At 47.4% G+C, this 60,948-nt stretch overlaps 4 protein-coding genes and 1 pseudogene across 23 annotated transcripts in view; 3 read left to right on the top strand and 2 right to left on the bottom strand.

The window, feature by feature from the left end:
* Positions 1–13,611: 13,611 nt before the first annotated feature.
* On the top strand, positions 13,612–18,217 carry LOC112891208 (putative pentatricopeptide repeat-containing protein At2g02150). Of its 2 annotated transcripts, none has more exons than XM_025958155.1 (5): positions 13,612–15,771; positions 15,866–16,066; positions 16,321–16,387; positions 16,900–17,669; positions 17,848–18,217. In XM_025958155.1, the coding sequence occupies exon 1, from the start codon at positions 13,643–13,645 to the stop codon at positions 15,752–15,754; it is 2,112 nt and encodes a 703-aa protein (XP_025813940.1). In that variant the 5' UTR covers positions 13,612–13,642; the 3' UTR covers positions 15,755–15,771; positions 15,866–16,066; positions 16,321–16,387; positions 16,900–17,669; positions 17,848–18,217. The 2 variants fall into 2 exon arrangements, with proteins under 2 accessions (XP_025813940.1, XP_025813939.1); XM_025958154.1 differs by having other exon boundaries at positions 17,826–18,217.
* A 2,993-nt stretch (positions 18,218–21,210) lies between these two features.
* Positions 21,211–22,057, top strand: LOC112890311 (annotated as a pseudogene).
* Positions 22,058–28,806: 6,749 nt separating this feature from the next.
* LOC112889847 (cytochrome P450 711A1-like) lies at positions 28,807–31,809 on the bottom strand. The gene is made up of 5 exons (XM_025956624.1): positions 31,503–31,809; positions 31,221–31,373; positions 30,372–31,140; positions 30,189–30,284; positions 28,807–30,101 (listed from the first exon to the last, which is right to left on the bottom strand). Exons 1-5 carry the CDS (start codon positions 31,730–31,732, stop codon positions 29,760–29,762), a joined length of 1,590 nt encoding a protein of 529 aa, XP_025812409.1. The 5' UTR covers positions 31,733–31,809; the 3' UTR covers positions 28,807–29,759.
* Positions 31,810–34,331: 2,522 nt separating this feature from the next.
* Positions 34,332–35,228, bottom strand: LOC112890310 (MADS-box protein AGL71-like). The gene has a single exon (XM_025957223.1). It carries the CDS (start codon positions 35,226–35,228, stop codon positions 34,332–34,334), a length of 897 nt encoding a protein of 298 aa, XP_025813008.1.
* Positions 35,229–59,818: 24,590 nt separating this feature from the next.
* Positions 59,819–60,948, top strand: part of LOC112891094 (putative heat stress transcription factor A-6a) — a 2,629-nt gene continuing 1,499 nt past the window's right edge. For all 19 annotated transcript variants that reach the window (XM_025958022.1, XM_025958021.1, XM_025958019.1 and 16 more), the window contains exons 1-2: positions 59,819–60,353; positions 60,506–60,948. The exon at positions 60,506–60,948 is cut by the window's right edge. In XM_025958022.1, coding sequence (XP_025813807.1) covers positions 60,030–60,353; positions 60,506–60,948 — 767 coding nt within the window. In that variant the 5' untranslated portion in view covers positions 59,819–60,029. The remainder of the gene's footprint in view (positions 60,354–60,505) is intronic.

Below are 60,948 nucleotides of genomic sequence, written 5' to 3'. Positions count from 1 at the left end.
ACCGTGTTCAAAGTATTTTAAGTTGCAGATTAGCCTATTCACCCCCCCCTCTAGGCATCTTGAGGTCCTTTCAATTGGTATCAGAGCAAGGTTCTCCATTTTTGAATCTTAACCGCTTGGAGAGTCAAGATGTCGAGTGACGCTTCATCCAAGGGTCAAGCCGATCCAATGGTTGAAGTTCAGAGGGAGAAGTCATCTGAAAGATCAGAGGATAAGAAAAAGAACAGGCTACAAGAAGAGGAAGAAGATTTGGAAACAACCGACGATGAGATGTCATTTCAAGAATGGAAGGCTTGGAGGAAGAAGAAGAAATTGCAAAGAAAGAAAGAGAAATCAAGCACCATGGTTATGATAGAGTCAAGTGATGACTCAGACAACGACTATAAGAGAAGATCTTCAAGCTCTTCAAAGGTGAAGAAAAGAGCCAACTATCACCAAGTTGGTCATGACTATACATTTCAAATTTCTAGTGATCATAGTGCTTCAATTCACATGGGAAAGCCCCCTTATTTTGATGGAACGGGGTATAATCAATGGAAGACCAAGATATTTGGTTATTTGAGTGCAATTCACAAGGATCTATGGAAAATCATTGAAGTAGGGTGTGAGATCCCGGAAAATGGAGAAGCCACAACACCCGTTCAAGCATATGTCTTACAAAGAAATTATCAAGCATTGAACATTCTTCACACTTCCGTGAGTCCGGAAGAGTTTGACAAAATTGAAGATTGCTCCACCGCCAAGGATGCTTGGGACACACTTCAAGTAAATCATCAAGGGTCAAGAAAAGTCCGAGAATCAAGAATCAAGACTTTGGAAGATGAACTAAGTCTATTCTCCATGAAGAAAGATGAAACCGTTAAGGAGATGTATAACCGTATGAAAAAGATCACCAATCAAATCAAATCTCTTGGTGGAGACAAATGGGGTGATCGTGAGATAGTAGATAAGCTCTTAACCGTCTACATGGCTAGGGATGTCACATTACCTAGTTTGATAAGAGCGGAAAGAGGTTTCAAGCATTTCACCGCCGAGAATGTTCTTGGAAGAATTGAGGCTCATCATGATCAATTGAAGAGAGTCAAAATAAATCAAGACTTAGCCGATCTACAAGAGCAAGCTGCAAAGAATAATGGGTTGGCTCTTCAAGCTAAGTTGAAAGGCAAAGAAAAAGCACCTCAACCATCAAAGATTGATGACTCTGGTGATAGTGAAGATGATGAGCTTGATGATGAGCAAATGGCCTTTTTCATCAAGAACTTTAGAAGAGTTCTAAGGAAGGGCAACTTTCGAAACTTTGGCAAGAACAAGAATGAATCAAGAAGAAGATCAAGCAAGCCATGCTTCGGTTGCAAGAAAATCGGGCATTTCATTGCGGATTGTCCGGAAGAAAAGAAGAAGAACAAGAATGCCAAGGAGAGTTCATCCAAGAGGGATAAGCCAAGATATAAAAGGCATGTTGGTGAAGCTCATCTTGGCCAAGAATGGGATTCAAATGAAGAAAGCAACTCCGACAATGAAGACATTGCAACCATGGCATTCAAGACTTTATCTTCACATCAACCAAGCTTGTTTGAAGATCTCACCGATGATGAAGGTCAAGACCAAATTGTGTGCTTGATGGCAAAGAACTCAAAGGTAATATCTCCAAACTCATCGGATGATGAAATAGATGATGATGAAGTTGCTAGTCTTATTAAACAATATGGCAAGAGTGCGGCAACTAGAATAATGAAATTAATAATGAAACTAGATGATCTAGATGAGACTCTTGAATCACAAGAGGAATTGTTTAGGCTTGAAAGAGAAAAATCCGAGACTCTTGAAAAGAACCTTACCTATGAAAGGAAGGAAAACAAGAGGCTTGGAGAATCTCTAAAAGCTAAGGATAACATGCTTCTTGAGGTAGAAGAGTCATTTACTAGTGAAAAGAGGAAAGTGGATGACTTAACTAAAGAACTTCTTTTAGTTGAAGACACTCATGCTATTTTAAAGAGAGACAATGATAAACTTCAAGAAAGCTTAACAAGCTTGCAAGCCATGAACACGGCACTTGAAGTTAAAGTTAGCACTCTTCTAGTAAGTTCCTCTAACACTTGTAAGACATCAAAGTCATCTAGTCCTTCAACTAGTAATGGTTGTGCACGATGCTTTAATGTTGATATTCAAACTTGTGTGACTAACCATGCCGAAGTGCAAGCCATGAGGAAAGAGATTAATAGACTCACCCAATTGGTGCAAGAAGAGGAGATATCTCACAAGGGAGTGCTCAAGACAAATCCCTCACCGAGGGTAGGTGAGTTTGAGAAGCATACCAAGGGGTTTGGTTCAAGATACTTAAGTAAATATGGTTTTGAGAAAGGTAAGCGATTAGGAAAGAATGAAGATGGCACTTCTCAAACCATTCCCTATGTCAAGAATAACAAGAAAGCCGCATTAGGGGCAAGAGGAGGCCTAGTGAACATGACAACTCCCATCCATAGGAGAAGTAGTGAGAAGCAAGGGTTAAGTCAAATCAAGTTTGTCAAGAGAGGCACAACATGTGATGAAGGTGCCAAAATTGTTGCATCCTCTTTGAAGCAAGACAAATTTCAAATACCCAAGACTCCAAAAACATTATCTCAAATGTCATTTTATGCGGATTATGTTTTAACTAGGAACCACCATGGTAAAGTGGTTGCTAGGTTTGTGGGTCACCGCTCATGGAACACTAAGGTGAAAAGCCATGTGTGGGTACCCAAAGTGCTTTTGACTAACACTCAAGGACCCAAGTATTGTTGGGTACCTAAAAGAAAGGATTAATCTTGTTTTGTAGGAATACTTTTCCGGTGGATCAACATGGGTGATTGATAGCGGATGCACCAATCATATGACCGGAGAAGGAAGCATATTCAAGAGTTTGAAAGAGTCAAATGATGATCATTACATTACTTTTGCCGGAAATCAAAAGGGAAAAGTGCTAGGTACCGGTAGTATTGATCTAAACTCAAAATTCTTTCTTTCAAAAGTTCTTTTAGTCGAATCTCTTGGGTATAATTTGCTATCCATATCACAACTTTGTGCATCGGGTTTCAATTGTTTATTCACTAACGAAGGTGTGACCGTCATTAGGAGAAGCGATGGCTCCGTTGCCTTCAAGGGTGTACTCAAGGGAAAGCTTTATCTAGTGAATTTTTCACAAGAAAAGGCTCAACTTGATACATGCTTGGTGGCAAAGTCTAGCTTGGGTTGGTTATGGCATCGCCGACTAGCTCATGTTGGGATGAGAAATCTCAACAAGCTCCTAAAGGGGGATCACATTCTAGGACTAACAAATATCTCTTTTGAGAAAGATCGTATTTGTAGTGCTTGTCAAGCCGGAAAGTAAGTTGGTGTTCCTCATCCGTCAAAAAGCATCATTACCACCGTCAAGCCATTTGAACTACTACACATGGATCTTTTTGGTCCGGTGGCTTATATAAGCATTGGTGGTAATAAATATGGACTTGTTATTGTTGATGATTATTCTCGTTTCACTTGGGTATTCTTTTTGCATGACAAAACTGTAGTGCAAGAGGCATTCAAGAAATTTGCAAAAAGAGCTCAAAATGAATTCGAGACCAAGATCAAGAAAGTGAGAAGTGACAATGGCACCGAATTCAAGAACACCAACATTGAAGAATTTTTAGAAGAAGAGGGCATTGGGCATGAGTTCTCCGTTCCATATACTCCACAACAAAATGGAATTGTTGAAAGGAAGAATAGAACTCTCATTGAAGCCGCAAGAACAATGCTTGATGAATACAAGGTCTCGGATCAATTTTGGGCGGAAGCAATCAACACGGCATGTCACGCTATCAACCGTCTTTATCTTCACAAGATCTTGAACAAGACGGCCCACGAACTTCTACTTGGTAAAAAGCCTAATGTGTCATATTTTAGAGTTTTTGGAAGTAAGTGCTTCATTCTCAACAAGAAGCCCAAAAACTCTAAATTTGCATCTAAAGTTGATGAAGGTTTTCTTCTTGGTTATGCCTCAAATGCTCATGGATATCGTGTCTTCAACAAAACCTCCGGTTGTGTTGAAGTTGCGTGTGACGTGACATTTGATGAATCTAATGGCTCTCAAGAAGAGCAAGTTGATGATGTTGTAGGTATGGAAGAATCACCAAACAAGGCGATCAAGAAGCTAGCCACTGGTGAAATAAAACCACAAGAACAAGAGGATCAAGACGATGATGATGTGTTGATGTTCAAAGGGTCATCTACATCAACTTCCGCGGCGCAACCCGGAAACTCCGGGTATATATCCGGAGACTCCGGATCACCTGTCCGGAGTATCCGGACACAGAGCCGGAGTGTCCGGGTTACAGATGATCGACCATCATCTCCACATCAAGATCAACCTCAGGCTGAACAAGAAATCGAGCCCATACAACATGAAGCTCAAATTCCTCATCCAAGAATTCATCAAATTATTCAAAAGGATCATCCCGTGGATAACATCCTTGGAAGCATAAACAAAGGGGTAACTACTCGTTCTCGTTTAGCAACCTTTTGTGAACATTACTCGTTAGTTTCTTCTTTGGAACCACTTAAGGTTGAAGAAGCTCTGGATGATCCGGATTGGGTGATGGCCATGCAAGAAGAATTGAACAACTTCACACGGAATGAAGTCTGGTCCTTGGTAGAAAGACCCATGCAAAACGTCATTGGAACAAAGTGGGTCTTTCGAAACAAACAAGATGAACATGGCGTGGTAACAAGAAACAAGGCAAGGTTGGTTGCTCAAGGCTTCACTCAAATCGAAGGTTTGGATTTTAGTGAGACTTATGCACCCGTAGCTAGGCTTGAGTCAATTCGTATCTTGCTTGCCTTTGCAACTCACCATGATTTCAAGCTATACCAAATGGATGTGAAGAGTGCTTTTCTTAATGGACCAATCTCCGAGTTGGTATATGTTGAGCAACCACCGGGCTTTGAAGATCCTAAGCTGCCTAATCACGTCTACAAGCTCCATAAAGCGCTCTATGGGCTTAAGCAAGCTCCTAAAGCATGGTATGAATGCCTTAAGGATTTTCTCTTAAGGAAAGGCTTTGAGATAGGCAAAGCCGATCCTAATCTTTTCACTCGCAAAGTTGACAAAAAGATTTTTGTGTGCCAAATATATGTCGATGACATTATATTTGGTTCTACTAATCAATCTTGGTGCGAGGATTTTAGTAGGATCATGACGAAGAGATTCGAGATGTCCATGATGGGAGAGTTGACATTCTTTCTTGGCTTTCAAATCAAGCAACTCAAGGAAGGAACCTTTATTTGTCAAACCAAGTATACCAAAGATATGTTGAAAAAGTTTGACATGGAGAATGCCAAGCCTATCAAGACACCCATGCCGACTAATGGACATCTCGATCTAAATGAAGATGGGAAGGCTGTAGATCAAAAGGTATATCGCTCCATGATTGGATCCCTTCTTTACCTTTGTGCATCTAGGCCCGATATCATGCTTAGTGTGTGCATGTGTGCAAGGTTTCAAGGTAATCCTAAGGAATGTCATCTTATGGCTGTTAAGAGAATTCTAAGATATTTAGGTTTCACTCCGTACCTTGGCTTGTGGTATCCCAAGGGCTCCACTTTCAATCTACTTGGCTACTCCGATTCGGATTATGTCGGTTGCAAAGTAGATAGGAAGAGTACATCGGGGACTTGTCAATTTCTTGGCCGGTCCCTTGTGTCTTGGAGTTCCAAGAAACAAAATTCCGTTGCCTTATCAACTGCCAAAGCCGAATATGTTGCTGCAGGTGCTTGTTGTGCACAATTACTTTGGATGAAATCCATCTTGAGAGACTTTGGTTGTAAGTTTAGCAAGATTCCACTCTTGTGTGACAATGAGAGTGCAATCAAGCTAGCAAACAATTCCGTTAACCACTCAAGAACCAAACATATTGACATAAGGCACCATTTCTTGAGAGACCATGAAGCCAAAGGAGATATCGTTTTAAGTCATGTGAGCACCGATAAACAACTAGCCGATATCTTCACTAAACCACTTGATGAGCAAAGATTTTGTACCTTGAGGAGTGAGCTAAATATTTTGGATTCTCGTAACTTAGTTTGAGATCATGCACATGATTGAGTGCTATAGAGAAACTATTTTGAAAAATCTACTAGAATTAGTAGGAGTGTGATTTTGAAAATAATTTGAATCTTTTCTTACTTGCTTGAGACTATTGTTCCCATTGTCGATTGCTGGCTAGTCTCAAGTTAAGTAAGCCTCTCACATCACTAGATCTCTCTTATCAAAACTCAATCCTATTCTCCTTGGAATCCTTCACAGTTTTAGGGGGAGCCGGATACTCCGGACATACGTCCGGATACTCCGGATATCCGGATACTTCGGACATACGTCCGGATACTCCGGATGGTAAAACCATCTTATATATATACCGCGGGGGGGGGGGGGGTCGGTCAAAACGGTTCTATCTCTTATTTTTTCACCTCCACCGCGCCTCTCCTCCGCTCCTCTGTCTCCCACTCGCCCAAGGGGAGATTTCCATCATCTTCTCGCGTAAGGTGTGCGAATCGCTGAAGGGAGTGCTTCATCTCGTCCGGAATCTCCGGGGAACGCTTTGGTTTTGGAGTTTCCCGCGCTTTCATCTTCATTAAGGTATTCAAACTTCAAATCGCCCGATCTCTCAATGTAGTGGTCAAAACTAGATATCCTTTGGGGCATTATCTTCCCTCATGTGCAGCAGATTGTGCCCTAAATTTCATTCAAATCCCATGGGCAAATCTCTAGATTTCATGAAAGTAGGGTTTCCATGTCGATGCCCGGAGACTCCGGACGTTCGGTCCGGATACTCCGGACTGTCCGGAGTATCCGGACATATATCCGGACTCTCCGAATTTTTTTTTGGGATTCAGCCTATCTGTCTCATTTCATATTTCCTCTAGCTGCTCCTAATCGATATATCCTATATCCAGGCTATGGGACGTGAGCGTGCACCTGCTTCTTCCGGTCAGAGACGGCAAAAACGCCGTCATGATCCTCAAATCCAAGAGGAGGAAGTTTCACCTCCTAGCCCTCCTCCAAGAGAACTTCGTCCTTGCCACCGTCCGGGCAAAGAGCCTGCCGGAAGCAGCTCACAAGCCCGTCCACCTCGTCAAGCTCCATATATGATGCCAAGCATGGCCGTGCCTCCTCCATCTCGGGCTAATCCCTCAAGACGGGGAATTGCTTGGGATATCTGCCCTCGCACTCCTCCTCATCTTCAAATTGAATATCCACAAGATCAACGTACATATCCAAGGTGCCCAAAGCTTCACCGTCCTCAAATTCTCACTGAGTTTACTACCACCATGGGGAGGAACTATTTCAAGCAGACTGTGGCTCTCACTGATGCGCGAAAGGAGGATGTCTACAAGTATGAGAAGGCTGAAAACTTGGAAAGGAGGTTTTGGTGTCAGCTACATCAAGACTTCTACTCCTCCGTTGTCATGCGCAAGGGCAAAGCTCCAATTGTTCCTTGCAAGTATGTTGATTGGGAGTATTTTGAGAGGATGAATGACCCATTCTTCAATCAAGCTATTGAAAAGTGCAAGGAATTTGGTCTTTATGACATCATGGGCTTTCGGTATGATTGGAATGAAGAGATTCTTGCTCAATTTCACTCCTCTTTATTTTATGACGCAAGGCAAATTGCCTTCTTTTGGACTACCGAGGGAGTGAAATATGGAGTTGACTACATGACATTCTCTAGACTCCTTGGACTTGGCTCAGAGGATTAGAAGAGGGATCCTATTCATGTGGAACATCAGTTAAAGCCAAGTCAATTACCGGCTATTTTCTACAACCCTATTCTAGCGGAAGCCGGCAATGCAAGCACTCTTCAACCATTCTACTACACCATGAACCAATTCTTTCGTGCCACCATTGATGCTAAGGATGGTGATGCCACTGCTCTTAGGTACTTTGCTTGCAATCTCCTTGCCCGTGTCTTGCCCGGTGGGCGACCCTTCTCCATTATGGATTTCATTTGGAATGAGTTAAGGAGGACGATGAATGATCCCCAAAAGTTTCTACCATCTGCTCCTTACATTATGTATATGATTGAGAGGGTCACCAAGATCACCTTTCCCAAGGATTGTAAGCACGCTGCCCTTCACCTTCGTCCTCGATCCGGTGATGCACCACACGCCCCTCCTCTTCATGCCGGTGCCACAAGGAACCCAAGGTTTGATCCAGCTCCATCTTATGCGGGTCCATCTTCCTCTCGTCGTGGTCATCATGATTCCTTCATCAAGAGAGCTCTTAAGAGCATTTTCTGCATGTGCAAGACTGCAACTCACGAAATCAATGAAAACCGCCGTGACATTATTGAGATTAAGAGTCACTTAGGGCTTCCGGCGGATCCATACCATGAGTTACCCGAGTTTGATGACCCATTTGCCGAATGGGATGCTGCGGATGAGGCCGCCACTGCTGCTGCTCATGCTCCTCTTCCTCGCCCACGTCAGCGCACCCATGCCCCTACACGATCCCGTCGCTCTCCTCCTCGTGGCCAAGAGATTTTTGATGAAGAGGAAGAGACCGAGGAAGAAGCACCTCCAAACTACCGTGAAATACCCGATTCGGATGAGGATGAGGACACCTCCGATGAGGATGCCCAAGATGATGATGAGTAGAAGACTTTCTTGCCATTTTTCATTTCCTTTTTGGCACTTGATGACAAAGGGGGAGTGAAAATGCCATTTATGTACTCATTTGGGCTATGTATCAACTTTATGCGTTTCTTTTGAACAATTATTCATGTAAGGACTATGTGGTGTGAGGAACTTTGTGATGTGTGCTACTCTGTGATTTACTAGTTTGCAGTTTGTTTTTAAGGATGAGCTGATAGTGTGATCTTAATTTGCTTATGATGCAATATTATTGTTTCTGTGTTCTGACCTGATGGTCCGGATACTCCGGATATTCTTCCGGATACTCCGGACACATGGTCCGGAGTCTCCGGACTCAAACCCGGAGTCTCCGGATTACCTTGATCAAAGACTAGTGATTCTTGATTATATGACATGTCTTTTGCATCACACACTCTTCAGCACACAAATGCTCACCCCACTGTAGAATGTATAAAGAGTTTCCATATCTTTTTCTAAAATATGCCAATCTTGACTTTAGAGAAGTCAATTTGAAATTCAAATTCATGGCATATATTAAGGGGGAGCTCTTTACATGCTTAAGATTACATTTTTATGGTTATCAAATGAGATACATGTGGGTTGTCATCAATCACCAAAAAGGGGGAGATTGAAAGATATCTAGGCCCCTAAGTGGGTTTTGGTGATATATGACAAAGCACATGTATATTTAATCGTGTTATTAAGCATGTGTGCAGGTGCTAATGGTGATTAAGCAAAGCTTTTAGAGAAGCGTGAGCCCTCAAAAAGTATATGAAAAGCGGCGTCCTCAAGAGTTCTTAAAGATTAGATTTTATGTTTGAAATTGAGTATAGGAACGCCGTACTATCAAGGGGAACTGTGATCCACGAGTGTCGACATGGTAGTTGTGCTCAAGAGAACCCACAAAAATCATAAGAAACCATCTCAACACTAAAAAAAAAGGGGACTTAAATGTGGAATTCAGTGTCTAACCCGGAGTGTCCGGGTCCCAGTCCGGAATGTCCGGACAGAATGTCCGGAGTATCCGGACTTATACCCGGAGTGTCCGGGTCACTGTTACCCGTCTGCAAAAACTGCTTGGTCCGGAGTCTCCGGACCCCTATGTCCGGAGTATCCGGACACATACCCGGAGTTTCCGGGTACCGCTCTCCCAACGGCTAGTTTCTGGGAGAGGGGGTATAAATACCTCCATACCCCCTCTCACTCTCTCTCTCTTGCTCATTTTCGACCAGACCTGCAGAAAGCCTAAAGAGAGCCCTCTCACTCCCCATTTGCTTCATTCTTGAGTGATTTTCGTTGGGGTTTGAAGTGAGATTATTGCAAGAGCTAAGATTGTGCAAGTAAGCCTTGATTTCATCTCTTGAGCACATCAAACCAAGTCTAGCCCGTGGATTCTAGTTTATTACTCTTGGAGCTTCATGCTCCTAGACGGCTAGGCGTCGCTTGTGATTGCGTGATTGTTTTGTGAGCATCACAGCTGGTTTGTAATCTTCTTTCCTCTCCGAGGAATTCATAGTAAGTGACACTAGGGTTTGAGCTTTGGTCTCACCCTTGGGAGAGGAGCATAGGAGTTCTTGAGCACCGTCTCTTGAATTCTTCCTCAACGGAGACGTAACTCCTTTGGGAGTGAACTTCGGGAAACAAATTCTGTGTCAATCTCATATTTCTTCCTCATACTTGTGATTATTTGCTTGTGAGACTAACCTTTTAGGGTTTGAGGCCGATCTACTTTTGTACAAGTCTCACGAGAAAGAAAACTGGTGAGAAACACTCCAGAGGTACCCCTAGTCTGTCTAAATTTACCTGATTCAATTTACAGCATCTACAACAGTGATCAGTAGCACGTTTTTCATACCCGGATAGTCCGGACATTATATCCGGAGACTCCGGACACTGTATCCGGAGTATCCGGACATATATCCGGAGTATCCGGATACCTGTGTTGCTAACCGTGTTCAAAGTATTTTAAGTTGCAGATTAGCCTATTCACCCCCCCTCTAGGCATCTTGAGGTCCTTTCAGGTATGTCATGCTCTTGGGCATAAAAACTTGTAATGTGTCTCTGATCCTTTTGGCAAGTGCTGCTGAGGGCCTCAAAACACTATGTAGTGAATGCTGAAGGCCTGGCTAATAATTATGTGCTGTTAAGTGATGTAGTTTGATGGCCTTAAAACTCTATAATATTTCTGTGAACTGGTCTATCATGACCTGGGTACTAGAATGTTAAGTAATATTTCTGTGGAATGTTTCTGTAAAATATTGGTGAGAAATGTTACTGTCATATCTGCTAATATATATTTCTGTGAAATGTTGGTGTGAAATGTTCAAATTTGACAAGTTGGATAAAGGTGCTGCCAAAATATTCATAGCTCATATTAGGCAAACATGATGCTGGAACTTGTTCATATATTGCAAATAAATATAGCTCCAATTACAGACCAAAGGTAACATGAAGGCGCACAAAATCTAAGCTAACACTGGTCAACACAACTACGTTACATGAAGATTCATTTCTTCCACACAATAGCCACCAGGATAGCAACTAACATTGCAAAAAACACAACAACAACAGCTGCATTGTCCACCACAATTGGATTGTTACCCTTCCTGAACTCATCTTTCAGTTCTTTCATTTCATTCCTCATATTGCCAATCTCCAATTTGATGTCACCAAGCTGCTGTTGGAGCCCTTGAACAGCATGAGCAGGAGACTGCTCGACCACTTGAATGTACCCAGAACCAAAAGAGCTCTCCAATAGATGTGCATGATTATCGCACAAATACAGCTCATATGCAGCCTCGAACTAGAATTCACCACACCTGTTGGAGCACCTCTAGTAGCCGTTGCTATTTTTGCTCTTGCACTTAACAACCGGCACTTTGCATTGGGGGCAATTGATGAGAGGGAGAGCCCAACCCGGTTGTGAAGAGCTTGAAGCCATGGTGGCCATGGCCAAGATTGAGGCGGCGGCGATGACGTAGGCAGCAGCGGATGGGCACCACGGCAGCCTAACCCTAGCATGCTCAAACCCAATTGATAGAGGAGGAAGAAGAGTGAGGGAGGCAAGGAGGAAGACAACGGGTGCGAGGTCGTCGTGGACCTTATCCACTCGACTCGAGGGCACCGGTGTCCATACAAAAATACGGAGCCATCTCATACGCCTGGAACTGGGCCCAATTTGATCCGAAGCGTATTCCGTGGCGTTTGTGTGAGCAACGCAGAGTTGTAATGGCACAATTGCAAATAGACGAATAGTAATGGTACTTCTCCAAAGTTTGAAAATTGTAACGGTACCAATCGAAAAACCCTCACTTTTCCCCCTTTCCTTTCAAATTCAAATCAAATTTTTTTTGGCAGAAATTGGTTTGGATGGTTTTTGTTGTCATTTGGTCTGGATTCTGAACAGTTTATGGTGGTCCCTGTACTGCTTATAGAAATGTTGCTGCTGAGTTCCAACTGCAAAAATATACAGATGATTTACTTGGTGTCATTTTGACTTCGGATCTTGATTGAGCTGGAAGCAAAGTGGCCATCCACTTTAAACGGAGGAGGCAGACAACTCATCTAGCACGAGTTGGTAAGACGTTCGACGGTCTTAACTCTTACGCTCCAATAATAATACATCTTTAGTTTGGTTTGAGATTTGGTTCGCCATTAAGATAGGAATCGACAAAGTAGCTACTTTTTAAATCTCAACAAAGCTACAAGTTAAGAAATAATGCTTAGATCCTGTTTGGATTACCTAGGATAAAGTTTTGTTCGGACTAAATTTTATGTGACTGAACATTAGTAACTAAATTTAGTCCATACTTGTTTGGATCCATAGAGGCATAGATTAAAATTTACGTGGGAAACCATTTAAAATATATGAAATGATGAAAATAAACTTTAGTCTGAATTAGGTCGGTTTTATGAACCAATGGATTAAATTTTAGTTGGGATGAAACTAAATTTAGTATAAAATTTAATCCACTTGTTTGGATAATTGGATCACCTGATGAACGCGTGAACTAACTTAGGGTTGAAATGGCTTTATATGTAACTTGATCTTATTATTTTAATGCTATATTAGTGTCCATTTAAAATAAAAGAAATTTAACCATATAACTTTTTGTCACCTAACAGTCATTTTTATGATGGTTTATTTAGTTGAATGTTAAGGGAAAAAAGTAATTGTGAAGATATAGTGAAATTTGGTAGGATAGAGAAAGATGTAGCAATTTCTGATGATACCATAATTATCTTGTTAAACCAAAACATCTTAAGAAATTGTGACCTGTATGTTGCTAGCTACCATGGAAATAGACTCTCGTAAATGTTTTAGTCTATCTTGTCGATTTGAGAGAATTTCATTATAAGATGATATTTTTAAAAGTACAAGGTTCATAATATTTTTTAACTTAACATGACCACAATGTTATGTGTTATATTGGGCATGAGTAGTTTTGGGCTTTTTCTATGCAACTTTGTTCATCAAAGTCGGTAAATTTGATGTTTTACTAATGGGTAAATAATAATTATTCATAAAGTAATTGTTATATTTTTTTAGAGTGGTTGTGTATCATAAAAAAGACTACACATAATGCTACCTCCGTCTAGCCTTTTTGGAATTGTGACATATATCAAGTGTTTACAATGATAATAATTATGTGACGGGAAATATGGTTGGCAATTATTTCGAAAAGCAACGAGCGTTCAAGTTTGTCGGCAAAATTATTCTAGTCATTTGGCAAAGTTTTTAGGACTTCTTTTGAAAAAGAAGTAGGAATTTCATATTCCAAATCTTAACTAGTATACGCTGTAAGCGTCAGGTACTATAGAGTTTGAATGGATTTTCTAGGAACCAAAATCACATCTAAACGCCTAACTCAACAGAAAAGAAATTAAAAAAAATTCTGGAAACAAAACCCCTCAAAACCCTACACTCTCCATGGCCTGATTCCCTCCCCCCTCGCCGCCGCCGGAGGGAGGCGGTCAAATGATGCTATCCCTCCCCCCGCGCCGCCGCCACCTCCTCCTCCGCCTCTGGCCTCGCCGGAAACCTACCCTCCTCCGCCTAGCCCTCGGAGCCTACGCCGCCGCCCTCTCCACCGCCCCTACCGCCACCTCCGCCGGCGCCCGCGCCGCCGCCACTCCCATTTCCGACCGCCTGCGCACCCTCCGCTCCCTACACGCTGTCGACCCCGACAACCTCCTCTCCCACCCCCTCCCCTCCTCCGCCCACGTCTGCCTCGCCGCCCACCTCGCCGCCCGCGCCCGCCTCTTCGCGCACTCCCGCCGCCTCCTCGCCCGCCTGCTCGGCACCGGCCACCGGCCCCACCTCGCCGCTTCGCTCGTCGACCTTCTTCACCGCGCAGCACTCGCGCTGGGGCCCCGCCACAGTGCTCTCCCCTCCGTCGCCGACACCCTCCTCTCCCTGCTCGCCGACCGCGGCCTCCTCGACGACGCCGTCCGCGCCGTTGCCCGCGTGCGGGAGCTGCGCGTGCCACCCAACACCCGCACCTGCAACCACATTCTCCTCCGCCTTGCCCACGACCGCCGCGGCGGGCTTGTCAAGCGGCTCTTCGACCAGCTGCCCGCGCCCAACGTGTTCACGTTCAACATCGTGATCGATTTCCTGTGCAAGGAGGGGGAGCTTGCAGAGGCAAGGGCACTCTTGCTTAGGATGAAGGCTATGGGCTGCTCGCCAGACGTCGTCACTTACAATTCTTTGATTGACGGGTATGGCAAGCGCGGGGAGCTGGAGGAGGTGGAGTTGCTGGTGGGGGAGATGAGGAAATCTGGATGTGCAGCTGATGCTGTCACGTACAATGCATTGGTCAATTGCTTTTGCAAATTTGGGAGGATGGAGAAGGCATACAGCTACTTTGGGGAGATGAAGAAGCAGGGAGTGATGGCAAATGTGGTCACATTTAGCACTTTTGTTGATGCATTTTGCAAAGAGGGTTTGGTCCGGGAAGCAATGAAGCTGTTTGCACAGATGAGGGTTAGGGGAATGATGCCGAATGAGTTCACTTATACTTCATTAGTTGATGGCACTTGCAAGGCAGGGAGACTTGATGATGCTATTGTATTGCTTGATGAAATGGTACAGCAGGGGGTAGCACTGAATGTGGTCACGTACACTGTTTTGGTTGATGGCCTTTGCAAAGCGGGTAAGGTTGCTGAAGCGGATGGTGTTTTGAGGCTGATGGACAGAGCTGGAGTAAAAGCCAACGAATTGCTGTACACTACACTGATCCATGGCCACTTCATGAATAAGAACAGTGAAAGAGCTTTGGATTTATTAAGTGAGATGAAGAATAAAGGAATGGAACTTGATGTTTCACTCTATGGCACCCTCATTTGGGGTCTCTGTAATGTTCAAAAGGTGGATGAAGCTAAGAAGCTGTTACATAAAATGGATGGCTGTGGTTTGAAACCAAATAATGTCATCTATACGACAATAATGGATGCTTGCTTTAAAGCAGGAAAAGAGTCAGAGGCCATTGCCCTGCTCCACAAGATGCTGAATTCTGGGTTCCAGCCTAATGTTGTAACTTATTGTGCATTAATTGATGGATTGTGCAAAGCAGGATCAATCGCTGAGGCAGTCTCCCATTTTAACAAAATGAGAGACTTAGGTCTAGAACCAAATGTACAGGCTTACACTGCCCTAATTGATGGGTTTTGCAAGAACGGCTCCTTGGATAAGGCTATGCAGTTGTTGAATGAAATGGTTGACAAGTGTATGTCTCTTGACAAAGTTGTATACACTTCTCTTATTGATGGGTACCTGAAGCAGGGAAATCTCCAGGATGCCTTTGCACTCAAGGCCAAGATGATCGAAAGTGGTTTGCAACTCGATCTTTATACATATACATGCTTCATTTGGGGCTTCTGTAATATGAATATGATGGAAGAGGCTAGAGAAGTTCTTTCAGAAATGATTGGGAATGGTATTACTCCTGATAAAATGGTTTATAACTGTCTGATAAGCAAATACCAGAAACTGGGGAACATGGAGGAAGCATCAAGTCTTCAGACTGAAATGGAAAGTGTTTTAATCTCTTGTAAAGAAGATGATACTGTTTCTGGTGGTGAAACCTGAGCTTGCGCTTGTACAAGGTATAAAGGGATAGGCTTTTCTTTTGATATAGTGTCAACATTTATGCAATTGAATAACATAGACATCATCACTAAACCGAAACTGCCCTCGCAGCATGGAAGCACATGGTGCTGTGTGGTTCAGTATGCTTCTGATACTTTTATCTCAGTCAAGTTGCTCAACAATCTTCATTGGATGCCAAATTTGAGAAGGCAGGACAAATATTCCCATTAGCTTGGATACAGAACCTAGCAAACAAATGAGGGGATTTTGCTGCAGTCAAAGGAGGAACTCAAGTTTTGAAATGCTGCAATGGTAAGATCAACTGAATAGCTACAAATATATCAATGTCAACTGACATGCTACAATAATCTTGCTAAAATTCTTACTTTTGATATATTTTGAGCAAAAAAATATAATGACTAGGTTGCATGTATCTTTATTTATTATCATGTATTCTAGGTAAAACTGTAATCTGTTTACTAGCAATATTTGTCATCTTTTATTTGATGTGGCTTCTAAGTCTTGGTCCATTGGCAATCAAACAATGCCATTTGTATTTGATACAGGTTAATACCATTTACCATACTTGCACTGACTGATGCCAGTATCAGATGATTCGAGTGTGTGAAGCATGTAAGTTAAACATACTTATCTTGTTGTTTACAATAGTTGATAATTAGCTGCTTCTTTGGTCTTAACAGTTTGGTCTGTTCACTTCACTGTTTGAAATATTTTAATCATTATTGGTGTTAAAATAAAATGTTTGAATTTTTCTTCTGAGGAACTAGATTGTGAATGGACTGATCTTGACTTGTAACCTAGTTGTTTTCAAGTAGTAACATGGGTTGAAAATCATTGCCACAGCCCTCATGGCTGAAATTTTATAGAAAAGTGATCCTATTGAGGCGGTTACTCAAACCAAACACCCTAGATACATCTTGTCCTTATCATATTGTTACACATAGGGAAACAAGCAAACAACATTTGTTTGATATTCCTTGTTCATAAGTCCTTTTTCTTCCTTACTCATTAATGTTCATGCTTTGCTGTCTTAATTAGAATGGATTTACAATATGCGGTATAAAATATATTAACATCCATTATTTAATGGCCCATCTTACTGGAGAACTTGTATGATTTTGCAGCTATGGGAATTCACTGAAAGTAATTTTTAGTCAAGCAGCATATGTCATCAGTAATTGGTTGCTGAATATGGACTCAGTTTTCCTATGGCCCCGTGAGGACCTCATTGTAATTTGGTCCAATCAAAAGATGTCAGTTGATTAATGGACTATACACATACGGAACCTTTACTCATGTTACTAAAGGAGTCTCACACAAACCTAATGAAGATTTAGACTTTGCACCTCCTTGTCTCCTGTCACGTGTTCATCCTTCGATTGAGATCCATCCTTCATTCCTAATTGAACTGATCGATGCAGCATCAGAAACAGCACAGAGCTCTAATAACACCATATCCTTCTGCAATCTTCTTTTGGAAAACCACAACATATTGTCAAGAGTGCACATACTGATGTTCAAAAGAAATCAGTATTCTAGATGACAGGCTTTTCCTGGTAGTATGTACTTTACACAGAAATATGTTGACTCGGTCAGATCCACACAAGCAAATATTCATTATGAATGATAATTGCTCATGGATCAAATGGTGAAGTTGAAAACTCACTCATGAAAGGTTGGATAGCTCAGATTTATACTAGCAACAGGATAAGCCTATCGGGAACTGGAAGAATATCATAGGGGCCTCAGCCGACTGGTTTCATCTTGATGTTTGCTATATATGGCCTGCAAGTTCGACCAGGATCATTCCTTCATTTTTTTTAGAAAATGGAAGTAGTCTCCGGCCTCTGGGAGTGCAAACAGCCACCAACCATTCCTTCATGCAAACCATCAGGTGAGAAATCCACCAACACAAAGTGGATGCATTCAGTTATTACTTTCTGTAGCAACCTCCTTTGTTTTTTGGAGGACAGATCTTTAGTTGTTCTGCTGTTTTTGATGTTTCGAGTCAAACTGCTACTTTATCTTATCATGATTCTATACCTTACAGAAGCAATCTCATGCTTGCTCAGGACACAAGAGCACTGTGCTTCAAGGAAGGAAACATATAGGTGATGCTTGACAATGACATGAGAAACTGGGAATGAGATTGAAATATGTTGTTCCGAAGAAGTTTTCGGCGATTGAGAAGAACAGGAGTCGTGGGGACTGGTATACTTAGTCCTGCAGGCTGAGAGGACGATGGAGCCAATTTTTTGTAGGCTGCCATCTCGTTAGATAATTGATATTCTGAATAACATGTCACAAACATTACACAGATCGTGTGAATAGAGGCACATGGAATCTGTACACAGATAGGTCTAGCCGTCCAGGTATCTTCACAAATATCAGTTTTGCACATAGGTTGATTCACTACATTGAGTTTCCTAACTATTTTTTTGATTTAGACTTTTCCACTGATCTGTGATGTCGCAAACTGAACTATTGATTGACCTGTTCCTTTTCGAATACTAGGTCCGAGGATTCTTTTTCTGGGAACTTAGCTGTAGTTAATAACTTTTTTTTTTGGAGAAGAGCTTTAGTAGTTATTAGGCCCTGTTTGTTTACTCATAGATTATATAATCTAGCTTAAATAATCCTTAATGGTCAATAAACATCTTAGATTATAATCTAGATTATATACTCCATGTCCTAGATTATGATAACCCTATAAGCTATGGAGGAGATGCTTATTTCAGATTATAGGCTAGATTATATAATCCTACAATATAAGCTAGATTATAAATCTAGCAAGGAAACAAACTGGGCCTTAGTTAATGACATGAGCAAGTCCAAGCCACAACTTATCTTGTGAGCAAATACATATCGCTGCTTCGCCAAAAAAAAAATCCTACATATCGCTGTTTATTTATTTAACATGTGAAATTCAACAATCTTCCACTTGGACGACATGACCAATTGCATAACGCAATTTTTTTTATCTTATGAGCTAACAATGTTTATTTCTCCAATATAATATTGATAAAAATAAATATTGTCCTACTCTTAAATATATTATAAAATTTAAATTCAAAATATGCAGAGTGAAGTTGCATGCTCACAATTCCATTCCAGTCACACGAAGTCACGAACACGAGTGGCTCAGGCATGCGGCATGCCTACATCTCAACCCTGAGATCGGCCCAATACTATCATTTTTTTTGAACTCGGCGGCCGCCTTGGCCTTCCCTTTGCCGGCCTCGTACTTCTGCGTGTCGTACAGGAGCTCCCGCTGGAGCTGCTCGTCCGCCACCAGGATCTCATACGATAAGCACAGAATACATACCTGAACAAAAATTGGAATGTATAGTTTGGCCACTTTGTCATCTACAAGGCAAATTTTTGCCAATGCATCCCGATGGAGCTAAAACTTTAAATGGTATTGTCCCACCAACAAGATTTTTTGGCCTCGGCTCAGAGTTTCCAGAAGTTATGGTTGTGTGCAGCAAAGGAGTGACGTCTTTCACATTGGCAGTGGGGCAAGCTAGGATCAGTGATCCAACAGTGAACACAGCAATAGCTGCTTCTGATGTTGGCTTTATATATATATATATATATATATATATATATATATATATATATATATATATATATGTGTGTGTGTGTGTGTGTGTGTGTGTGTGTGTGTGTGTGTGTGTGTGTGTTGTGTGTGCGCGTGTGTCACAATACTGGCAGCAACTAGCACGAGAACAAGTGATAGATTTACTGCAAAATCAACTAGTGATAAAGTTGTAAGATAAAATCAAAATGGAGAGGACTGTGATTTAACCTAACTTGAGAGACCTCACGATTTAGAGAAAGGCTGGAAATATCATGTTCGAAATAAAATCCAAAAGAAGCTAGAGAAATAAATCTAACTCAAAATCCAGCAGTCGAGCACCTTCTACTTTGGGAAGCACCTCACAACTTCTCATGAACTTTGGGAAGCACCTCACAACTTCTCATGAAACGAATTCCACACCGGCGACCTCTGGTTCAAGTTAGGATTTCAAGGTTGTAGATGGGTTTATGGCTGGTGAATCTAAAGGGGTGGCTTGAAGAACCTGTTGGATAGGCGGCGGCGACATGGACCGCCCATGAACGGAATAAGTCCAGTGCACCCTCTGAAGTCCAAACCGTGTTTGGGCTGACCATTTTGGCGGCAGCTGCGTCCACGTCAGCCATCAAACCAAATCATCACAGCGTCGGGCCAGCGCGCCATGCGAGCTCAAGCAAGCTCTCGGTCGGACCGGTGAACTCTAGTGGCCGTGAGAAGTTTCCAAGCCAAACTATCCGCCGGACCATTACCGCTCGCTCCTCCTCGAAGCTGTTCCGCGCCGCGCCCCACAACTGGCGGCTAGTTTGGTCTGGCGGATAGATGGGCGACAGGCCCGATCAATCCACCAGATCATTTCCATCCGGCCCGAGGCCCGGGGGCCTGCCCACGGCTCAGCTTTTTGGCCCGGCACGAAGTTAATCGGGCCTGGGCCTGGGCCAGCCCAGCACGGGGCTCGTGCTGTGCCTGGGCTGACTCCTCGGCACGTGGCCCGGCCTAGCACCGCACGGCACGTTTAAGCCGCGGTTCGATCAAGCACGTGGGCCGGCCCGAGCACGGGAGGCCTCCCCTTCCCTTCCCTTCCTTACGTCTCCTCCCATCCTCGCACCGCTGCCTGCTCCCCTTCCCTCATGATAGCGCGTCGGCTGGCGCCACCTACTCCTCCCCTACCCGCACCATGGCCGGCATTACCCCCTCCTCCCTCCCGTGCCGCGGCTGAAGCCGCCCTTCCTCGCTGCACCGGCAGCCGGTGCTGCCCCCTCCTCCCTTCACGCGCCGCGGCCGGCGCCGGCCCCTCCTCTCCTCCCCGCACCAAGGCCGGTGCCGCACCCTCCTTCCCTGCACGTGCTGAGTCGGTGGCCGGCAGTGCCCCCTCCTCCCTTCCTGCGCCGTGGCTGACACCGGCCCTACTCGCTGCCCCGGCAGCCGGCGATGCCCCCTCCTCCCTTCACGCGTTGCAGCCGGCGCCGGCCCCTCATCTCCTCCACACGCTGCGACCGGCGCTGCTCCCTCCTCCCCTCCTAGCGCCGCCACCCCTGCTCCGCGCCGCCGCATGGCACCTCCTCTCCCCTCGTGGCCTCGCGGCAAGCAGCGCCACTCCCTTCTCCCCCGCCCCATCGCCGCGTGGTGGCCGACGCTGCCTACTCCTCCCCTCCGCTCTGTCGCCCATCCCCTCCACGCCAAACGGGCTGATCGGGCCTGCTACTGCCAAACAGGCTGATCGGGCCGGCCTGGCATAAAAAATAGGCCTTCGTGCCGTGCCTAAGCCGAGACCTCGGCATGTGGGCCGGCCCGGCATGGCCCGAATAAGTAATCAGGCCAATTGTACCGGGCCTGTGCCGTGCCGTGCCGGGTGGCCCGAATGGCCAACTATACGGCGGAGCTCCTGCCGCGCTGCTTCAAGCACGCCAACTTCTCCACCTTCCTCTGGCAGCTCAGCACCTACAATCGTACACGCTAATCCCCTTCACTGATTCGGTTGGTTAATCAATTGATTTCAAACGCACTGCTCATGCCTGCTGTTCGATCGTGCACGCGCAACGCTGCAGGGATTCCGCAAGGTGAGCCCGGATAGGTGGGAGTTCGCGCACGCCGACTTCCTCGCCGGCCAGCCCCACCTCCTCGTCAACATCCGCCGCCGGCGCCGCGCCACGCCGGGAGGATCGAATACGGCCAAGGCCAGCGCGGCCGGGAGCGGCAACCGTGAGAAGGAGGACCTCAAGAGGCTGCGGCGCGACCGCGAGGCGCTGGCGCGGGAGCTGGCACAGCTGCGGCGCGAGCAGAAGGAGGCGCGCGTGCAGCTGCAGGACGTGGAGTGCCGCGTGCGGGGCACGGAGCGGCGGCAGGCCGCCATCCTCGCGTGCGCCTTCAGGGAGCCCGCCAGGAAGCGGCGGCGGCGGCAGCTCGGCGCCGACGCCGCGTCCACGCCGGACGTGGCGGATGTGCTCGCGTTCGTGGAGCTGGTTCTCGGGGCGGGCGCCGAGGTAGAGGCGGCTCCCGTCCCGGCCGTGACCGCGCCCCAGAGCACGGGCGCCACCACCATGGACATGATGATCTGGAACGGATTACTGGGGGAGGAGCCGGTGGCGATCGACTTCAAGGTGGAGGAGCTCGCCGCTGCCGCCGTGGAGCCGTTGGAGGAGATGGGCGAGGAAGAGGTTTTCGAGCTGGTGCAGCAGATAGATTGCTTGGCATCACCGAGTTGTTGAGCAGCCGGCGGTGGCAGATAAAAAAATGCAACTCTCGCATCACGAGAAGTCTAATAGTTTAAAATTTGATCAAATTTATATAAAACATTCCTAAAATTTATATCTAAAAAATTTAGTATGAAAATATATTACATGCTTAATCTAATAATACATATTTTGTAACATAAGTATTAACACTATTTCGTATAAATTTAGTTAAATTTAAAATTGTTTGACTTCTCCATATGGGAGAGTTGTTTTGTTTTTGGAATGGAGGGAGTAGGCCGTAAGCCATGGTGTTGCTGCTGTCACTGCTACCGTGGTAGTTTTACAATGGCGGTGTTGATTTGTCAGTGCCTTCAAGTGGTTTGATGCAGAGAAGGTTCTGAGGGGAATTGTAGAAGTGGCTGTTTCCGGTTCATATGTTCTTAGAATTTATTCTGCGAGATTTTTTTCCTTGGGAGTTTCTCTTATTGCAAAAAAACACTGGCATGGCAGCTGTCTATTTTGCCGAGTGCCAGTGACCATAACATTGCAACGTCGGTGTCAGTACCAGTTTCTTCAGTGTTGTATTCACACTTCATCATGGAATTTGGTGATTGCGATATGAGGAAGTGAGGAAGTTGGTGGTGACAATGATATATATGAGAATCTGGGTTAATAAAGAGGAAAACAGTACTCTCTTATTCCGGAAAGAATATAATTCTAGTTTTATCATAAGTCAAATTGTTATAAGTTTGTCTTTCACAAAATATTGTTATAAATTTGACCAAATTTATTGAAAATAGTATTAACATTTACTGTACTAGAAAGTATCATTAGATTCATCATAATATATATTTCCTTAGTACACATATTAAATATTACAAACAGTTATCATATTCTCTATAATTTTGGTCAAACTTAAGAAAATTTGACTTAGGATAGAACTAGAATCGCATTATTTCTGGAACGAAGGGAGTAAAACACATCACGTGTCCTTAAATTAAAGTTCTCCCACGGCGTTATCTAGGTTCCTATTTGTTTCTTGTAATGCATACCTACATCTCCAAGCTTGTTAAGTGTGCCGCATGAGTTTCAATCGCTCTAATTGGTACAAAGCCACAATCTTACCTATGTGGCACTTATAAACAACAATTTTCTTCTTAAACTACATACTACATAGAAACAACACACGACGACCATGAGTGTGTAGTATAACCTAGGGTTCTACTCTCTTGTCTTCATCATAGAGCATCACAATTGTAATTACTTGCTAAGTATGCAAGTTTTAATAGCATAAGGTCAGTTTTAATGTATAGTTTCATTGTTACTAAAACTTACATATCAGCTTTACAATGAAATGAAACGGTTTCTCTTAGTGTACAGTTTCATGATACTATTTCATAGACATGCTATAGCATTTAATGCATTTATAGAGTTATGATCAAATATGTCTTGCGATGAAATGATAACATTCTCAGTGCAAGTTTCATTGTGTTTCATGGAACTTGGTAATCGAGCCTGCTGGGTTTCGTGGGATGAAAAAATCCTCTTCTTCTCTTTCCTAATAACGAGTTTGCTTGCTGATGTGTTATAAAAATTAGTGGTAATATTTCATGATAAGTTGTACTTGTACCACAAGTGCATTTATTCATATATAAATATTTTTTTTCAAAACAAAGGACAGAATAGTAGTGCTTCAATATTTTGGAGCATGGTACTATATTAAAATCTAATAAGTGGTATTGTACAACTTCGGTTGCTATGCTCTTGCTCGCCTGTCACTGCGGGAGTCGCCGATTTTCTCTTGGATTGCCGCGATGTTTGCATAAACAAAGAAATAAATGAGCCTGACTGAGACATTGTCTCTCACATTCCTCCAAGTGGGGAAAAGGGAATTCACAAGAAATCTTTTTCGCAAGAGAAGTTGGGAAGAGTACGTACAAATCTAATAAGTTGCATCTAAACCGTTGTCTCGTGTGCAAGCAGAACCAGAACATCAAGATGATCGTATATATTTTTTCAAGAAACATGTTAGTTTACATTACCCCTCAAGATTACGTGGCTAGCTAGCTTTGTTCCTTAAGTAACTTTTCATAAAATTTAATCTATAATCTATTTTTCTGTCGGTTCTTCTATTCTTATTTAATTTAAAAGGATACAAATTAGTTTAATTTCTTATAGCATGCCACATATTAGTAAGAATGCTAAGTTTTAGTTAAGTATTGCTTGTATTTGTAAAGTATGAAACTTTGAAGAAAGGTTTCATAATAGAACACTTGATTTAAATTACTTATATTTTTCTAACAAATTCATATCAGGTATTTAATTTGTTCCATTTACCTTTCGTTTTTATAAAATTACTTAAATCAATGAAGAAATTAGAAAAATAGCCTTCCGCGCACATTATTCTTGTTCCGGACCGTAACTCTAACCTTCCGCAAACATATCATGGATAATCCTTGGTCAACAAAGTTAGAAAAAACCCAACAAGTAACAAACCCGTTGTGAGGAGGCCGATTCTCAAATGTTTCTCTTATTTCAATGGAACAAAGGGACCAACCCAATCAATTCTCAAACTAAATAAAAATGTGAGGACCGAGAAGGTGGTGAATTACCCTAATCCTCAAATAAAAAAAATCCCCATACATAGATGAGAAAAATTATTGACACTAGAACTAACTCAATCGCCTCTATGAAACTGAATTCATTTCGAGAAAATTCCTTATTTAACATCAAAAGATGACTCAATTCGCTTCTTGATCTTGAAAATATTTCGCTGACTTATATGACCTCAAGTTTCGTTCATTCTTTCTGTAACATTGCCGTGAGTTTGGTGCAAAGACACTCTGAAGTGGAATGTGAAAAAGCTAAATTGCCCCCTCTATTCCTCAACTGTGCCTTCGGCCATGACGTGCTTGCTGCCGCCGGTACATGGCGTCGTTCAGGTCGCCGACCATGGCGTTCGCGGCCTCCGGCCAGGGAACCCGACCCCCCGCCTCCTCGCCGTCAGCCAGGGAGCCCCCGGCCTCCGCATTGCCGGTCTTTGCGCCCACAACCTCCGTGCCCCCGGCCATGGCATTCGCGGCCTCCGCGCAGCTGGTTAGCAAGCCCCCACCCTCCGCGCCCCGGACTTGGCGCCCGCGACCTCCGCACCGCCGGCCAGGGAGCCCCAGAGCACCCGAAGATCCCTAGGTGGGGTCCGCGTGGAAGGGGATGCTGTTCCGGTGCAAGGGCGAGGAGAAGAGGGCGGAGGCGGTGGCGTGCGCCGACAAGGAGCTCCGGATGTTGGAGGGCGCGTTCGAGGAGTGCTCCGGAGGGAAGCCGTTCGAAGAGTGCCTCCGCGCCGCCGGTGTGGGCACCCGCCAGCCGGAGTGCTGGCGGCCTGGGCGTCCGTGGCCTCCGCGCCGCCGGTGTCGGCGCGCGGCGCCTGGCCGCCCGCAGCCTCCGCGCTGCCAGCTCGGGCGCGGGCCTCCGCGCCGCCGGCCATGGTGCCCCAGACCAGTAAGAGACGGAAGAAGATGGGAACGGGAGAGAGACGGGGGGTGAACAGAACTAAGGGTAATTTCGTCCGTTTTGGTAAAGTCTGACATAGGTCCAAGGTGAGCTAACAGAATTGTGAGAAAAAAAATTTGACGGTAGTGATATAGAAGGAATGAAAACAAAATTTGGGGTTACATAAGATAGAGAAATTTTTTAAGCCAACGAGGGAATTGAGTCATCTTTTAATCTTTTAATATCAAATAAGAAATTTTCTCATTTATTTCTTCCTTGCATGACACCAAGTCTACTTTTACATCTCTTTTGATACTTACATTCATTTCGTTTCACCAAGATCCATATCAATACTAGTGGATGTACAAAACTGCACTTGACAATACTTACTAGCATCGACCCATATTCCTCCATTCCACGTAGCGTCATTCTCAATCCCTCTCTCATCCCATCCCTTTCTCGTCATTCCTTTCCAAACCCAAATCTCTAGGGTTGTGTCAGACCCGGGGCCACCGGGCTGGGCACATAACGTAGTTTAAAGAGGTCTAAGAGATTAAGTCCGTCTTATCTCTTATTCATCTTGTTTATCTCCTGTTTATTCCGTTTAAATAAGAGATAAGGCTAACCGGTTTAAGTTCTATGTTCCTTGTACCTTCGAGTTCCTGATCTCGGCGTCTCCTCTCCCAAAACTTACCACCTTGGGTATATCCCTCGGTGGGCAGCCGGTTAAACACCGACAGCTGGCGCGCCAGGTAGGGGAGCGCGTCGAAGATCCACCGGCGAACTCGATGGCATCTTTCTAGTTCACCAGGTGGTGGATTGCTACCTTCACGCATGTGCATCGACGGATCGATTCATCGAGTTCGAGATCGGATCCTTCAGCGAACGGCTACATGGACCTCAACTACTCGGCTCAACTTCACCTTGCGCTGCAACGTCGATGCACCGCGGCCGTCGACCTCGACGACCCGGCTCAACTTCGGCTTGTGCCGCAATATCCACGCGCGGCAGCAACGTGTTCGACTACTTCGACTTCGCGAGGACGATCGGCAGCTCGCCGATGACTACATCAACTACTCGTCTCGACTTGAAAACTAGTCGGAATCGGTTCCAACTAGTCGAGCTTCATCAACAAATCGTCGCAGCTTCATCAACGAGCTCCACGGCTTCGTCGACATTCGTCCACGAATCAAGCTAAGTGATTTATACCTTTTCCGACTTGTTCTTCACAAGATCGGCTACCTTTTTTGGTACGCCTCTCGACGGGCATGAAATTCTCGGGGGCTACACCATGATCGATTACTTGTCCGTGTAGGACTCTCGATGGGCATGAAACCCTCCAGAGCTACACTTCGCCGACTATCTTTGCGCACTGCGCATCCTCTTTGTCGCATGACGACTTCTTTGTCTTCTCTTAACGGTTGCTAAAGTACTCGGGTAGCACACGCCTTAATCCGTGAAACCTCGACTCTTCTGTAAGCCTATGCTCCTACGCGTGCATGCGGCTAAGCTCCCTACGCTATGGTCTACGGCCATCAGGAATCAGGTGCTTAAACGTAACAGGCTAACTGATCGGGAAAATTACATGGCCTAGCAAGAGCAAGACGCGAAATTTTTACACCGAATAAATTTTGATGTATTTATATTATTACTGAGTACTACTCGGTATCTTCGCATTATGCTACATAATGTGTGCATTGTCTTTTTTCAGGTCAAGCTTCAGCAACAACCCTCCAGGCAGCGCGGCGTGCCATCGCAGTTTCGCTAGTTCCCAGGCTCGGGGGCTGGGCGATGCGCACTACTCGACATGACTCATTCGACTCTCCTGGCTTGTAAGCTCGGGGGCTGGACGCCGTAAAACTACTCGAAGACGACTCATATGAAGACTGAGAGTGCAGAAGAAACTCTAAGCCACCGCACGGTTAAATAAACCAGCGGGAGGCTTAATTTCACTATGTAGAGGCGAAGAGTTTTTCTCAGAATTCCAGAGTAACACCAATGCCACGGTTTTTAGATCCTTATCTCCATATTTGTGGGATTTGGATTTAAGACTCGGGGGCTGCGGGGTACGTGGCATCGACTACTTATTTTTCAAATTTCTTTGAAGGATAAGGAGGATTACAGACTAATGAGACCCTCAGCCTGATTCTCCGATTCAACCTAAGGCTCGGGGGCTACTCCATATGGAGTGCGATTTTTAAATCGCACACCATAATAAAAATTCGGGGCATGAGCACCTCATAGATTCGATGCAGCCAAGCAAGTACTCGAAGAAGAACTTCAAGACGAAGCTTCAGAAGAAGTCAAAGACTACTTCGAAAGTATTCGATAAGCCTGCAGTACTCAGCTACAAAGAGCTCGGGGGCTTGTCAGACCCGGAGCCACCGAGCTGGGCACATAACGTAGTTTAAAGAGGTCTAAGAGATTAAGTCCGTCTTATCTCTTATTCATCTTGTTTATCTCCTGTTTATTCCATTTAAATAAGAGATAAGGCTAACCGATACAGAGGGAATCTACTCGAGATATGTTCTGGTACGATTCCTTAGCTGGTTTTGGTTAGTATCTTTGTAACACTGTCCTCTCGGATATATAAGGGAGGTCAGGGACCCCTCTCAAAACAGAAGATCATTAGGTCATTCTACACAAAAGGCAATACAAACCACCGTACAGGACGTAGGGTGTTACGCATCTTGCGGCTCGAACCTATCTAAGTTCTGTGTTTCTTATACCTTCGAGTTCCTGATCTCGACGTCTCCTCACCCAAAACTTACCACCTTAGGTATATCTCTCGGTGGGCAACCGGTTAAATACCGACAGGTTGTTAGACGAGTTCATTGGAGTACGGTTTTGGAGGCGGCATGCCACTTGATGGCTGCGGCCATAGCTCTTAGCTCTTAAAGGACGGTGACTTGCTCGGTTGAGGAGCAGTGGTTGTCGGAGCCGAGGAAGAATGGCAACTTCGGCGGCTACGGTGGTCCGGGGCTCGGGGAGAAGGAACGTGTACCTGCGCAAATTGAGCGATCTCAAAACCTTTTAATCATTAATCTTGCTCGCGAGAAAATGTTTTGTGCCATGAGCCAAGCAGCTGCATAACCCTTTCGTTCCTTTGCGATTGGGACGACACACCACAGCAACAAGCGCCGAACTCTCCGGCCATCGCAGCGGTCGATCTCGTCGGAGCCAACGGCTCGGATCGAGCGTCTTGCAAACGTGGAAGGCACGCCACCTCACCCATCGGATTCCTATATCTGCCGGTGGGTGCCTGTGCCAGTCCCAGGCCAGCAACTGAAAAAGCATTCGACCAGCGCGCGCGCGCGCGAGCGAGAGAGAGAGAGATGCAGTCCGCGCTGCGCTTGCCTCCCGCCGCGCGGCGTGCGCCGCCAGCCGCCGCGGCATCGGCACCGAGGCCGAGAGGGAGTGGGTCACGTCGCTGGTCCAGCGGGAGATGCGCGCCCAGATGCGCGCGGCCAAGGAGGAGGCGCTCGCCCTCCTGCGCGCGAGGGAGGCGGAGGACGCCGCCGGCGACCTGAAGGAGGGCTTCAAGATGGGCTTCGCCTCCGGCCTCCTGGGCGGCGCGTACGCCATGATGTTCTACGCCTTGTACCGCTCCGCCACCTGATCGAGAGGTCTTCACCAGTCACACTCACACTCGTGTTTCTGTCCTCGTTGTTAGATCAGTACTACTATCTAGTAGTAGTACTACCTATCAACTCAATCTATCTAGATTCCGTAGAACCGTAGGGCTTGCCGTCTCTGTTGATAGTGCCTGGAAGATGAAGCGCGTGGTCTTCGCGATGCTGAATGGATGTTGATGAGCATGTGTTTTGGAGCCAAACTGTTGCCTTGTTTCGCGCATTGCGAGCTCTTTGATGAATTGCTTGTGAGTATTCGTTTTGCCCTGTCCAGTCCAATCCCTCTGCACGCGGGGTGTACGGTGAAATGCTGTCTGTTTGCGTCTCCTTTGCTCCACTCGTGCGCACGAGGTGTTTGGTTAATTAACTGGTTCGCCGTTCGCAGAAATTACCATCCATGCAATGAAGATGAGGTTCGTCTTGGTGAGATGCTGCTTGTGAGCTTGCATTGGAAATCCATGGAGGTGAGTTCATCTCACGAGCAGAGAAGCAAGGCCATCGCGGTCATGCTTCTTGTCCCTAGCTAGCCTGCCTAACTCCCAAGCACGGAAGCACCCGGCACGCAACTCTCATCAGCGGTGGGGCTTGCCATCACCCATCATCAGCGCACGAGCCTAGGCGGTGCCGGCGCGCCGTTGGATGGCGACGAGCTTGACGCCGTGCCTAAAGCTGCGGACAATCCCGAACTGGAGCTCGGGCGGCAACTCCATCCGCGGCGACCGCCGGAAGACGAAGCGCTGGTACAGGTGCACCATGGACAGCTTCACCTCCTGCAGCGCGAACCGCTGCCCGACGCACGCCCGCGGGCCGACGCCGAAGGGGATGTGCGCGCACGGGTGCCGCCTCCGCTGCTCATCGCTCGCCAGGTCGAACCGCTCCGGCCGGAACGCGCCGGGGTCCGGGAAGCTGGCGGCGTCGCGTGACAGGACGCCCGGCGCCATCCACAGCCACGTGCCCTGGCAGCAGGGAACCATTAGCAGGATGAACGCCATGCCAATGCGTGGTGGTGACTGGTGAGGTGTCGTCGGGCAATGGGTTTGTACCTTTGGGAGCGTGTAGCCTCCAAGCTCTACCTGTTGAGACGTCACCCTTGCGATTAGTGGTGACACCGTGTAGTACCTCATCGCCTCCTTCACGACCTGAAAAGATGCAAATGGATGCTGGAAAGTTCATGGATCACTGCTTCTTGCATTGCATAATGGTGCAGAGATTCAGCAGTTGCTTGCCTGATCAAGGTAGGGGAACCTGTGCTGCAGGTCCTTGGCGGTCGGAACGGAGCCACTCGGCCCGAACGCATCGACCTCCGCGAGCAGCTTGGCCTCGACCTCCGGGTGGCCGGCGACGAGGTACATGGCGGAGGAGAGCGTGAACGCCGTGGTGGCCGACCCGGCGAGGAGGTGCTCGTAGGTGAGCGCGCTCACGTGGTCCGGCGTCAGCAGCTCCCGCAGCGCCGTGCTGCGGTCCCGGGCGTCGAGCACCGCGGACAGAAAGTCCCTCCTCGTTCCCTCGCCGTCGCGGCCACGTTCACGGTCGCGCGCCCGCGCCGCCACGATCTCGTCGACGCGCGCGCGCAGCCGCTCGTTGGTCCGCGCGACCCTCCAGTCGGCCGTCCCCGGGACGCGGCGCAGCAGGCGCCGCGCCGGCCCCTGCAGCGCCGGCGCGACGAGGCCGAGCGCGACGGAGAGCGGCGCGGACAGGTCCATCTTGAGGGAGGTGGTGGAGTGTACGTGCTCCCTGACGAACTCCGCGGCCTCGCCGGGGCGACCGCTCGCCGTGAGGCCGAAGTCGACGCCGAACGCCGCCTGCCCGATGACGTCGGTGGCCAGCTTGAGGGAGAGGTCGGAGAAGTCGACGTCGCCGTGGTCCTGAGCCGCCGCCGATATGGCGTCCGCGGCGCGCTCGATGCAGCGCTGCATGGTGGAGATGAGGCCGGCGAGGTGCGACGGCTGGTACAGCGAGATGATCGTGTTCCTCATCTCCGACCACCGTTCATCTCTGATGAGACGCGCGCAATGCAAGTGCTCAAAATTTAAAATTTAAAATGCATCGCGGCAGAGAGGAGAAGTAACTGTCACCTAGTGAAGAAGAGCCCCTTCTGGTGGAGAGGGGAGCCGGCGATCGGCGCCGGCAAGCTCCTGTTGGGAATGCTCTTGAACTGCCTGACGCCGACCTCTCTGCAGAGCTTTGGGTCAGCGACGATCACCAGGGGCTGCCTCCCCAAATGGAACCTGCAACCATCGCAGAACTTCAGTCGAACACAAATCCTACCTCCAGACAGATCAAAACAACCAGAAAAAAGGTCTCGATTTTGCCAATTAAACATCACGCAGGGCTATCGTTGTGGCTTGCTTTGCGACCTGAAGATCGGGCCGTATTTCTTGGCGAGGAGGCACAAGACGTCAGGGCCGTGGCGGGCGAGCAGCGGCAGGTGCCCAAGGACGGGCAAGGCCGGCGGCCCCGGCACGCCCCTGACACACCAGTGTGGCGCGTAGAAGTAGAGCAGGAAGAAGACGCCGACGGCGCAGGACGCCACCGTGGTGGCGCACGGCAGCCATGATCCCGTTCCTGCGGCGCCTGCCATCTCCATGGATCCCCAGCTTAACTTCGGTTGCTACGTGCTGTGCTCTTGCTCGCCTGCGACTGGGGATTCACCGCTTGGTCTCTTGGGACTGTCGGATGTTTGCAGGGCTCATTCGTGGCCGTTGGTAGTGCTGGGATGTTTGCAGTAAACAAAGAAATGAGAGGAACCTTGGCGTTGGTGGCTCTGACTGATAGCCATTGTCGACCACATTCCTCCAAGTGGGGAAAAAGGGAATCCACAAGGGCCCTTTTTCGCAAAAGAAGTTGGGAAAGAGAAATAATCTCAGAAGCTGGTCAAGCCAAGAATCATGACATCGACATCGTGTGCAAGAAAGAACATCAACAAGATCATGCATTGTTCTTATTTTCAGGAAAAAAAACATGTTGCTTTACATTAACTAACATTGTGCGGCTAGCCAGCTTTGTTCCTTAAATAATTTCTTATTAAATTCGATCAATAGTTTTATTTTCCCATACGATCTTCTCTTCCGATTTAATTTTAAAGGATACAGATTAGTTTAATTTCTCATAGCATGGCATATTGAAAAGGATGCCAAATTGTAAATAAAGTCCTGCTCGTATTTATAAAGTTGTCAAGTCTTGAAATTTGGGTAAAGGTTTCATATATATAGTAGAACACATAGTTGACATCTATTACATTTTCAAAATTTATATAATATAATTATCATTTAATTTATCTTTAAATTTAAAATTCGAGACACTCATCCCCTTTTAAATTCTTGAAGAAACTAGAGGGGAAAGACTAAAGAGCCTTGTCCCCACCTTCCAATTCTATGCTGTAAATTGGGCATGGCTGATAAAGAAACATAGGTAACACCGCTAGACAAACTAGCATCGGTACCCAGCATAGAGGCTGTTTAGTACCGGTCGGGTTGATCGGTACCGCTGGCCAGTACTAAATGGAGGGCTGTTTAGTACAGGTCACAGCAACCGGTACTAAACGCGCCACCCAGAAAAAAGAAAAAAAAATTACGAACCATCGGGAGGCCCGCATACGAATCACATGTGACCGAATGGAGATACTTTTCTTTTGAAGTAACCCGTGAAAGACCATTTAGTACCGGAACAAGACACCGACCAGTACTAAATGGTGACATTTAGTACCGGGTGGTGTCATTGACCGGTACTAAATAGACGCGCTATTTTAATATCGGGCCAACACACCATCCGGTATTCAGTACCGGTTGGTGTCTTGATCCGGAACTAAAATAGCTCTATGGTAGTTTTTCTTGTAATATAATGTCCTTATACTTCAACACCGAGCATCATGCACGGTCAGCTATGCTCAACATCAGCATGAAGCATATCATATCTCAAACACCAAGCATACTTAATATTGAAAATCTCACATTCACACAGAAGTTAATATCAGCACACGTAAGAAGAGTTTTCCCTTAATTAGTGATTATTAAGTAAATAGTTTTCCGCACTGAAGTCAACTAAAAAGAAAATACAATATCAACTTTTTTAACGAAACATGTTCGGTTAAAACAGGTGCATCGACTCTTATTCACTCATTGTATAGTTTCGATCACTCAAAACCATTTGTTTGAATGCTTGTGGAACTAAAACGGTGCACAGCTAGGACGGAGTCTAGGAAGCTAAAAAAACGAGAGATTCAACCTAGGAGGAGCTATATATATGGTTTTTTTATTAAACTAGGAACTCAAATTTGAGTTGGAGATGACTCAATTTTTGGTGGTCAACTCAGGATGCACTACCGCACTTTTCACCCTAACTACTTGAATCAGGCTCACTTCCAACAGTTAGGACACTACACATCTTTTTTTTTTTTGAAAGACAGGGACACTACACATCAATGTTCCTTTTTAAAGCTGAGAAAATTTTCTATTTGACACAAAGTTGGAATTGCTTATGTGACACTAAAAATTTTCAACTTTCTTATTTGACACTAAGTTGAACATTCATTCCCTATTTGACACTTCCGTCCATTTACTTAGTTAACTGATATGAACAGTACCATATGGACTCTCCTCTCTATCTTCTAGGCTAAAACAACTATTAAATCACCTCCAAAATTCATGAAATGTTTTGTAGTGATATAACGAATAGAGATGAATCCATTTTGCATAAAAACACATATGTAGAATTTAAATCTTGAAATTAAAATTCACCAAAATAGGCTATTTTTGAAGCTTATCTAAATTTTTAGGACACATCATTACTTTCCAAAAAATTATGAAAATGTACCTAATAATCCTACCACAAAGTTCTTTTCAGAGTGCAATTTACAAGCCTTTTAAATTGCAAAGTAATGTTAGTCGAGAGTCCTGCAGTTTCTGCAAACAAAAAATAAAGAGGCCATCATCTAATCCGAAAATCCAGGAGCTCATGTTGTCAAGCTGATACGTATTGCATCCAAATAAAGCCGCATGGTAACTTAATTCTTGCACGGTTGCCTTCGTTACAAATCATCCAAACTATTAACGATCAAATCATCACGTGTAGTTTTCCAAATTGTGCTTGCAACAATAAAATTACGGTAACAGAGTTGCATTTAGATGCAACCATTAATTTTTCTCGCAAGAGCTGCAACAAGTGATATAATTAAAACTGACGCATTGCTACCAAAAGAAGTTGCAAGCCGTCGTTGTCCCGTGATACCCTTCCTTTCCATACGCGGCGGCGGCGGCGGCGTCATGGCAGCCGTCTCCAATGTCGTAGCCATAGCCGGCGAGTTGGTTGTGGTGAGAGACGTAGTTGAAAGGCGGCGGCGGAAGATAAGGAGGCATCGTCATCGGAGCAAAAGGCATCGATGCATGGTTGGCGTCGCCGCCCATCAGCATCTGCGCGTCCATGACCCCCTGACGGCTGCTGGCACCGCCATCAGCCGCGAACGCGCCTGCGCCGGCGGCGCAGTAGAAGGCGCCGCTGGCGTCACCGGACACCGCCGCCGCGCAGTGCTGCATCATTGCCTCCTCGACGATGGCCTCATGCATGCGCTGCGTCGCCTCGGCCTGGACCCGCCCGAGCGCGGCGAGAGTGGCGAGGAGGTCCGGCATCCCCGCGCGGCCCACGTCGTCGCTGTCCGGCACGCCGGCCGCGCGCGCTGCCGCGTCCAGCGCCTCCCGCCTGCGCGCCTCTGCCGCGATGGCCTTGTCCAGGCGCTCTTTCTCTCTCTCGAACTCCTCCAGGACCGCCTGGTCCACCACCTGGCCGCCTGGCGCGGGGGCGGAGGCCGGGTCGAGGTAGCGGTCGACAACGGCATCCACGGAGGGGTGGCCGAGCGAGTAGGGCTTCTCGGCGCCGGAGAACACGACGACGGCGACGTGCGCACCGCAGAGCACGGCGAGCTCGGCGGCCTTCTTGAAGAGGCCGCTGCGGCGCTTGGAGAAGCACACGTGCCGCGCCGCGCCGCGCTCGATGCGCTTGATCTCGATCTTCTGCCGCCCCAGCGTCTTCTTCCTCTTCCGTTGTTCCCCGCCGGCCTCGCCGCGGCGCCTCTCCGCCTCCTCCGCCATCTGCACCTTGGAATGATCGCGCAATGGCGATAGCATGCACGCGTGGGGTGGATATATAGGGGAGCAGCAAAGATTGCATGCAAGGAAAGTGAGGGCTCGGCATCGAGAGATTTCGTGACTGTAGATTGATTGACAGGGAAGAAATCTGAAAAAAAAATTGGGTGACCTGTCAATCTGTCTGCTCGCGCTCCCCATATATCGGTTCGTGTCGATAACATCCTGGGGCCAGCAGCAGCAGCAGCCAGCTGAAGGTGCTCCGAGTTTGACGCTGAATGGAGTAGCAACGAAGGATGATGTTTCTTGGGCCATGGTACCAAGCCTGTGTCTCGTCCAAATATCTGAAAACAGGTTAAGTTCATTACTCATCAGGCTTTGTTTGTTTTGCTCGTCATGAATGTGACCGTTCGTTCTAACTTTGCCTTTAATTAGTATACAAGTTTTATTTACTCGTACTAGCTCATGAATACGTAAATTGTTGTTGCCGTTGTGACGCTTACTTTTGTGGGGGGCAAACTGAAACAATTATTTAGTGCAACATTTGAAAACCATCACAACAACACGGCCGTGTGAGTTGCTCAATCAAGCGGCTAAGTGCGTGGCCATGCATGATCTATGGCAATCACAATCAGGCAAGGGCAGTCCGGATTGTAGCGTCTATTTGGATGCCTGCTTAGGGCCTAGTCAGGCTCTAGTAATGTAGGTTCCGCTTGTTTGGATACCCGGTAAAACCTCTAAGGCCTGGTTCGGTTATCCCGGAATGGGTCGTTCCAGGTCATATTCTAGGCGGATTATTTCAGCCCGTTTCAAAACCAGGTCCAACAAAAAATTGATGTTCGGTTTGGGTCGGCTCGGAATGAAAATTGGGCCAGAACGGCCTTTTCACCCCCAGATCTGCGAGGCGAGGTGGGGCGGCGCGCGAGAGGCAGAGCTGGCAGCGCGCAAGGCGACGAGGCAGCAGCGCGAGGTGGTGGCTTGGCGGCACAAGGTGACGGCTTGGTGGCGCGGCACATCTCACCCGACAGTTACCACCACGACGGCGACGGCGACCGTCTCCCCTCCGACGTCGACACTCCCCGCCCCCTTCTCGCCGGTAGGCCTTGCCCTCTCCTCGTCCTTCCCCTCTCCTCATTGAGGTTCTTGCACGAGGTAGTTGAGTTCCATGGTGCGTATGCATAGAACCTTGATTTAATTTTTATAGAAACCCTAGGTCGATCTGTTCTTGAGCTTCTTGCCCTAAAGTGTCGTGCCTGTCCGGTGGCCGAACAGCAGCCCAGACTGTTCTTTCTGTTGCGCAACATCTGTTGTTCGTTGGCAAAAAGAACTTGTGGAATACGTTTCTGCAGAGTTCACATGTTCTAGATTCGTGAAACGATGTGTTCGATGTTTATTAGTTAAACAGAAGGTATGATAAAACAAAGATGGACCTAAGCTGTTAATCAAATGTAATGCTTCATTTCCTTTCAGGTTGCCCGTCTGTAAATGTCGTTAACACGACTAGCATTATTGTCTGATCTAGTGTTTCTACCATTAACTTGTGACACTGGCACGAGTGGCATCGTTGTCTGATCTAGTGTTCTTCCATTAACTTGTGACTCGGACCAAGTTTGACACAAACATAAGAAAGCTTGTGTCAACCGATCAGTATTCTTCTAAGTACTATTCTTGTTATGAGGGTCATGGATATATGCTTTCTTGTTTCCTTGCCGATGCGCTAATGCTACGTGTTTATCTGGTGGTACCTTATTGTCTTCTGTCAGATTATGGTGCAGTGCTTTTGGTCTGAATCTCCTAGTCCTCTCTGGTGATACTTCAGTCACATGGTTTTCAATCTTGGATTTGCGGAGTCTAGTGTATTTAACATTTCTGATGAAATATATGTTGTATGAATCATACCTCAAGGTGTGTACAGTATGTGTTGAATGAATCATACCTTAAGGGGTGTAAATTGCTCAAATTCGACCCTTCTAATTGATTCTAGCTGTTTAGTTCTTTTTGCTTAATGAATACTTTTTATTATTACCTGTAGATCCCTCCAGCACTGGTTCACGTTGGAGAAGGTGAAGCTCCCCCTTCTTGGGATCCGGTACAAACTCCAAAAGATACTCCATCTTTTATCAGCATGCTGAAATGAGTTTGTAAATATCAGTGATCTGTTCTGTTTTAAAATCCTTTTACCAGCCAAATTTCTATCTGTCCATGTTGAATAATGAGTTTATGCTTAGTCTCCCGTCGATAAATTTACATGCTTTAGTTCTACAATAAGTATCTACAATGAGTATATGACATGATAAATTTACATGCTTTATTTCTATAATAAGTATCTCATTGCAAGATCGCATTAGAAAGAGGAGGGAGAAAGAAGATGATGACATGATGATATTTCTTTTCCTTGCCTTATATCTCATGGGTTCTACTAGAGGTGGGGGAGAAAAAGAGAAACGTCATACATTAGAAGAGACAGGCGAGGTTAAGGTTCGTTGACTTCTCGAGGGACATGTTAAGAACTGCCAAGTTACATTTAGGATGGAATCCCACATCTTCAGAGAGGTGGCGACTTATCTTAGAAGGAGAAGGCTTGTCGTTGATACAAGGATCATGGTGGAGGAGAAGTTGGGTTTCTTTCTATACGTTGGAAAATCAAGTAAAGATACCTATAGCTATTGCCATCTTCCACAATCTAATCGGATTACTTCTGGAGATGAGGAGTGGTTAGATCATTAGCCGGATAATATCGATCCATAAAACTTTGTTGCTCTACCAAATGGTGATCAAATCAGTGACCCAGGAACTGGACAAGGCAATGCTTTAAGAGATACCATCGCCCAAGAAATGTGGGCTTAGCACCAGCAACATTTAAATTAGTCTTTTCATGGTTGTAATAAGTTAATAAACTTGTATCATGAATAAGTTGATGAATAAGCTTTTTGTTTGAAAAGCTATGGTTGGAAAAGGCTCCCCAAGGTTCAATATGAGCAGTTCACCAAAGCTGCGTAGGTACATGCCTACAACAAGTGCTAGTAAAAAGAAGCATTCTCCTAAATGCACCGGGGCAAAAAAGAGTGGAGGTTCTCCAAGAGGTATTATGTTTAATGTTTCTTCATGCTTTCTTGCAAGTTTTCTATTATTGCTGCTATGAAATTTCTATTATTGATACCTAACCATTGTTTTATGTTGTGAAACAAAGAGCGGATTGGAATCCAGCCCTTAAGGAGTCCCTTGTTGACATTCTCCATGAGTATAAAGATTGTGGCTATAGAGGTGACAATGGCTGGAACTCTGAAAGGTGGAATAAGATGGTCAAGGAGTTCCATCTGAGGAACAAGTATGTCTCCTACACAAAGGCTCAGATTCAGGAGAAAGAAAGTCAGTTCAAGAGAGACTACAAGATGCTCAAAGCGGCAAAGCAACAGAGCGGGTCGAGCTAGAACAAGAAAAAGGAATATGGTTGAAGGACTACCAGCTATGTGGACAAATCTCATGGTGGTGAGTTGATTTCTTGAATTAATTATGTGGATAACCTTATAGTGATGACCTCGTATTTGATCAATATTTTCTTTAATTGTGCAAACATTACCTAAAATCAAGAAGTTTAACAACAACAAGACAACGTTTCCACTCTTTGATGCTTTGGGAGAGCTTTATGATGGTAAGTTTTTCTGCCATAATAGATGCCTTGTGATCTGCTTGCTGTGATGACCTTATATTTCCTTGTTATTGTGTAGGACACTTGGCTGAAGGGACTTATAATGTCACTTCTTTTGAGGCACCGCAAGAGGAAGAACCCCTTGAGCAACTTCAGGACGCTGAAGATGAGCCACAAGGCTTTGATGATAATGTGTAACATGAGGTAAATGATGAAGGTGGTGATGGCACTGAAAGGAATGAAGAGGTGCTTCAAAGAATGGCTGATACTCTATCACGAGATGAAGAAAGTGATGCTCTAGCTATTGAAAGAAGTGGACAACAAATACCTGCTACATCAAGAAACAAACAAGAAAAGGAACTAAAGAGGCCTAGGAAGAATGAAAACATAGTCCGCATGATGGGGCATACCTAGAAATGAGGACCAAGCAAGCTGAAAATGAAACTGCAGATCGTGCAAGAGAAATGGAGGAAAGAGAAAGAGAGGCAAGAGAAAAGGATGTTGCTCAAGCTTTTGATTTCTTGATCAGAAGGTGCATGTCAGTTCTGAACATAATGGAAGTGACAAAAGAAGAAAAGGCAAAATCATATGCAATCTTCATCAAGAGCAAAGAAAATAGAGAGGCTCTCATATATGCCTATGAAGTAGATCAAGAATCGGTCTTGATTTGGCTCAGAAGTGAGATGGCTTAGCAGGTATGTATGATATTGAAGCCTTCATATTGATATTGCATGCTTTATTTTCTATCTGCTGCCTTTGTCTCCTTGTACTGCATGCTTTATTTTCTATCTGCCCTACTGACATTACACTTGCTCTACCTTTCTCAATCCAAACTATACTTCATTTGCTTCACTGACTTCAATCCAAGATTTGTACCATTTTGATTGCCATTTCTTGTTTGTAGAAACTGACATTTTTTTTTGTCGTTGTAATTTTAGGTCTAGAACACTCATACTTCCATGGAGTTGAAGGGCTTTGCCGGTTTACCTACTGCTTCTGCAAGTAACTTCTACAAGTTTGGATTAACAAGACTCTCTCCTAGATGCTACTATATATTACCAGATGCTGAGTTATGTCATGTGATCTATGAAATGTTGACGTGAGTTGAGTACTGTACCGTTTATTCCCTGTATCTGCAGCATCACTGTATCTGTAGTTTGGATTAGCAAATTGGTCATGCTTTGGGTCCACGGGGAAGTCGTATTTTGCTCATGAATATTTGCTAGTTAGCGATAAGAAGAAAACCAGATAGGAATTGATCTCAAAAGCTAGAGAGGAGGTATGTTAAATTATTGCAATGGTGCATTGTAGGATAATTTGTATGTGCCGGATGTGGAAAGTTTGTATGTTTGACGAGTTGCTGCTGGTAAATTGTGTTGTGCCAGATGTGGGACTAGTAGCTGCTGGTAAAATTTGAATAGTTGAAATTCTGTTGAAGCCTTGTTTTTTTCTTGTGCAGCCGAACGCATGCTTTTATTCTTTGTGACTTTGATCCTTGCCAGGAATGGATGTTCACCAGGATTCAGTGACACAGCCGGTTTCACTTGATCCTGGCCAGGAAGGAAAACAAGCCCGAGGTGCAAGGAACATAAGATTTAGACAGATCGGGCCGCCGAGAGCGTAATACACTACATCATGTGTGGTTTGTATTGCCTTTGATGGTGATTCTCCCTGAGAGGGTCCTTGTCTGACCCTATATAGTCTGGGGGGATAGATTTACATGAAAGTCCTAGTCGGGTACAAACCCAGGAGTTCTACCCGAGTACTTCTCGGGTAGTTTCCTATCGTGTCCGACTAGTTTCACTACTGTACGAGTAGTCCTACTGCACTACGAGTAGTTACAACAGATGTAGGGTGTGGGCCATGTCTCATCCCATATCCTACGAGAAGTATGCCACATGCACAGTCTCGTATGCCCGGGTTTGACAAACCCCCGAGCTCTTCGTAGTCGAGTACTGCAGGCGTCCAAGTACTTCTGAAGACGTCTTCGAGTTCTCCCGAACTTCATCTTGAAGGTGTCCTCCAAGTACTTTTTTGGCTGCATCGAGGCTGTGAGGTGCTAATGCCCCGAGTAGTTGTCCAGGCTACTCCATATGGAGTACTCCATATGGAGTAGCCCGTGGGCCTTAGGTTGACTCATAGAATTAGGCTAAGGGTCAACTTAATCTTGAGTCTTTCTATCCTTATTTTATAGCAGATTTGAAAAATAAGTCACTGATGACACGTGTCCCGCAACCCCCGAGTCTTGAATCCAAATCCTCAAGGTTTGGAATAAAGGATCCAAAGAGTCGTGGCACGCAATATATGACGGTAAAGATTTGATGGTGTACATGGGCAAATCGGTTTAGTAAATTTGAAAATCTCTTTTTTCGGAATGAATTCCCTGAATAAACAGTTAAACAAATAACATCTCCAACAAATATCCGAAATTACCTCTCAAATCAATCTTTGTTTCCTGAATCAATGACTAAATAAGACCTCTGGGTAATAATCTAAAATAAAATTCCTGAAATAATGGTTAACAAACATCTACTAAGATAAATCTTAAAATGTCTCTTGGATCGGGTATTGTCGAGTAGATTTATAGCGTCCATCATTTAAGCATGAGAGCTGTCCCTTGAAGCACGCTGAGTGCCTTGTCCCATCGAGCCCCCGAGCCAAGGAGCCAAATGAGCAGCAGAGAGTACACGTAGCAATCGGTGGCTTTAGCCCCCGAGCCCAGGCATCGAGCAAGTAGCTGCTGAATCTTGAATAGTTGACGAAGCCATCTAGTCGAAGTCAATCCCAACTAGGGTTGTAGTCAACACGAGTAGTCGAAGTAGGCAAACAGGTATAGAACTAGTTGTAAACTAGTAAACCTCTTGGCATGGGAGCGAGATCCCTTCAATAATATAGTATACAAGTCGAAAACTAGTAATATGTTACTGGAAAATAAGGTAGCAAGGCTCCTTCAGCAAACTTGCCTGTAGTACCAGTGGTAAACCAGTAAAATGGAGTTGTACTGCAAGAATGAGCGCAAGACCCCTTTAGGAACCCAAGAGACTAGTCGGAAACTAGTAAGTAATTACTGGAAGTATGGGAGCGAGACTCCTTCAGCAAACTTATCATCATACCAGTCGTAAACCAGTAAAACGAAGTTAGACTGGAAGTATGAGCACAAGGCCCCTTCAGAAACCCAAAATACTAGTCGGAAACTATTAATTAGTTACTGGAAATATGAGAGCGAGGTCCCTTCAGCAAACTTGCATGTAGTATCAGTCATAAATCAGTAAAATGGAGTTGTACTGAAAGTATTATTCTCCATGAACCAATAGAAGATGTCCCAGTTGATCAAGGATGAAAACGGCGTAGATGCTCGATATTCCAAGAATTAGGAACCTCATGGCCATCAGGGTACTGTAAGTGATAAGATCCAGAGCTTGTAACCTTGTGCACAATGAAAGACCCTTCCCATCGCGAGTTAAGCTTGTGTAGCCTACTATCATCCTGAATTCGTCGAAGAACCATATCTCCAACGTTGAAACAGCGTCATTGAACGTTCCTGTCGTGGTAACGATGAACTCCTTGTAAGTAGTGGGCCGACTGGAATAAGACATTGAATCTGATTTCCTCAGCTGAGTCAAACTCAAGATATCTTACGGTGTCAGCCTCACCTTCATCAAACATCTCCAGTCATGGAGATTTCCACGTCACGTCAGCTGGTAATATAGCTTCAGACCCGTATACGAGAAAGAAAGGTGACTCTCATGTGGCTTTACTTGGTTGTGTGCGAAACCTACAGACTACTGATGAGATCTCATCGATCCACTTGCCACCCTTTTTGTTGTTCCTGTCATAGAGTCTTTTCTTCAATCCATCAAGAATCGAGCCGTTGGCGCGCTCAACCTGGCCGTTGGCTCGCAGGTGAGCCACTGAAATATATTTGACTTCAATGGAATTGCGTTCACAGAAATCTAAGAACCGATGCGAGTGGAAATTAGATCCCAGATCTGTAATAATAGTGTTGGGGAAGCCAAAACGGTGTAAGATGTCGCAGATGAAAGTAACCACTCGATCCGCAGAGAGCGTTGCGATTGGCTTGTACTCGATCCATTTGGTAAACTTATCGGTGGCCACCAACACGTGTGTGAAACCTCCTGACGCAGTTGTTAAGGGTCCTATCATATCCAGACCCCAGTATGCAAACGGCCATGAAGGTGGTATGGTGATGAGGTTATGAGCCGGGACATGAGGTTATTTGCCAAAGAATTGGCAGTTGGTAGAACCGCGAACGAGTGCTTCGGCATCTTCCAAAGCAGTCGGCCAGTAGAAACAAGATCGAAATGCCTTGCCGACTAGTGTGCGAGAAGCCGCGTGGTTTCTACACACACCTTCGTAAATCTCTTGGAGTATCTCTTTGCCTTCCTCCGTTCTGACACACTTCATGAGTATGCCTGATGCTGATCCACGCTTGTACCGTTTACCCCCGACTAGAACATACCTTTTACTGCGCTGTAGGATGCGAGTAGCTTCAGAGCTTTTTGGGTCAATGCTGGGGAGTAGTTTGTGCTCCTGGATGTAGTCGATGAAGGCCACCTTCCAGTCGACCTCGATCATCAAGACCTCTCGGTCGGGTTCCTTTGGACCTTGAGCGATGGAACTTGAGTCTGGTGCCTTGATGGAAGGGTGATGTAACTCGTGAATGAAAACTCTCGATGGGATATTAGCTTGATCAGAACCCAGTTTGGATAGCACATCCGCGCCCACAATGTTATCGCGAATCACATGGTGAATTTCCAACCCCGGGAACTTGTTCTCGAGCTTGCGTATTTCTGTAACGTACACGTTGAAAGGATCGATGGACCAAGAGGGGGGGTGAATTGGGCCTTTTTCAATTTCTAAAACAAGATAAAACAACCTTAACCTATGCAAGAACTACAAAGGCCCCAATTCACCAACCGGATAACTAAACAACCTACACAAGCTAGTTAAGATGAAAAGAGATAAAGCCTAGCAAGGTAGATCTAACTAGTGATTCCTAAATCAAGCACATGAATGAATTGCATGAAAGATAATGCTTGAAAAAGTAAAGTGGACAAGGGACAACCGGATTTTTCCCGTGGTATCGATGTGTTGGCACACACCCCTAATCCACGTTGTGACACTCACAAAGAGTATTGTCACCTCCCAAGTCACCAAGACAAGGGCGCTCACTAAGAGTCTCCGTTCACCATCCCGGTGTGGTGGAGATCAAGCCACGTACAAATCTCTTCTCCGGGCTTCCACAATCCTTGGCAAGCTCCGCGAGAATCACCTCGATCACCAAGATCGCCTAGGTGATGCCAATCACCAAGAGTAACAAGTTAAGGCCTTCACTTGAGCAAGAACCAATCACCAAGAATGGATGCACACAAGCTTCTCTCTACTCAAGTCCTTAATCTTGCTTCTTGAATGATTGAATGAACAAGTGTGTGAAATGTTGAAGCTCAAGGTGGCTCTTGACTATAGTATGTGTGTTTGGATGTTGCCTGGTGTCAAGAGTAGTAGAATGACCCATTGGAGGGGTATATATGGGCAGCTCACACGAATAGAGCCGTTGGAGAAAAAGCTGCCAGAAAACTGCGTATCGCCGGTTAATCCGACGTCTCTCCAATAGTCATCGTCGGTTTAACCGGTGAATGTAAACTGCCACTCCTGAAAACTAGCCGTTACAGCTTGGGCAGATTAACCGTCGTTGCATCGGTTTAACCGGTGAGTGTAATCATCCATTGATCAACAGAAATACCAAGTCACTGGACAACTGCACCGACGTCCAATTTCAAATATCATCGGTTGAACCGGTGAATTGACTTGTCAAACTCTGCTGACCTTGTTTAACCGACGTATAGAAAACTTGAGGCGTCGGTTAATCCGGTGATAAGGATTTTTCTGATTTTGCCTTTTCTGACTTGAGTCTTGAATGAAATCCAAATATTCTTGAGATATAAGTTGAGAACCACTTATTTGAGCTTCTAGAAACCTGAGTGACCATTGTGTGCATCCATTTTCAAATGACCATGTCCATGCTCAAGTTACTAAGCCTAAACCCCTCTTAATAGTGCGATCACTACAAAACTATAAAACCTATACTAACCTAAGTGTCCTTCTCAACCTTATGACACTTAGGACTAGAAAGATCCTTAGTCTTGACACATTATGGAGTTGAATGCCGAGATCGCCTTTTTGAATAATGAAAATTAGGGGCCTCTTTTGACATATAACCAAATGAGCAATAATGATCTATAAAGCTGCACAAACTCATTAGTCACAATAATGGTTGTCATTAATCACCGAAACATACCTTAAGGGCCTAGATGCTTACACACGTCCATGGTGTCCTTGTTGATGTCCCACTCCTTGTTGACTTGTTGAACCACCGGTAAGGAGTCACCGTAGATGACTAGACGCTTGATGCCTAGGGAGACTGCTAGGCGTAGCTTGTGCAATAATATCTCGTACTCGGCTTCATTGTTGAAGACCTCGAATAGTATTTGAAACACGTACTTGAGCTGTTCTCCTCTCGGGCTGATGAAAAGTACTCCCACACCACCGCCACCGAGCTTGAGTGAGCCATCAAAGTACATGACCCAATGCTCTGACTAGTTGGTTGGAGCTTCCACTTGGTTTTCTCACCACTCCGCCATGAAATCGAATACTACCTGTGACTTGATGGCTTTTCGGGGCTTGAAGTCGAGTGTTAGAGCTCCTAGCTCCATGACCCACTTGGAGATGCTCCCGGTAGCATCCCGATTGTGGAGGATAACCGCCAGTGGGAAGTCCGAGACCACCAGGATATCGTATGCGTCGAAATAATGGCAAAGTTTCCTAGAAGTGATGAGTGTACCTTAAAGTAGTTTATGAATCATCGAGTAATGAACCTTGGATTCAGAGAGGACTTCGCTGATGAAGTAGACTAGTCGCTGCACCCTGAAGGTGTGGCCTTCCTCTTGGCGTTCCACGATGATTGCCATGCTGACAACATGAGTAATCGCGGTTATGTAGAGTAGCAGATCCTTGCCTGGTTGGGGAGCCGTCAGGATGGGTGGCAACTCCAGATGGTGTTTGACATCTTGCAGTGCCTGGTTTGCTTCCTCGGTCCACTGGATCTTGTTGTGGCGCTTGAGTAATTTGAAGAAGGGTAGTCCCCGTTCCCCAAGTCGGGAGATGAATCGATTGAAAGCTGCCATGCAGCCTGTGAGCTTCTAGACGTCCTTGATCATCCTTGGAGCATCCATAGTTGTGATGGTGTTGATCTTCTCTGGGTTGGTTTCAATTCCTCGGTGACTGACAATGAACCCGAGTAGTTTTCCTTGAGGCACGCCAAAGACGCACTTTGTTGGATTAAGTTTTCATCAAAACTTTCGCAAGCTGTTGAACGTTGCCTCGAGATTGGTGATGAACTCATCGTGGGATCTGATCTTGATGACCACGTCATCCACGTAAGCTTCAACGTCGTGGTGTAACTAGTTCGCAAGGCACAATTGGATGGACCGTTGATAGGTGGCTCCTGCGTTTTTCAACCCGAATGACATTGTAGTGCATGTGTATGCTCCAAAGGGGGTGATAAACGCTATTTTAATCTGGTCTTCTTCCTTGAGAGCTATCTGAAGGTAGCCCAAGTAGCAGTAGAGGAAGGAGAGCAAGACGCAAACAGCCGTAGATGTCGGGTTTTATCCGGCTGCCCACCAAGGGGTATACCCAAGGTGGTAGGTTTTAGGTTGGGATGCGCCGAGATCAGGAACTCGAAGGTGCAGACAACACAAGATTTAGATAGGCTTAGGCCGCAATATGCATAATGCCCTACGTCCTGTATGATGGTTTGTATTGCCTTGGTGTTGATCTGGTGATCTTATCTTTTGAGGGGGTCCCTGCCCGCCCTTATATATCCGGGGGGACAGGGTTACATGAATCCTAGCCTGATACTAGCTTAGGAATCGTACTCAAGTACAACTCGAGTAGTTTCCTTCTGTATCGACTAGTTCTACTCCGCATGCGAGTAGAATACAACATAAATGAGGTACAGGACATGTCCTATCCCCTAGTCCGATACGGACTCCTTAATGTACACAGCCCCGTGGCCCCGGGTCTGACAGTAGAGTCAATAACTTCATCGATGCGTTGGCGTCGTAAAGTCTTTTCTTGAGGCCATCGATAATCAAACCATTCGCCCTCTCGACTTGCCCATTTGCCCTTGGGTGAGCCACTGAAACATATTTAACCTCGATGGATGAGTTTTCATAGAATTCCCAGAATTGGTTGGCCGTGAAATTTGAACCCAAGTCAGTGATAATAGTGTTGGGGAAGCCGAAACGATATAAGATGTCGGAGATGAAGTCGACCACCCTGTCTGGGGTAAGCTTCGCGATCGGCTTGAACTCGATCCACTTGGTGAACTTATCGATAGCCACCAGAACATGAGTAAAACCTCCTGGCGCCGTTGTGAAGGGCCCAATCATATCGAGGCTCCAGCAAGCAAACGGCCAGGAAGGCGGTATGGTGATGAGGGTGTGGGCCGGGACATGAGTTTGCTTACCGAAGAACTGGCAGTTCTGACATCGACGTACCAGATCTTCGGCGTCGGACACGGCGGTAGGCCACCAGAAACCGGCTCTGTATGCTTTGCCAACCAGTGACCTTGAGGCGGCATGGTTACCACACACGCCCTCGTGTATTTCTCGCAATATGTCCAGACCATCTTCTGTTGTGACGCATTTCATGAGTACTCCGGATCGTGCGCTCCGCCGATAAAGTTTGTCTTTGACTAGGACAAACCCCTTGCTCCGTCGCATGAGGTGGGCGGCAGCAGCGCTTTTGGGGTCCATCCCGGTCGGTAAGACGAGATCTCGGATGAAGTCGATGAAAGGTCCTCTCCAGTCCTCACCGACCAGCAGTACCTCCCGTTCTGGTTGTACGGAGCCAGTGGCGGTGGAAACCGGTGGTGAAGGGCTGATGGACGGGTGCGTCAGCTCCTGAACGAATACCCCTGCCGGGACTTGAGCTCGGGTTGATCCCAGCTTGGATAAGGCATCGGCAGCAACATTGTGTTCCCGCAGCACATGGTGAATTTCTAGGCCAGAAAATTTGTTTTCTAGCTTGCGTATTTCTTGTACATAAGCTTCCATGGTCACCTTGTTGCAGTCCCACTCTTTGTTGACTTGCTGAATGACCAAGAGTGAATCGCCATATACAAGTAGTCGCTTAATCCCTAGTGATATCGCCAAACGGAGCCCGTGAAGCAACGCTTCATACTCGGCTTCATTGTTGGATACCTCCCAGAGAATTTGGAGGACGTATTTGAGTTGTTCGCCTCTCGGGGAAACGAATAAAACTCCACCGTCGCCGCCATCGAGCTTGAGAGAACCATCAAAGTACATGGTCCAATGCTCTGGCTTGTCAACTGGAGTTGAAACTTGATTTTCCCTCCACTCAGCCATGAAGTCGACTAGAGCTTGGGACTTGATTGCAGTTCGTGGCTTGAAGTCGATCGACAAAGCCCCCAGTTCCACTGCCCATTTTGAAATACGACCCGTGGCATCTTGGTTGTGTAGGATATCCGCCAACGGGTAGTCTGTGATCACGACGATCTGGTACTCTTCAAAGTAATGGCGTAATTTCCTCGAAGTAATCAATATGCCATAGAGAAGCTTTTGGACCGCCGGGTAGCGCACCTTAGACTCCGAGAGTACTTCACTGACAAAGTATACGGGCCGCTGCACGCCAAAAGCATGGCCTTCCTCGGAGCGCTCGACAACAATAGCACTGCTAATAACGTGGGTAGTTGCCGCAATGTAAAGTAAAAGAGTCTCGCCCGGCAATGGTGCTGTGAGGATCGGGGGTGACTGTAGGTGTTGCTTGAGATTCTGCAGAGCCTGCTCGGCTTCCTCTGTCCAGTGAAACTTGTCCTGACGCTTTAAGAGTTTGAAAAAAGGTAATCCTCTCTCCCCGAGCCGGGAGATGAATCTGTTGAGAGCTGCCATGCACCCTGTAAGTTTCTGTACATCTTTGATTGTGGCAGGTGCCTCCATATCAGTGATGGCGGTAATCTTTTCAGGGTTGGTCTCAATGCCCCGGTTACTGACTATGAACCCGAGCAGTTTTCCTGACGGAACACCAAAAACACACTTAGTCGGATTAAGCTTCCATCGGTACTTCCGTAGGCTGGCGAAAGTTTCCTCCAGATCTGCGATGAGGCCCTCGGGACTTCGAGTTTTCACAACCACGTCGTCCACGTAGGCCTCCACGTTCCGGTGTAGCTGATCAGCAAAGCACATCTGAATTGCCCGCTGATAGGTGGCGCCAGCGTTCTTCAACCCGAAAGACATCGTCTTGTAGGCATAAGTCCCAAACGGGGTGATGAACGCGGTCTTGATCTGGTCTTCTTCCTTGAGAGCGATCTGGTGGTAACCTGAGTAACAATCAAGGAAACATAACAATACGCAACCTGCGGTTGAGTCGACTACCTGATCGATGCGAGGGAGCCCAAAGTGATCCTTTGGGCAATGCTTGTTGAGATCGGTATAGTCGACACACATTCTCCATTCTTTGTTCTTTTTTAATACAAGGACGGGGTTAGCCACCCACTCTGGGTGGATTACTTCTTTAATGAATCCAGCTGCGAGGAGTTTAGCTATTTCCCGTTTGATAGCCTCCCGTTTATCGGGGGCAAAACGACGAAGTCGTTGCTTCTTTGGTACAGCCTGTGGGTACACATTAAGACTATGCTCGATCAGCTCCTTGGGCACCCCTGGCATATCCGATGGCTTCCATGCGAATATGTCTCGGTTAGCCCGCAGGAAACTGACGAGCGCGAGTTCCTATTTGTCACCCAAGCCCGCGCCGATGATGGCTGTCTTAGATGAATCGCCTTCTTGGAGCTAGATCGTCTTGAGAGCCACCTCGCCCGTCGACTTGACGCCCGATTTACTCACCTTCTTCGTCGGGATGTCCAGCTCAGCTTGAGAGAGTTGCTGTGCAGCCGCGAGTACTTCAGCGGAAGCATCTGGCACGCGGGAAGTCGATGCATACTGGATGGCTTCTTGGTTACAATCATAGGACTTCTTCAAGTCGCCTCGGAGCGTGAGCACACTGTTACGTCCTGGCATCTTGAGAAGCAAGTAGACATAATGTGGCACCGCCATGAACTTGGCGAGTGCCGGCCTCCCCAGTATGGCGTGGTAGGAAGATTCGAAGCTGGCCACCTCGAACTTGATGAACTCGGTACGATAATTCTCCCTCGTCCCGAAAGTGACTGGAAGAACAACTGTCCCAAGCGGATGCGCGGCATTGCCAGGAACAATACCGTAAAAAGGAGCTTTGCTCGGAGCAAGTTTGTTGGTGAGGTCCAGACCCATCTTCTTTAGTGTACTGGCGAAGATAAGATTGAGTCCGCTCCCGCCGTCGATAAGAACCCGAGTAAGCTTGACTTCTGCGACCACGGGATCCAGCACCAGTGGGAACTTCCCAGGCTCGGAGAAGCTAGTCCATTGATCGTCACGGGAAAATGATATGGGGACCTCCGACCATCGGAGTGGTCGTGGTACCGCTGGTTCAACTGACAGGATCTCTCGTAGCAGCAACTTCTGTTCCCGCTTGGAGCAAAAATCTTCGTCACCGCCAAAGATAACATTGACGGTCTTGGAGGCATCCTGGAACTTAGGCGTCTCAGATTTGTCTTCCTGTTCCTCGTCTTCGGGCTCTTTGCCCGTCGACTTGTTCTTCTTGCCGTTCCCAGGAGAGCCGAAGGTGCGCTTGAGCTGAAAGCAGTCGATCGCTGCGTGTTTGGAGTTGATACACCACGGGCACTTCTTCTGCAAGAGTTTTTCAAACTGCTCCTGTGTGGTCGACTTCTTGCCCCGCGAAGGACGGTCCACAGCCGCGACGAGATCGTCTGGCTTGCGCTTTCGGGAAGAACCCGAAAAATCCCGCTGGCCTTTGTCAGCCCGGTTGTCGTTGTTGCGCTTATGGTTGAGGTCGGTACGTCTTGGAAACCTCTCGCGCATCTTTTCTTCTTGTTCAGACCAGTCGTGCATCATGTCGCGTAAACCTGCAACTGTCTTTGGCCTGTTACGCCCAAAATCACGATATATACCTGGGTCAGTGAGGCCGTTGTAGAAGCAGTCGATAATGTCCTCTTCTGAGATGTTGGCGATGGTGGCCCGCACATCGAAGAAACGGCGGGTGTAGGATCGGAGGAGTTCATTGCGCTCTTGCTTGCACTGGGCGAGGTCGTGCCGGGTTCCTGCTCGAGATATGGCCCCCTGGAAGTTATCGATGAAGACCTTCTTGAGGCCTTCCCAGGAGTCGATGGAATCGCTGGGGAGACTTTCCAGCCAAGTCAACGGTGCAGGTTCCAAAGCCATCGGAAAGTAGACGACCTTGGTAGTGTTGGAGCCGCCAGCCACCTCAATGGCAGTAGAATAACAGCGGAGCCATTGCTGGGGGGCCTGCTTGCCGTCATACTTGGTAATGCCAATTGGCTTGAAACCCTCCGGGTACTTGTAGTTGTTGAATCTCGCAGTGAACGCGGGGAAACGATCGCTGCAGTCAGCATCGTCTCGCTCGACTACCTCGCGCTCCCGTCGCCTCGAGTCGAGGACTGACCGGGCATCGCGCCCCTCATTGATCTTCTGACGAAGATCAGGTTGGTGACGTGGAGGATTGGGCTGCCTCGGGTTGTTTGCCGGAGGTGGCTGTCGCCTCCCACCGGTGATCTGGCTTCCACCCACGCCATCATTGTTGTTGCTGCGTTGGGGTCGCGAGCGATGACCCGTTGTTCGACTTGGGGCCTGGCTTCGGCTGTCTCCGACGTGTTCGTCCCTGACGAGCGATGCCGGAGCCTGCTGGTCCAACTGGACCCACGCCCGTTGGGCGTAGATGAGTGCTTGTCGGACGTTGGGGTCGTTGCTTCGCTCGAGTAGTGCTGTTACCCGAGCAATGTTGGCCACAGGAGTCCTGAAACCACGTTCATCTGCCGCGGCGAATTCGGCGTCGAGTTCGCGCTGTGCAGAACGTATGCGCTCGTTGGCGCGCCTTCTGCGAACCGCACGAGCTCTGTTCCTTGCACATCGCGCGTCGCGCTCGGCGTCGTTCTCGTTCTCGGCTTCTGCGGTGTCTTCATCTTCCGATATGCCGTCAAGTGCGCCAATGGGGATGAGGGCGTCATCGTCCCCTTCTTCCGCCATCAGGACTTGGCGAGTTGCGAGTTCTTCGGAAGGGGCTTCGACTAGCTCAGTCGAGCCCTCGGATATGGCAGCCAACGCCCTGCCCTCCTGAAAAGGCAAAGGCTCCAGATGGGCTACCAATCGGTCTTCATGTCCGAGTGAGTCGGACAAGTTCATCCCCCTCCAATGAACAATTCGTCCTTCGGAGGTGGTGGTGATCATCAGCCCGCAAGCGGCCAGGTGATTTTCAGCCTCCCGACATGCGGTGGCCCCGGAACCTCCCGCCTGGAGCAAAGAGTTCAAGTCCTTTTCCAACGTGGAAAAAGGAACAGTAGAAACAGACGCTGCCTCGGTCTCCCTGGCAGAGTCAGAAAACGGCAACTCGTCGAGATTATCGACAAAGTCGTCGAGCCTTGCGGCGAGTGTCTTTAGCTTGAAGGTGTCGTCGACGGTGTGCCGACGGGAACCGCCGGCGCCGTTGGCAACGCAGACCCACGAGCCAAAAACAAAGGTCGTGCCCTCAGGGAGCACGGGACTGGGGAACTTGAAAAATCGCCATCGAGTTCTCCAGCGGATCTCTGATGCGCACCCCTACCTGGCGCGCCAGCTGTCGGGTTTTATCCGGCTGCCCACCAAGGGGTATACCCAAGGTGGTAGGTTTTAGGTTGGGATGCGCCGAGATCAGGAACTCGAAGGTGCAGACAACACAAGATTTAGACAGGTTTAGGCCGCAATATGCGTAATGCCCTACGTCCTGTATGATGGTTTGTATTGCCTTGGTGTTGATCTGGTGATCTTATCTTTTGAGGGGGTCCCTGCCCGCCCTTATATATCCGGGGGGACAGGGTTACATGAATCCTAGCCTGATACTAGCTTAGGAATCGTACTCAAGTACAACTCGAGTAGTTTCCTTCTGTATCGACTAGTTCTACTCCGCATGCGAGTAGAATATAACATAAATGAGGTACAGGACATGTCCTATCCCCTAGTCCGATACGGACTCCTTAATGTACACAGCCCCGTGGCCCCGGGTCTGACAGTAGAGTCAATAACTTCGTCGATGCGTCAGAGCGCGAAGGGGTCCTTCGGGCAATGTTTATTGAGATCAGTATAATCCACACGCATCCTCCATTTATTGTTATTCTTTTTCAAGACTAGTACAGGGTTAGCTAACCACTTAAGGTGGTACACTTCTTTAATAAAACCAGCCGCGAGTAGTTTTGCTAGCTCTTTCTTGATAGCCTCCCTCTTGTCGGGGGCGAAGCGTCGTAGTCATTGCTTCTTCGAAGTGCCTTTAGGGTCGAATTTTAGGCAATGCTCAATCAACTCCTTGGGCACCCCTGTCATATCCACTGGTTTTCATGTGAATATGTCCCAGTTAGCCCTAAGGAAGCTGACGAGCGTGCTTTCCTATTTGTCGCCTAAGCCAACCCCGATCAAAGCAGTTTTGGATGGGTCACCTTCTTGCAGCTGGATAGTCTTGATGCCGACGTCGCTGGGGTTGGGTTTAGCCCTCGACTAGCTAGGCCGCTGGTAGGAGATCTCCATCTCTGAGTTGGTCAGCTTCTGTGTGGCCGTGAGTACTTCTGCAGATGGCTCTGTCACGCGTGATGTCATGGTTACTCGATCGCTTCCTGGTCGCAGTCGTACAACTTCTTCAGGTCGCCACGGAGTGCGAGTACGCCTGTCTTGCCTGGCATTTTAAGTAGCAGGTAGACGTAGTGGAGCACGGCCATGAATTTGGCTAGTGCCGGTCTGCCAAGGATGGCATGATATGACGAGTCAAAATTCGCCACCTCGAACTTGATGTACTCAGTGCGGTAGTTATCTTTTGTCCCAAAGGTGACTGGCAGGACCATTGACCCAAATGGTGTAACTGCGTTACCCGGGACAATGTCGTAGAAAGGAGCTTTGATGGGGGTGAGAGTCTTGGAGATGTCCAGGCCCATCTTCTTCAGAGTACTCGCGAAAAGTAGGTTGAGGTCGGTCCCGCCGTTGATGAGTACTCAGGTTAGCTGTGAGCTCGCCACGATAGGGTCCAGGACGAGCGGGAATTTTCCCGGCTCAGAGAAGCTGGTCCATTGATCATCCCTGGAGAAGGAGATCGAGACCTTGTTGTATCTCAGACGCCTTGTCATGGCCAGCTCCACAGAGAGTATTTCGCACAGGGTCAACTTCTGCACACGCTTGGAGGGGAATCCACCATCTCCGCCGAAGATGATGTTGATGACGTTCTTCGAATCCTAGAAGCCTTGAGCCCCTGACTTGTCACCTTCCTCATGGTCCTCCTGGTCCTTTTGCTTTACTGCTTGAGGGAGGGGTGGTGCATTCAGTGACTTGCGGATAGTGACGCACTCGAAAAGTGTGTGTCGTGACTTCGGGTGTATCGGGCATTGTTTGTGCATATTGTGTGTCGTTGTTCCCTGACTTCTTACCACGCGGGTTGCACTCGACAGCCGCGACTTCTTGGTCTGGCTTGCATTTTTGGGTGTTCCCTGAGTGGCTCCACTGGCTCTTGTCCAAGTGGCTGTTGCCATTGCTTTGCTTATCATGGTTGCATTTGGGGAATCGGTCATTCTCCTCGTCCTCCTAGTCAGCCCACCGTGCCATCATATCACATAGCTCCACGGCAGTAGTCGGCGATTGCTTCCGAAGTCGTGGTACGTGTGCTTCAAGAAGAGCCCGTTCTGGAAGCAGTGGATGACGTCCTCGTTGGTGATGTTGGCGATGGTGTCGCGCATCTCAAAGAAACACCCGGTGTAGGATCTCAGGGTCTCGTTCATCTCTTGCTTCACCTGGGACAGATCATGGCGAGTACCCGCTCTAATCATGGATCCTTGGAAGTTGTCGATGAATGCCCGTTTAAGGTCCTCCCACGAGTCGATGGAGTTTGGCTTGAGGCTTTCAGGCCATGTGAGGGGTGCGGACTCCAGAGCCACTGGGAAATAGAGAGCTTTGGTAGAGTTGGATCCCCCTGAAACTTCAATAGCAACAGAGTAGCATCAAATCCACTGGCGCAGGTCTTGCTTACCATCATATTTCGGGATTCCGACTGGTTTGAAGTCCTTTGGATAGGACTTGTCGGTGATGCTGGTGGTGAAGGCGGCGAAACGGTCGCTGTCGTCGTCGTCGTGGCACCTACTGGTACGGTACCTGCTCCTTGATTCAATAACACGCCGCGCGTCGCGGCCTTCATTGATCTTCTGCCTGAGGTCGGTCGTGCAAGCGTCGTGAAGGCTACCCATGAGTGGATCTTGGCCTTGATGCCTTACACCATTCTGGTTGCGAGTGGATTGTTGTACTTCTTGTTCATTGTTGCCACGCGCGAACGAGTGGCTCTCTTTGCGCTGGCGGTTGTCGTTCCTCCGGCCCCCAGGGCCTCCTCCGGGGGTGCGACTGACCAGCGCGGTTTCGCCATGGCGCTCAGACCTCGAGGGCGGATTCGGAGTGGAAGACACTGGATGTTGCCCATCGAGTTGCACGAGTGCGCGCTGAGTCAGATACTGCAGCCTTTGCATCTGGGGATTGGGTGCGAGTTGCTGGGCTAAGAGGGATGCTTCTGCGATGGAGCCAATGGGTGTACGGTACTACCGATCTGTGACTACTGCAAAAGCGTTGTTTAGATCCCTTGGTTCGCGGGCGCGATTCTGCGCATTGCGCCTGCGCTGGGCACACTTGGCGTTCTTCACCCGCTGGAACATTCGGTGCTCCTCATCTTCATCCTAGAGAGCATCAACTGTGGGCTCATCGGTTGAGACATCCGCAAGTTGCTCGTTGTCGTACTGGGGGTCCAGCTCGTCGTCCTCTGCATTGCAAAGGGAGGCCATGCAGACTTGACAATCCGGCGAGTGGTTAACCGTAAGGCTGTACTCGAGTAGCTCCGTGCTACTTTCTCCCTCTTTCGCGATGGGAGAGAGAGGTCTACTTTCTCCCTCTTTCGCGATGGGAGAGAGAGGTCTGCTCTCCTGGAAGGGTAGTTCCTGCGTGAAGGCCACAAGTCGGGACTCATAATCGAGTAGTTCGAAGGGCTCAAAGCCCTTCGAGTACACGAAATGGCCTTGCAGCGTTGATGTTATGGTTAAACCCAGATGGCTGCCTAAAAATGATTCGGTGTGGCCATCGGGTTGCGAGTGGTTTTCAAAGGCGAGGGCCGCCCGATGGGCGGTGGCTCCCTCGTCTCCGAGTCCTTCACGGAACTAGCTTGAAGGTGTAGTACTGCGCGAGGAGTACTCTTCGTTGGAGTCCATGTAGATATCGAAAATGGGGCCTTCCGGCAAGCGGTGGCTCCCACATTCTTGAGCTTGAGCAGCAGATCCAAATCTTCCCCCAAGTCAGAGAGGGATTTAGATTGTGTGGTCCCCTCAGATCGGTTTGAATCTGACCCGACGAGATCTGGTGCGTCACGAGTGAAAGTCGCGTAAAAAACGGACATCTTTTCGATCTGCAAGGCCAAATCAGGAAACAACAGATCGTCGAGGTTGTTGATGAACTCGTCGAGATCGTTGCTTGGAGTTGGTGAAGAGGCCTCCGGCTCCCTAGAGTTGGCTAGGTGGCTGTTGAAGCCACTCGAAGCCACCCGAACCGTTGGCGATGAAGATCCAGGAGCCGAATGTGAAAGTTGTGCCCTCGTCGAGCACTGCGCTGGTGAAGTTGAAGGATGCCATCGAATTATCCGGTGGATGCTTGATTAAAACCTCTACTTGGCGCGCTAGATGTCAGTGTTTTACCGCCACGCCCACCGAGGGATATCCTCGAGGTGGTGAGTTTATAGGTAGGGTGTCGCCGAGATCAGGAACTCGAAGGTGCAAGGAACACAAGGTTTAGACAGGTTCAGACCGCCGAGAGCGTAATACCCTACGTCCTGTGTGGTTTGTATTGCTTTTGATGGTGATTGTCCCTAAGGGGTCCCTGTCCGCCCTTATGTAGTCTGGGGGGACAAGTTTACATGAAAGTTCCAGTCGGGTACAAACCCAGGAGTCCTACCCGAGTATTTCTCGGGCAGTTTCCTACCGTGTCCAACTAATTTCACTACTATACGAGTAGTTCTACTGCACTACGAGATGTAGGGCGTGGGCCATATCCCATCCCATATCCTACAAGAAGTACGCCACGTACACACTCCCGTATGCCCGGGTCTGACAGCCCGTCATCAATCTATGGTGCCGAACAGCCCTAAGTTATGCTCCAACGGGCGAAAAGGGAGGTTGGGCTGGTTTGCCGAAAAGGGAGGTCGGGCTGGTTTACTGGAAATACGAACGTAGCTGGTTTCCAGCAAGCTAGGCTCCACCTAACTCACCGGGCAAAACTATTTTGCATCTCCTTACATTCGGTACCTGCTCGTTCGCTGCGTTATGGAGGAACGCCGCTGGCGGCCAGCTCCCCCGCAAGTCCGACGGAGCTCGGCCGCGCGCGGCGGCATCACCAATTTGTACTGCTGCGGTTAGACTTAGACTAGATTAGATCATAAGCCTGGCTAGGTTAGTATAAGCAACCAAACACACCCGTAATGTCCAATGTTATGCACCCTTACGCTCCCACTTCATCACCAACTACGAGCGGATTCTGAACACATGCTTCAAACACTCAATTTGTGCAGTTTACCCGCATTAGTTTGTAGAAGAGATGTGTTAGTTGTCCGATGAGGTAGTGTTTGGTAGGAGTGGTAATGCAAACGCAAACGGAATCAGTTCACAGTGTAATCGAAGGTGGGATGAGTGCTTGCATATTTTGTTTGGTTTAAAATTGTAACGGTATCAGATAACACTTCTACTAAAAATTTCAGCTACTAGCAAGGCTTGTGTGCTTTCTTCCGAGTTGCGGTGCCTGCGCCCGCCGGTAGCGCACTACGTACGTTCTACTAGCTACTAGTATTTTCCTTTGGAGAAGGCAACGCGATGCGTTAACAGACCACGGCCGGCGGTAACGAGATTGAATATGCTGGTAACCGATTCCATGGTAATTGATTACATACCACCTCCAACCAAACGCAAGTAACGTGATTGCTTCCCCGCCGTAATCTGGTTACGTTATAAAATGGTGAACCAAACGCTAACTCAGCTTCACTCAGGTGGTGTTTGGTTCCGTGCTGGGTGCGGGAACGGCACCGTAATCAGCTGCTGGCGGTAGCTGCTGCAGGGAATTCAAAAACATCTTTTGTTTGGTAACGAGGTGCCACGCTGCGTCGGCCTTGCGGGATCAGATAACGCCGGATGGGGAGTGGTAACGAGCTTGCATGGCCCAGTATCCGATCGCGCTGCGATCGGTTGCAGGTCGATCAAAATAAACAGAAAATAACAGGAACTAATGTCGTTGTAAACCGATGACGGGGCAAAAAGGCCGAACCAAACGCCTTCTTATAGTTTCTAACAGTCCAACCAAAAGAGAGTAACTTGCGAGAAATACACATCAGATACTCGGGCTCGACGTGCGTGTCAACGTGGGAGCGCAAGGGCATCACCGCCGGCGGCTGCATCGACTTCACCGACGATGAACTCGGCGATGCCTGCCTGTGCAGGCGTGGCGAAAATTACGTCGTGCCATACAAAAAAAAAGTTGCAAGGTTCGTCGATCATGGTTTGTCGATCGATCAAACCAAAGATAAAATTTATTTTTTGCGTGTCCACCGTGCACAGCGCACAACACGGCAGCCTGCAGCGCACGCCATGGCCTTTTCCGTTGTGCTCCGACTAGGGGTGGTAGAGGGTTTAAAATTTTACCTAGATAATCTATCCAGATCTAAAAGTCTGATTCTAATCTTATACAATTTTAATAATTTTATATAACTTTAAGCTCAATATTAAAAATCTAAGTTAAATTGTGAAAAGATTACTAGTACCATGATCCATTACCACCTCTAGCTCCGACTACTGCATATTCCGTGTCCACTCTCTCCATCATAAAAGAATGCAATTCTCGCTTTCCGACAAGTCAAATAATTTTATGTTCGACCAAATCTATACAAATAAAATTACTAACATTTATATTTTTAAATAAATTTAGTATGAAAATATATTACATGATTAATCTAATTATACTTATTATATAATATAAATAATTATATTATTTTATATTAATTTGGTCAAACGTCAAATTATTTAGCTCCTCGAAAAACGAGCGTTGCATTTTTTTGCCACGGAGGGAGTACTCACGATCGGACCACCGGCGGCCATCAGTTTGGGCCGGGCCGTTCTGGACCGTATCCGTTTATCTGATCCCAACGACCCGATTAGCCCACATTAAGATGGGCCCTGATTAGCACCACCCTATAGACCAGTTCCCGATCGAGCCCAGCCAAGCCCAATCCCAATTCAAATCAACCAGATCCAAATGCTTCTGGCAGACTGGCACGGGGGGCACCCACATGTTTGCAGCGAGAGGGTAGCAGGGAGTAGGAAAAAGGATAATTGAATTGGGGAAGCGGAAGAACAGGATAGAGGTAGGAAGAGCAGAGGAATGCTTGAGGAATAAGAATATGTTTACAGTTTGTTTTTCTCCCCTCGCTCTTCCTCTCTCTCGTGTAGTTCTAGTTCTCGTACACGGGCTCAGCCCTTTCGCTCGCATGCAAGCGAGTGGATCCATTCCGATCCAGTGACACGCATTGTGCTTCTTGGACCTGGAGCTTTGGCGGAGTGCTGCCGGCCTGGCTGGAGATGATGGGGTACTAACACCACGTCCCCATCAATCAAATCAAACGATTCCCACCAAAAAAAGATACATAAAAAAAAATTCAAGTCCAATGATCGCGCGACGCGCCACGGCGGCCGCAAAACTATCTCGCGGCCCCGGCGTCCCGCGAGCTCCAGCGCCCCTGAGAAGCTTCCAACCAAAATATCCGACGCAGCTCGTGCTCCTCCATCCCTTCCTTCTCGTACTTTCCAGAACGTTCCGCGCCTTCCCTATAAGTACCAGGACGCCACCCCATGTCTCCCGCCAAAGCACCGACCCGCGCACCCGCCTACCCGACGCAGCAGACTCCGCCGGATGGAGCACCCTGCGGCCGTGACGGTCAAGCAGGAGGAGGACGACGACGAAGTGGTGGTGGTGCTGGACGCTGGGGGGCGAGCAGGCGCGGCGTTGGCGCCGGCGCCGGAGCCCTGGCAGTCGCCGGCGGCGTCTCAGGTTCCGCCGTTCCTGGCAAAGATGTTCGAGCTGGTGGAGGACCCGGCGACGGACGGCGTGGTATCGTGGAGCGCGGCGCGGAACAGCTTCGTGGTGTGGGACCCGCACGCCTTCGCGGCGGGGCTCCTCCCGCGCCGCTTCAAGCACGCCAACTTCTCCACCTTCCTTCGGCAGCTCAACACCTACGTCAGTAATCGCATTTACAATTCGTAATTATTGACATTGCAATGTTAGTCCTACAGGTGTTGTTCTTCTGCTAATCCATTTGCTGATTCTCTTTGGTCTTTGCTCATCAATTGTTGATGTGCCGTTCGTGTGCACGCGATAATGCCGTGCAGGGATTCCGCAAGGTGAGCCCGGACAGGTGGGAGTTCGCGCACGCCGACTTCCTCGCCGGCCAGCACCACCTCCTTGCCAACATCCGCCGTCGTCGCGGCGCCGCGCCGGGAGGATCCAGGACGGCGAGGACCAGCGCGGCCGGGAGCGGCGACCGTGAGAAGGAGGAGCTCGAGAAGCTGCGGCGCGACCGCGAGGCGCTGGTGCGGGAGCTGGCGCGGCTGCGGCGCGGGCAGCAGGAGGCCCGCGCGCAGCTGCTGGACATGGAGCGCCGCGTGCGGGGCACGGAGCGGCGGCAGGAGCAGTGCACGGCCTTCCTGGCCCGCGCCGTCGGGAACCCGGGCTTCCTGGACGGCCTGCTGGCGCGCCGGGGCCGCGCGGCGCCCGTGGAGGCCGGCAGGAAGCGGCGGCTGCTCGACGCCGCCGCGGCCGCGCCGGACGCGGC

The sequence above is a fragment of the Panicum hallii genome, chromosome 4 (genome assembly GCF_002211085.1).
Source record: "Panicum hallii strain FIL2 chromosome 4, PHallii_v3.1, whole genome shotgun sequence".
Lineage (NCBI taxonomy): Eukaryota > Viridiplantae > Streptophyta > Magnoliopsida > Poales > Poaceae > Panicum > Panicum hallii.
Note: the sequence above shows the minus strand (reverse complement) of the source record. Positions and strands in the feature narration are given on the sequence as shown.

What these genes read in the sequence shown, in the direction of transcription:
- LOC112891208 (XM_025958155.1), top strand. Translation starts at nt 13,643, where the DNA reads ATGATGCTATCCCTCCCCCCGCGCCGCCGCCACCTCCTCCTCCGCCTC.
- LOC112889847 (XM_025956624.1), bottom strand. Translation starts at nt 31,732, where the DNA reads ATGGAGATGGCAGGCGCCGCAGGAACGGGATCATGGCTGCCGTGCGCC. An exon ending in AAATACGGCCCGATCTTCAG is followed by an intron (nt 31,374 to 31,502) that starts GTCGCAAAGCAA and finishes CGATGGTTGCAG; the next exon opens with GTTCCATTTGGGGAGGCAGC. An exon ending in AAGGGGCTCTTCTTCACTAG is followed by an intron (nt 31,141 to 31,220) that starts GTGACAGTTACT and finishes GCGTCTCATCAG; the next exon opens with AGATGAACGGTGGTCGGAGA.
- LOC112890310 (XM_025957223.1), bottom strand. Translation starts at nt 35,228, where the DNA reads ATGGCGGAGGAGGCGGAGAGGCGCCGCGGCGAGGCCGGCGGGGAACAA.